Source organism: Electrona antarctica (genome assembly GCF_951216825.1).
Source record: "Electrona antarctica genome assembly, chromosome: 2".
In the NCBI taxonomy this organism is placed as follows: Eukaryota; Metazoa; Chordata; class Actinopteri; order Myctophiformes; family Myctophidae; genus Electrona; species Electrona antarctica.
Window position 1 is genome coordinate 51588457 of NC_136807.1, and position 72089 is coordinate 51660545.

Below are 72089 nucleotides of genomic sequence, written 5' to 3' on the forward strand. Positions count from 1 at the left end.
GGATCTGTCATCTCACCAGTCCTGTTCACCCTGTACACAGATGACTGCAGCAGCCCAGACCCTGACATTCTATTCATAAAATATTCAGATGACACGGTTATTGTCGATACCACCAACACCAATAACCGCATCATTGGGGTAATGGACGGATTTGCTGAGTGGTGCAATAACAATTTCCTGGACCTAAACCCCAGCAAAACTAAGGAGCTGCTGGTGGACTTTAGGCAGGGCCCGCCCACTCCACCTCCGGTCCTAGAGATAAATGGCCAGGCAATAGAACGTGTCGAAGAATACAAATACCTCGGCACCACCATCGACCATAAACTCACATTTAAGACCAACGCGGAGAACATTCACTCCAAGTGTCAACAAAGGCTGTTCTTCCTCAGGAAGATGAGGAAGCTCCAGGTCCGACCATCGATCCTGCAGGCCTTCTACAAGTCCTTTGTAGAATCCATACTGACCTTCAACATCACATCATGGTTTGGTGTGATGCGTGCCATCAACCGGAACCCTCTCGATAGGGTGGTTAGGATCAGCGGCAAGATCATTGGGAGGGACCAGGAGTCACTCAGCAGCATCCATAAAAAACGGACAATAAAGAAGGCCTCTCAAATAGTTGAGGACAACACACACACCCTCCATAACCACTACGAACTAATGCCCTCAGGCCGGCGATACAGAGCATCAAAACTCACAAAAAGGGGCTCAGCTAGCTTTGTGCCCACCTCCATCAGACTCTTGAACGCCTAGGCTGAACCCCCCCCCCCCCCCCCCCCCCCCTCGTTGGAATCTCTAACAAACAACCCCCCCCCCCTTCCCACCTGATGGACTATATAGAGAACGCACAGGTTGCATACAGTAAATTTTTAGATTTTAATTATTAGTACTTATAGAACAGATTTTTAATATATTATGCTTTTAAGTAGTCTCTCTGAAAAATGGTTTTATGATCTTTTATATAGTAACTGTGTTTGTGTGTACTGTGATTTCTGTTGTCTTTACCACTGCACAAAAGAAGTTTCCGAAAGGAAAAATAAAGTTCTTTGAAGTTTGAAGTTGAAGTTGAAGTATGACAATCCCTATATTTGGGCCCGAGCCGCCCTAGTGCTGATATCGAGTATAAGGTCTACCCTAGGAAGCTGAGAATGAGAGAGTAGCAGTACAGACCAGCTAGAGAATAACTCTAGACACGTAGCATCGACAGCTTGTAGCACCAAGCGAAGACGTTCTCAACTCCAGGGCTCAAGGTCTCAGACCTCGGCCTCCAGTAGATAATCCATCTACACAGGTAGACTAGTTCTACCCCCATTGTGCCAGACTCTCTAATACAGAGCCCCGGTTATAAACACAATGAAATGGTGTCGGCTAATCCTGCCAGTCCTGGCGGTTACTCTGGCAGGAATCCTGGCACTGGTGGCTCTCTCTCCTCCGTCGCCACCGCCAGCGAAGGAGGCACCAACACCGGCGGCACCGAAAGGACGACACCAGCACCCCTCGGACAACGTGTGGAATGTAGAATACAGGGGAGTCCGCAGACCTGAGCAGAGTGTGAAGGAGGTGCTGTGTCAGCTGAAGACCCGGGCCAGGCTGAGGACAGTGGACGGGACCGAGGAGCCCTTCTCCTCGCTGGGCTGGTCCCGTCTGGTTCCCCCCGTCCCCCTGGAGAAGCTACACAGAGGGCAGGGGAAGCAGGGCGAGTTCAAGACCTGCGCCGTGGTGTCCTCCTCTGGGGCGATGCTGCACTCGGGACTAGGCGAGGAGATCGACTCCCACGACGAGGTTATGCGGTTCAACCACGCGCCGACGGAGGGTTACGAGACAGACGTGGGAAGCCGGACGACCGTTCGCCTCGTTAACGCGCAGGTGGTGACCCAACCCGCGTTTAAATTCCGCACCAGCTCTCTGTACAAGAACGTCACCCTGGTGGCCTGGGAGTCGGCCCCCTACGACCTCGACCTGAGCAGGTGGTACGCCGTCGGCAGGCTGTTCAGGCCGTACGAAGAACGGCGCCTTCTGGACCCCGCTCAGCCCTTCTACGCGCTTCACCCCGGCTTCTTCTGGCGGCTCTGGGACGTGATTCAGGGAGACACGCGGGCGGACATCTCGCCCAACCCGCCCACCTCGGGCTTCATGGGCATCGCGGTGATGATGGCGCTGTGCGAGCGGGTGCACGTGTACGAGTACGTCCCCTCCCCCGCGAGGCAGACGGCCCTGTGCCACTACTACGAGAGGGGCGACAACGTGGCCTGCACCCTGGGCGGAACCGACGAGTGGCACCCCGTCCGCTTCGAGAAGAGGCTGGTCCGCAGAATCAACGTGGGCGACGGCAGTGACCGGAGACGAGGCGTGCTCACGCTCCCTGGGTTCAGCACGGTCAAGAACTGTGACGTTTGAGACGTGAAACAAGGATTCTTAAACGTTTTAGTTGCAAGGACCACCAGTTTGATATTTAATATAAGCCACAGACTCCCCATTTGATACTAAATTTTTTTGTCATTTTTGGAGCCCCTCCAATACGAAGATATCGTCATTTGTTAGCCAAGTCTATGGGATTTTTAATGTTTGTTTAGAGTAAATCGTTTGCCAGCCAATTGAGTCTATGGACTTTAAAGGTAGGGTAAGTGGTTTTCTTTGGTTAAAATACGTGTTAAAAATGCTCTATATTGTGATAGTACTCATTGCTAGAGTGTTTGTTCAGTAACCGTGTTAAATAGCTCTATATTGTGATATGTTATAGAGTGATATTATTGTTCAGTAACAGGAGTTTTCATTTCTCCAGCTTTTTATTAAACAGAAAATGCATTTTCAGGTCGCGATAGCGATTTTATCCAATCAGGATAGAGAACACAGTCAGGATACAAATTAAACAAGTGGAAATGTAAGTGATGAAACAAAGAAATGAGCAGACACAATTGGAACTGTAACACTATACAAATTAAGCTGATAAATGGCTACTTTCTCCTGATTGAATGACATTTTTGTCATTTACCTGAAAATGTATTTTCTGTTTATTAAAGAGCTGGAGAGACAGGGAGTATTGAACAAACACTCTATAGCAATGATTACTATCACGATATTGTGATTTAAACTTTTAACAAAACAGTTTATGTTTTAAACGAAAAAAATATATACAATTTGTTTTGCCGGCTGATTCGGTCTGGCTTATTAGCCAGGCTATGACTGACTGGCTGACTGGCTGACTGACTGACTGACTGGCTGGCTGACTGACTGACTGGCTGGCTGGCTGGCTGGCTGGCTGGCTGACTGACTGACTGACTGACTGACTGACTGGCTGGCTGGCTGGCTGGCTGGCTGGCTGGCTGGCTGACTGATTGATTGATTGATTGAAAAATGTATTAACAGTTTGCAGAATTACAGTACATTTCAAGCACAAACTCAATACAAAGGCTGTTAACTGTGAGTGGACGACCCAATTAAGCATTACACTTGTTTCCAATAGGGTCCACAATGTTCAATTCATCAAAAACATTTAGAGACGTACAAATAGACACTTCTATATAGACAAAGGACAGAACAGGAATTCATCATAAAGGAGGTAAAAAGGGAAAAGAAACATATACAGTGAGGGAAAAAAGGGGGTGGGCGGTTGGGGGGGATTCACGATCAGCTCCGTTCATTTGTTTGTTTTCTTGGAGGAGCTGCGTTGGGTCCCCAAGTCGGCTGACTGACTGACTGACTGGCTGGCTGGCTGACTGACTGACTGACTGACTGACTGACTGACTGACTGACTGGCTGACTGTCCACACTGTTATTTGCAAGTGAAATCAGGTCAGATGTATCATGTGGCTATTCTGCAACAAAAAACACAAAAGTACTCACATTTCCGTTTCCCTTTCCCTTTCCATTTCCGTGTGTGTGTGTGAATGAAATCTATATTTACCCAGGGTATCTGGGCTAAGCTCAAGAACTTGTTTCCAGCCAGGCCCTGCTCATAGAACACATTTCATCGTAGTGGTTCAATGCCTTGTTCAAGGGCACTTCAGCGGTGGTAATTTTAACGTGTCGGACGGCTGATTCGAACTAGGAACCTTCCGGTATCAAGACCGCTCCGTGTGTGTGTGTGTGTGTGTGTGTGTGTGTGTGTGTGTGTGTGTGTGTAATTTCACAAATTAACGACACAAAGACATACTTGACATATGAAACAGGGACAACACAAAATGTGGGGCCTTAATTCAAGTAGCAGATGCCTTTGTTTTATATTTAATTTATATATATATATTTTAGGGGCATGTTATGTGGTCTACTGGTAGATCACGATCAACCTTTTGGGCACCCCTGGCACAACAATATTGATTATGGTTGTTATGGTTTATTAACCATTATGATTATTCACATTTCCTTGTTTGTTTTTTTTAAACATTTTATAATACCACAATTTAACACATTTTTAACACACTGTCTAAAAGTGAACATCAACATCACATTCTGCACTGTTGTTCATGGTTCATGGTTGAGTCAGCGTCAATCTTCAGCTGCCCTCTTGTGGCCCCAAGGTGAAAATACATCACTTCTGTTTCACTCTCTGGTATCCATGGCAACATGCAGTCCAATAAAACAGTGGGTTTCAACCAGTGGTCCGGGTAACACCAGTGGTCCTTGAGGGGGGTTCCAGGTGGTCCCCAATCCCCATGCTAAATGACGGAGAGGTGGTAACGAAATCCAAATGGACCCTTATAGATCTTTAGATCACTTTGAGAGTTACATAATTGTTAAACAACTATTACTTATTAACTTGTTAATTTACAAGAAGTCTGTTGTCTCCTAATGGTACCAACATCAATACAACATGAAATTGTGGACAAAATCGTATCCAACGACAACAAACTAAATGTCATCATCAAATGGTGGTCCGTCCGTGGCTCAAATCCGAATAAATAATGGACATTGATCTCTGTTGAAAACCACTGCATTGGACCTCCCCCACCACCAGGGGGCAAAAGACAACAACCTGGAACTTTTACTGCGCACTGCATGCTTGACCCGGAAGTACATGCGTGTTGGGTGGAATGGTGTCATGGCGGCGTGTTGTTGATATTTGTGCCAAAAAGAACATTACAGTAGGAACATAGAGCTCTACACATTATATTGTAAATATATTACAGTATGAACAGAACGCTTGGGGAAAATGTGTCCTAAAGGAGGTAAAAGGAGTCAAATGGAGTCTGTACGGCTGAAGATAAATGGACACATGACGTCGGTGGGAGAGGAGATATTGTGTGTTTTGGACAAACAGCGTGGTGTTGATGTTTGTAGTGTGACGCTTAATGTCAGAGTGGTTGTGTTGGAGCGCCTCAGCGCGGTGGGAGAGTTCATGTGCAACCTTTTCCAGAGAGAGATGGAGACACTAGAAACTCTGCTGGAGAAACAGAACAAACTGCTGGACGTTTATTCTGATATGGACCATTCTCCTAACACTGCAGGTTGGTTTCAGCATGATTTTAGCTACAAGTAGAAGATACTAGATTAACTATACTTTGTGTGCTACTTTCCCCCCCCTTTTTTTCCCCTCACTGTATATTTTTCTTTTCCCTTTTTACCTCCTTTTTGATGAATTCTTTTTTGATGAATTCCTGTTCTGTCTATAGAAGTGTCTATTTGTACGTCTCTAAATGTTTTGATGATTTGAACATGGTGGACCCTGTTGGAAACAAGTGTAATGCTTAATTGGGTCGTCCACTCACAGTTAACAGCCTTTGTATTGAGTTTGTGCTTGAAATGTACTGTAATTCTGCAAACTGTTAATAAATTCTTCAATCAATCAATCAAAACTCTCAAAGGGCACCTACGGACGGCTGCAATTCGAAACTGGCCCCCGTAAAAATCTGAATCCCCCACCCACCCCTGTTTCCCCTCACTGTATATATTTCTTTCCCCTTTTTACCTCTTATGATGATTTATTTTTGACTATATAGTTGTGTATATTCGTACGTCTAAATGTTTTGATGAATTGAAAATGGTGGGCCCTATTGTAAACAAGTGTAATGCTTTATGGTGTCGTCCACTCACTGTTAACAGTTTTTGTATTGAGTTGTACTTGAAATGTACTGTAATTCTGTAAATCGATCAATCAATCAATCAAATACGCCACATAGCCTACGTTGCCATATGAATTTTGGGTTGAACCGGTGGGGTGGGAGCGGCTATCTTTGGGAGAGCTCTTGTTCTGTTTGTCTACATGGATTATCCTTCCAATGAAGGTACTATATATGTCTTCTGTCCTCCTTCTGTCTGTGTGTACAGAGGTTTCATCTGAACACAAGGAGGAGAGGAGCTCCAGTGTGGTCCAGGAGGATCCAGAACCTCCACAACATGAGAAGAGGAGCTCCAGTGTGGTCCAGGAGGAACCAGGACCTCCACAACATGAGGAGAGGAGCTCCAGTGTGGTTCAGAAGGAACCAGGACCTCCACAACATGAGGAGAGGAGCTCCAGTGTGGTCCAGGAGGAACCAGGACCTCCACAACATGAGGAGAGGAGCTCCAGTGTGGTCCAGGAGGAACCAGGACCTCCACAACGTATTATTTACCTTTTGGTTCCTGCTGGACCCTCCAGTCTGGTCCAGGAGGAACCACAAGGTAAAAAAATAAATGATAATAATAATGAAGCTGCAGCCAGTCTCGCTCTAGCGCCCCAGGGGAAAAGATGTTGCCATAGGTGCGCGACTGCGCGTCGCTGTTTGATGATGTTGCGTAGAGTGGTCTTAATGGGGAAAAAGAGGTGGCTGAAATGTGCCTGAACAATACATTTTATATTAACTGTACAATATGTGAAGACATTGAGGGTGGGATAATAAGCCTAGAATAGTCTGTGGAAGTGTGGAGGCAAGTGGAGTGCTGGTAAGCTCGGCCCTAGCAACCAGACACCATGTCGACCCTACTCTGATTCTGGTAGTGGGATAGTAATAATAATATTAGAAATAATAAATAACCTGATACGGCCTGGGCCAGCCTAGCGATCCGGTCACCTAGACTGGTAATCCAGACGACCTTTGCTGCGTGTCATTCCCCCCATCTCTCTCCCTGTTTCCTGTCGGACTACATTAAGTCCAATAAAAACTTCCCTACAATGGAGAACGCACAGTCACACACACATCATGGCACATGTAGTTAGAGCTGTCACCATTACAATTTTAAATTGGCAATTAATTGTCACACAAATAATTGGGATTAACGATTTAAGTGTGTTTTTCGTTGGAACTGGAACGTTACAATTTGTATTTCTGTTTCTTCGTAATCACAAATGGCAAAGGGCAGATATGACAAATAACTTAAATGTACAAATTAAATCACTGGCACATTTTTTATAATCTTTTGCTTTCCAAAAATGTACAAAATAGCGCAAATAGTTGATCAACAAGCTTACAACACGTCACAAAGTGATGTGTTGTAAGTTTGTATATAAAAAAAAAAGAAAATGTATGGGCATTTTTCAACATGGAAGCAATTGACGATTATGCAAAAATAATTGCGATTATCTCAAATAATTCAAATTGCGATTATGTAATAATTGTGACAGGCCTACATGTAGTGTAAACCTCCTCCTTCAGTGGTAGTTGCGTGTGTCAAGGCCCCCTGGCCCCTTCTTCAGTTCAAACCCCTTTAAACCCATTTACACTATATTTGAAAACAGCCGATCTACAAGCTACTACTGGTGGCCAACCTAAGTGGGCACTAAGGAAGAGTGGCCACCTCAATGTAAAATTGGCTATAAGAAATCAGAGTTCTTTCCAAAATGACTGCTGTCGGGAGCTTTACAATACCGTAGTCAAATCTGAAAGGGCGAATGACTGCGGCACAAGAGTAACACACTGTCAACATGATAGTAATTGTTAAGGTTATTGTTTCAATCGTGATCCTACTTTACTGAGGCGCTACACTGTCTCTCTGCATTAGAAGTATGTGTTTACCGTGCTTATTGTAAGTAGTGTCTGTCGTCAATGTCCATCTCTCAACACAGATCTGAGCGAGTCGTCTTCGACGTTGGCACCGGGGGTGAGGCCTCGGACCTCTGTCCTCCTCACCAAGACGGACCCTAAAACGGCCGGACCAGCCCCCAAGAAGCAGGACCCCGATCACACAGGGAAGGAACGTTTTACTTGTGCGGTGTGTTGCAAAACGTACGGTCGCGTAGGAAGTCTGAACAAGCACATGAAGTCTCACACAGAGGAAACGCCCTTCGTTTGTGAAGTTTGCAATAAAGGCTTCAGACACTCGTGGACTCTGAAAACGCACCAGAAGACCCATACAGGGGAAAAGCCCTTTACATGTACAGTTTGTGGCCACGGTTATTTTCAGAAATATGATCTAAAAATACACATGAGGACTCACACAGGGGAAAGGCCCTTTACCTGTGAAGTTTGTAACAAAGGCTTTAGGCAATTTGGGCAACTAAAACCACACATGAAGACCCATACAGGGGAAAAGTCCTTTATTTGTACCGTTTGTGGCCTGGGTTGCATTAGCCGGAGCAGTTTTAAAATTCACACGATGAGACATACGGGCGAACGGCCATTTACTTGTACGGTTTGTGATCACGGCTTTTCTAAAAAGGGTGATCTAAAGAAACACATGATGACTCATACAGGAGAAAAGCCCACAACTTGTACAGTTTGTAACAAAGGCTTTCTTCGCAACGACTATCTGAAAATACACATGAGAACTCATACAGGAGAAAAACCCCTTAGCTGTGAGGTTTGTAGCAAAACATTTTGTCAATCGAGTAATCTAAAAAGACACATGAAGACTCATAACCCTTAGCTTCAGTTTGTGGCGGCAAGCTTTAGTCCAAATGCACAGATTCATATGCAGAGAAGCTGTTAGTTAAACAGAAACAAATGCTTTTTTTCAAAAGAGCATCTGAGATGATAAATGATATTTCAAATCAATATCACCATTATTTTTAACTTTTTTTTTTTAAAGCCTCGATTATTTAGAAGTCTACCCATGGCTTCTAAATCATCTGAAATAACAGATCTTTGGGCATTGGCATTGCACATTACATAGGAATAAGAGTATAATAAGAGATTACAGAGGAATTCAAGAGTGAGAGAATACAATAAAAACCCTAATCATTCTTCCTCCACACTGGGAGAAAAACAGTATCTGAAAGTTTGAAGGGGCATTTTTTACACGTGACTGCAGTTAGAACTTTTCCATTGCATCTTATAAGAGGTGGTGTTCTTGTGCTGCTGGCCTGCGAGCGCATGCTGGTGCTTATCAGTGTGATGTCGTCTGATAAGGCGTCTATACGCCACAGTGTATGGTGAAGCATAGAAACAAATTGTATTCAATGAAACCTATCTAGTTTCCTTTCGCTCTCTGTTCGTGGACAGTCTCTTGCTTAGATTTGTTAATTCATCCAATGTTTTCAGTTTCATTAAACCGATGTTTAAAACTGTGTTTAATATGTTTTGGAACTTGCTATTTTTCAAATGGGGTAGGCGAAATAAGGGACAGGGTTAGCAACTTGAATACATGCTGTGATGTTATATTCAACCATAGGCCTAATATTGCCTATAATTGTGTTATTAAACCCCTCTTTGGTGTCACATTTTAAAATGCTATTTATTTTGGTCATGGGTGGTATGGCCGACTTGGACCTAGGCGGGGATATTTCTCATGTTATTTTAACAGGCTTAAAAAGTCATCTTGCAGGAAAATAGACAATGAGAGAGAGCTTTACAACAGAAAGCCAACTAACTACTAGGGCATTTGAACACTGATGCCTGCCAGTCACAATGTGGGACAGGATCTCAATTTGTGGGACGCCTAAAACTGTCCCATGCAAAGGGGGACATCTGGTCATGTATGAGTAGCTATAGTCTAAGCCTATAAGGGTTCATACATGCTCCAGTTTAACTTTTTGGTGATAAGTTATCACGTTTTTTAATGTTAATTGTCACTTTTTCAAGGATTTGATGATTTAGTCTAAAAACATTGCACACACACACACACACACACACACCTCCACCACCAGGTGGCGAAAAACAACAGTGCATGGATCCTTTGCTGCTCACCCTTGTTGTAACACGTTGACCCGGAAGCAAATGCGTGTTGTTTATTTTCTGGAGGAGGTCAAAAAAACTGCCTATTTTCTGTAGTGTACAAGTGGAATTGTTGATCCTCGAGCGATAATAACTATTCCTTCATGACTTCACATTATATATAGTATTAACCCTTGAATAAAATGCCCCCTAAAGTACGTAAAAGGAGTCAAACGGAGTCTGTACGGCTGAAGATAAATGAACACATGACGTCGGTGGGAGAGGAGATATTGTGTGTTTTGGACAAACAGCGTGGTGTTGATGTTTGTGTGACGCTTAATGTCAGAGTGTTTGTTTTGGAGCGCCTCAGCGCGGTGGGAGAGTTCATGTACAACCTCTTCCAGAGAGAGATGGAGACACTAGAAACTCTGCTGGAGAGACAGAACAAACTGCTGGACGTTGATTCTGATATGGACCATTCTCCTCCTAACACTGCAGGTTGGTTTCAGCAAACTACAAGCAGGGACAAATTAGCCATTGGTCCAGTGGGGACGGTGGCCCAGGGCCCTTCGCTCTCAGGGGCCCTATGGGGAAATTGGGTCGCGTAGTACTAGGTTTGACACCCCAGAAAAGGGTTCCTGGGGCCCTTAATTGGCCATTGCTTTTGTTAAATTTAGGTCGAAAAGATGATAAAAACACAAAAATGTCACGTGCACACGCGATATGGGGGCCCTGCAAAAATGACCGGCCCAGGGGCCCTCGTGTGCGTTTATCCGTCCCTGGTTACAAGTAGCTAAAATAGCTTAAATTAATTTCGCTCCTATGCCACTAAAATGTGGAACGCCCTATCAACAGCCATCAAGACATGTGATCCCTAGACTCCTTCAAAACCACTCAAAGAGCACCTATACGGACGGCTGCAATTCAAAACTGGCCCCTGTAAAAAAGTCAAAGACCCCCCCAGCCTTCACCCCTTTCCATACTGTACATGTTTTTTTCCCTTTTTTACTGTATGATGATTTCCTTTTTTCTTTTCTTTTTTTCATTCATAGAAGTGTAGTCTATATTTACGTCTTTAAATGTTCTGATGAATTGAAAATTGAGGACCCTGATGTAAACAAGTCTTAGTACTTTTTCTGGTTTTATCCTCGTAGCAGTTTTTGTATTGACCTGTACTTTCGTTGAAATGTACCCATTCTGTGAATACATATTTAAATCAATAACTATACTTCGTCGTGTGCTGCTGATGCAACATACTTTTTCTGTCCTGTCTGTGTGTAAAGAGGTTTCATCTGAACACGAGGAGGAGAGGAGCTCCAGTCTGGTCCAGGAGGAACCACAAGGTAATATAATAATAATAAAGAAATATAGCCTGATACCATATTTTATATTGCGCTATATATTTAAAAAAAAGGGGAAAAAAAACAATCAAAAAAGAAAAACATAAAATCGTGTGGAAATTGTTTGGACTTGAATATATAATATATATAGTGATTGCAAAGGTATTGATTGATTCCCTGAGTCCTGTGGTGGGGGTTCTAGTCTTGTTTTGGTGATAAGTAGCTCTGGTCATTTGGTGGGGGTCTGGGGGCCACGCAATAAAAACAAATGAATCCACAAAACTAGCATAATTTGTATTGTTGATCTATTTCTACCATATAGCGCAACTTTCGTTCAACTTGGAACCCTCTGTCACATGGAACTATGGTTTTGTGCTGGAATAATTTTGGGGGTTCTGCGGGGGTCCCTGACAGGCACAAGATATTATGATATAGGGGTCCACGGCTAAATGCATATAAATTTGAGGGTCCTTGACATGAAATGGTTTAGTGTAGTACAGTGTAAACGCATTGGAAGGGCCGTGTTGGTTACCCACACAACGTGCCCGGAAAAGTGTCCTCCCTTCTGAGGTCTTACTGGTGGGCACTAAGGAAGAGTGGGCACCCTAAGTAGGCTCTAAGGAAGAGTGGGCACCCTAAGTGGGCACTAAGGAAGAGTGGGCACCCTAAGTGGGCACTAAGGAAGAGTGGCCACCCTAAGTGGGCTCTAAGGAAGAGTGGCCACCCTAAGTGGGCACTAAGGAAGAGTGGGCACCCTAAGTGGGCACTAAGGAAGAGTGGCCACCCTAAGTGGGCACTAAGGAAGAGTGGGCACCCTAAGTGGGCACTAAGGAAGAGTGGCCACCCTAAGTGGGCTCTAAGGAAGAGTGGCCACCCTAAGTGGGCACTAAGGAAGAGTGGGCACCCTAAGTGGGCTCTAAGGAAGAGTGGCCACCCTAAGTAGGCTCTAAGGAAGAGTGGCCACCCTAAGTGGGCACTAAGGAAGAGTAGGCACCCTAAGTAAGCACTAAGGAAGAGTGGCCACTCTTTTAAGTGGGCACTACACGAGAGTAACACAAAATGTCGAAACGATAGTAATTGTTTAGGCTGAGGTTCTTGTTTTCTTCGAGTCATGATCGTAATTTATTGAGGCACTACAGACTACAGTGTCTCTCTGCATTATAATTAATGTGTTTACCTTGCTTGTTATAAGTAGAGTCTCTCAATGTCATCTCTCACCACAGATCTGAGCGCGTCGTCTTCGACGTTGGCAACGGGGGTGGGGCGTCGGACCTCTGTCCTCCTCACCAAGAAGAACGCTAAAACGGCTGGACCACCATCCAGTCGTGGGACTGGGAGCCCCCCTAAGGACCGGGACCTGACCCGCGCTGCGGGGCCGTCGGGCGAGAGTCCCAGTCCTGTAGGCACCCCTCCACAGCTGCCCCTGTTGCCCACGCGCGGGCGCCCCCCCAAGAAGCAGGACCCCGATCACACAGGGAAGGAACGTTTTACTTGTGCGGTGTGTTGCAAAACGTACAGTCGCGTAGGAAACCTGAACAAGCACATGAAGTCTCACACGGAGGAAACGCCCTTTGTTTGTGAAGTTTGCAATAAAGGCTTTAGACACTTGTGGAATCTGAAAATGCACTGGAAAACCCATACGGGTGAAAAGCCGTTTACGTGTACAGTTTGTGGCCAAGGTTGTATTCACAGATATGCTCTAAAAGTACACATGAGGACTCACACAGGTGAAAAGCCTTTTACTTGTGAAGTTTGCAACAAAGGCTTTCGGCAATTTGGGCAACTAAAACCACACATGCAGACCCATACGGGGAAAAAGTCCTTTATTTGTACTGTTTGTGGCCTGGGTTGCATTAGCCGGAGCAGTTTTAAAATTCACACGATGAGACATACGGGCGAACGGCCATTTACTTGTACGGTTTGTGACCACGGCTTTTCTCAAAAGGGTGCTCTAAAGAAACACATGATGACTCATACGGGAGAAAAACCCTTGACTTGTACAGTTTGTAACAAAGGCTTTCTTCGCAACGAGCATCTGAAAATACACATGAGAACTCATACAGGAGAAAAACCCCTTAGCTGTGAAGTTTGTAGCAAAAGATTTTGTCAATCGAGTAATCTAAAAAGACACATGAAGACTCATAACCCTTAGCTTCAGTTGGTGGCAAAATGCTTTAGTCCAAATGCACAAAGATTCATTATGCAGAGAAGCTGTTGGTTAAGCAGAAACAAATGCTTTTTTCAAAGGACCATCTGAGACGATAAATGATATCAGACACATGTAGGCTGGGCCTCATGACTTCAAAATGATCCGAATAGCAGATCTACAAGCTCACAACGAGCCGTTTTGTATGCCACCATTGTACAACAAAGTATAATACAGAGTTAAGCGGTTAAAGGGACACTTCACCATTTTTCAAACTAGGTTCATATAATTGGTCCTCTCTAATGCTCGTCATAGGATGGTAGTGGTACCAGTTCTGTCTACTCACTCTGGTTCCTGTTCCACCATTAGAACTCTGGTTCTACATTTGGTTCTGTCTAGATTCTTTGGAACCTTGGGTGCTTTCACGGAACCGTGGCCATTTTTTGGGTTCCAGTTCTGAACCAACGTGTAGGGTTCTGAGCCAATTCATGTTCAGTGGGAACATTCTGAACTGGTTCAAAAAGAACAGAACCGGTTCAACTCCGGTCAAATCTGATTCAATTCTGATTTATTTGTCAAATCTGATCTTTTGGCCCGACCATTCACACTGCCGTTTGCAAGTGACCAGATCGGATCTGTCACATTTACACTGGCAGCCAAATCTAGCCTGAATCAGATCTGTGCCACATCCAGATTGGTATCTGATTTGTAGGCCTGACGTCAAAATTAAAGAAATGTCGTCTAAATCATGCCAATTTTCTGAAAAACCTCATGTTCCTATATCAGTGGTGCTCAATAATTCATGTCAAGGACCCCAAAAATTATCTGTAATTGGCCGCCGACCACCATCTGAAAATATGTTGTTTCAGGGACCCCCCAGAACAAAGATTTGAGTTAAAAACGAAAGAATATATATTCAAAGATTTGTGCCAAATTTTCACCATTTAAAAAAATAGCAGATCTACAAGCTTGTAGATCTGCTATTTTTCAATAGCTAAATTATAACATAATGCTAGAAACACCAAAAGGGGTTCCCGTCCAGAATGGGTTAAATAAGTCACATGGAATCTGATTTAGATCCGGTTGTTGCATTCAGACTGAGACGGATCAGAATTGAATCAGATTTAAAACCACCTCTGAATGTGGCTCAAGTCGCATTGGAAAAAAATCTGATTCCATGTGGCTTGTATGTGACATGTCTGCATTTAGACTTATTTAAACAAGTCGGATTCCAATCTGGATGTGGCACAGATCTGTCTGGATTCAGGCTAGATTTGGGCTGCCAGTGTAAATGGGGCCTTTAGTGTCTCAGAGGAGGGCTGTGGGCAGTTCAGAAACCTGTCTAGTAAATGTGTGTTGTTTGTTTTCAGCGTAGCGGTGGAATTGGGATCCACATCGTGTGTATGTGTATCAGGGTTCCCATGGTCATGAAATTCCTGGAAATATTTTGAAATGAGAAAATACATTTTCCAGTCCTGGAAAGGGGTTGGGTTATCAAAGGTTTTTTTGATATGCATTGTTTTTTGGCTGTTGATTTAGTCAATACAAATATTTTCCAAAACATACATAGCATTACAAGAAATATGTAACATGTCGTTTTGCGTGATTGCAGCCTAATGTGTACCAGTGTATTGTAATAATAATTAAAAAAAAGATCTACAAGCTCACAATGTGCTGCAGGCTGCAGCGTGATCCTATGTATGTATGTAGGAATATAGGTTAAATATTATGGAAATGCATTGGTAAAAATGTGTGAGAACCCTGGTGTATGTATGTCTGTGTGCAGAACTAGTGTGTGTGTATGTATGTCTGTGTAGAACTAGAACCATATTGTGCACTCAATAAGCATAGAAACAAATTGTATTCAGTTAAACTTATCTAATTTCCTTTTGCTCTCTGTTCTTGGACACAGCTGAAACGTCAGTCCTGATGTCCTGATGAGAAATAAACCTGTTGAAATTGGCCGATTCATACTCCTATTTTAGAGCCGAATAAAAGTCCGTTCGGCGCTGTAGAGCCTACAACGTGACGTCATTTGAGGTTCGGGGGGGGCGGGTACTGTCCTAAAGTCGGCTCTTCGGTGCTGCTACTGAAAATTTCTGACGAGCCGAAATCATTCGGTATGAATCGGCCCTTGGTGTGTGCGACCTCTCTCTACCTATTCTATGATGATTTAAGCTGGTAACCATAAGTCAGAGCGTGGTGGTCACAATAAAGTTTGATGTCATTTTCGACCATAGGCCTAATATTGCCTATAATCGAGGTTCTATTGAAGAGCCTAAAGTCTGGTCGCTTGGAATTGGGGCCGAGGATCGTATCATGATTAGCACGAGGTAGAAATACGAATCCTTGAAGACAGCTGATCTAGTAGTTATCTGTAAAGTAGGTTACACAACTAATGTCAAAGCTTAATTCCACCTTAAACCTGTCGAGGCCTTATATTTATAGTCTGACGTCATTGTTGTGATGTCAGGGCGACATCTCGTATCCTTCGTAACATTGCCTATAATGTTAAGTTTGGTCATGGGTGGTATTGTAAATGGTAAATGGTGCATTTATATAGCGCCTTTATCCAAGGCGCTTTACATAGATTGTGCATTACATTCACCCATTCATACACCGATTGCGGCGGAAGCCATGCAAGGTACCAACCAGCACATCCGGTGCAATTTGGGGTTCAGTGTCTTGCCCAAGGACACTTCGACATGTAGACAGGAGGAGCCGGGATTCGAACCGCCGACCCATGGATCATTGGACGACCTGCTCTACCTCCTGAGCCACAGTCACCCCCGGTTGTCGACTATTGTCGACTTGGTACTGTAGCCTAGGCCTACATGGGCAACTGGCGGCCCGAGGGCCACATGGCCACATGCGGCCCCCACCTTCACTTAATGCGACCCGCAGGTTAATATCGGAACACTGATATATTATTATTTTTCCAAACATGCAAACATGACCCCGCTTGAATTACTTCTATATTCGTAGCTTAATGACTAGTGTTGCAAATAATGTTATTTACTTTTTTCATGTCCATTGTAATGTATTTGTATATAGTTCATAACGTTAACATAAGTATAACTAAATGCATTTGAAATTAAGTACAAATACTTTTCAGGATTCCAATTCAAAAATAGCAACAAAATTATTTAGGATTTCAATTCAAATATAGCTGATCTCAAAATGTGTCGCAGTGCGACGCGTTTTGAGCTTGTAGATCGGCAAGTTTTGCTACGACAGTAATGTAATATGCAATGTGGCCCTCTGGAGTGAGTGTGGAAATATAGTGGCCCTCTCCATCGTCAAAGTTGCCCACCAGAGCTTTACAACAGAAGGCCAACTATTAGGGGCCGCATTTGAACACTGATGCCTGTCGTCAGTCACAATGAGGGGACAGGGTCGGGTCTCAATTTGTGTGGGACGCCTGAAAAGTCTTGGAAATGAGGGACTGAATACAGGCCTTTAGAGCCTTCGTCCTACCTCGCGCCCAACACTCTGGGGTGCTGACCAACCCAACATACACAAGTCACACAACCTCTGCAGTGGCGGGCAGCCAATGTTTGGTCAACGAAAATCAACCTTTTTGTTTAAATTTGTTTCTGTAGTACTGCTGTAATAAGGTTGTTGTCCCCAAAGATAACTAATAAGAGGTGAGTAAAGAGTGTAATTGATGTTGAATTAGGGATTAAAAAAAACATCCAGTATCCACATTAATTTCCTCCATCTTACTTCAATTTAATGTTTGTCACTTTTACAAGGATTTGTTGATTAGTGAAAAACGCGCGCGCACACACACAGTCACACACACACACACACACACACACACACACACACACACACACACACACACACACACACGCACACACACACACACACACACACACACACACACGTTACACACCACCACCACCAGGCGGCGAAAGGCATAAGGCAAATATCCTCCTTTGCTTTGCTGCTCACGCTTTGTAACACGTTGACCCGGACCGGGAGTGTTGTTTATTTTCTGTGACCGTTATTAAGCGTAACGGTGGAATTGTTGATCCTCGAGCGATAATAACTCTATTTACACATTTGTATGAGTAATTAATTAACCAATTCAAATCAATAAAATGTCTCCTAAAGGAGGTAAAAGCAGTCAAATGGAGTCTGTACGGCTGAAGATAAATGGACACATGACGTGAAATGAAATGAAATGAAATCTATATTTACCCAGGGTATCTGGGCTAAGCTCAAGAACTTGTTTCCAGCCAGGCCCTGCTCATAGAACACATTTCATCGTAGTGGTTGATGCCTTGTTCAAGGGCATTTCAGCGGTGGTAATTTTTAACGTGTCGGACGGCTGGTTTGAACTGGGAACCTTCCGGTATCTAGACCGCGCCGCTATCCGTTCGGCCACCGCTGCCACACGTCGGTGGGAGAGGAGATATTTAATTTGTTTTGTGTTGTTGGCGTTTGTAGTGTGTGACATGCAACATCTTCCAGAGAGAGATGGAGACACTACACAGATCAGGTTGGACCATGTCTCATCATGTTAAACACATGTTTACACAGCGTTTAAGAGTTATAGCTATAAGCTGCTAGCTGAACTATCTCTGGACCATATAGCTCTAATGCAGTGGTTTTCAACCAGTGGTCCGGGGACCACCAGTGGTCCTTGAGGGGGGTTCCAGGTGGTCCCCATGCAGCTAAATGATGGAGAGTTGGTAACCAAATGGACCCATATAGATCTTTAACTCTTGAGAGCGTAAAATGAAACCAAATGGACACGGGTCCATTTGGTTTCATTTTACGCTCTCAAGAGTTACATTATTTGCATTACTTAATTTACAAGAAATCTACACAATTAGAATGTAGAGAAGAATTGTTATTTTGATCAACGTTTGCCAACAGCATTGAATTGTGGACAAAATCTTAGGCCAACAATAACAAAATATTCTTCAGTTTTGGGACTGAGAGAGGCTACATCTCATCAAATGGTGGTCCGTCGGCGTGGCTCAAATGCCAAATAAATATTTGGGCCTTGATATGAAAAGGGTTGAAAACCACTGCTCTAATGCATTATGGCGGCTGTGGCTCAGGAGGTAGAGCAGGTCGTCCAATGGGTTGGCGGTTCGATTCCCGGCTCCTCCTGTCCACATGTCGAAGTGTCCTTGGGCAAGACACTGAACCCTACATTGCCTCCAATGAGTCGGTCGGTGTGAGCTTTCCACCATTGGTGTGTGAATGTGCGAAGTGAGGACGCTGGCGTCGACTGTTCGCCGCTTCACCTCCCATGAATGAATGAACCATTGTAAAGCGCTTTGAGCACTCGGAAAAGCGCTATAAAAATGCAATTAATTATTATTCATTATTATAGAGATATGGACTAATGAGCTATAGCTGAACTACACTTTGAGTTGTGTGTGGTGCTGATGGTACTCTTTCTGTCCTCCTGTCTGTGTGTAAAAGAGGTTTCACCTGAACACGAGGAGGAGAGGAGCTCCAGACTGGTCCAGGGGGAGGAACCACGACCTCCACAGATTGAACTAGAAAAGGTGCTCCTCGGAGCACAGGTCTCCGCCAGGTCAGGTAGGTTATGTGTGCTCAAAGTTCAATGTGAAAAGGTTATTAAGAATACAAAATCTGCACAGCAATTTGATGCTCCCAGTTGAGGTTTGTAATATGTGACTGTTTTGATCCGGCACTAATAGGTTATTGGATGTGCGTTTCTTTTGGCCGGTTTTCAGCAGTGTTTTCGTCGACTAAAACTAAACAAAAAATGTTCGTCGATAAATAGAAACTAAATAAAAACTAAGCTATGATGACGGGAAGGGACTAGTGGACAAGAGATCCAGTATAAGTCATTTTACACTTGGTTGCATGCTGAAAATAGCCGATCTACAAGCCCACAACGCGTCGCACTGCGACACGTTGTGAGCTTGTAGATCGGCTATTTTCAGCAAGTGTAAAAACAGTCATTACGACGGCATCAAGCCCCGCCAAAATACATTTTAGTCGACTAAATCAACCGTAGATTTAGTCTACTAAAATCTCATGACATTTAGTCAACTAAAACTAGACTAACACTAAAACATTCCAGGTAACTAAAATGTGACTAAAACTAAGTGAAAACTATTCAAAAGACTATGACTAAAACTAAAATCTAATTTTGCTGCCAAAAACAACACTGGTTTTCAGCCTCCTCTGCTATGTAAAAAGCTTGCCATTTCTTCCTAGGCCCTTCACGGACGCCGCGTTCACGATTTGAGGCATTTTGTTTGCATTTGAGTGCAATTCTTTGGCCATTGGTTATGAGTTTCATTTCTACCGGCCGTGCTGTAGATAGTGAGATAGCTGCGGAATAATAATTTAAATTAAAGCTGCAAGCAGCGATGATGACCCTGCAAATATAGACCAATCAGAACAGGGAACAGAGCTATGTAACTCTAAATAACACTGAGACCAGTGAGGCAACTTGTGACTGTACGACAAACCGTTCAAAGGTTATAGCAAAAATTAGGAACTATTTTGTTTGGGCCCCCTAAAATAGTCATATTTGAACTGGGGGCCCTCCAAAAATAACTGGGGATCCCTCACCCTGACAAAGCACTTGAAATTGTAGGAGTTAAGGCATTTAGTTAACGGTTCCCACCATAGTGTGAGCTTGTAGATCTCCTATTTTCACAATCTTTGCCTCTTGTCTTTCTCAATGTGCTATATAAATAAAGGTTGATTTGATTTGATTAAATTGTCACTTGTTTTGTTTTGTTTTGCACAGTATAAAAACAACGCAAAAGAAAATATATAAATATAAAAGAAAAGGTGCTAGGAGGAGGCAAGAAGCCCAAAGGGCTCCTACCTATGTATGACACAATAAACACATTTAGAACATGATTGGTAAACAAGAACATAGAACATTTCCGAAAATGTCTCGCCACAGATCGGAGCACGTCGGCGCCGGGGGTGGGGCGTCGGACCGCCGTCCTCCTCACCAAGAAGAACACTACATCGGCCGGACCACCCTGCTGCAGGCGGCCCGGGCGCCCCGCCAGGAACCGGGACCTGGCCATGCACGCGGCAGGGGCGGGCCAGGCGTCCCCTCCCAGTCCCAGGCAGAGGAAGAGGCCCCGCAGCCCCTCCCACAGCACGTCCAGCTCCGAGAGCGCCGGAAACGACGCCGACGACCACCTCCTACTGGGTACAGAACACCACATCACCTTAACCCATTTTGACCTGAGATCAGATTCTAAAAATGTCTTCTACATCCTGACAGTTTTCTGAAAAAGCTATGTTTCTATGTCAGTCGTTCTTCGATTTTTCAAAAATAGCAGACCTACAAGCTCGTAGCGCGCCACTCGGTGGCGCGCTATGAGCTTGTAGATCTTCTATTTTTCAATAGCTAAAGCATAACGTAATGCTAACACCAAAAGGGGTTCCCGCCCAAAATGGGTTAACACAATCAGCGCCGGGATTCCTTCAAAATAGAAGCTCGGGGTGCCGGGAAGATATGGCCACTTTTACTCTGTAAAGCTCCCCCACTTCCGTTCCGGTAAAAAAAACGTAGAAATATTTTTGCTTGCTTACCTTTCTCTCGTTTTGATAAAACATCCATCTGATCAAAACCACGGAGAGCGCCCTAGATTAGGAGATACGAGGCATTCTTTCTGAAGCGGTAAACCAAGGACAGTCTAAGAAAGACGAGACGCGAAGACCGTACGGGCGACGCCATGTTGCTCACATGGTGCTCCATGGAAGGAAAGAAACATGCGCAGTTGAGACCAGGAAGTTGGACATGACAAATCATAGATATGACACAAATGGCCCAGCAGATGGCGTGATGCCACTGACAGGAGATATGCTTGTGCATATCATGTCACGTCATTGCATTTTACCTTTTATATTAACGTTTTAACAGCAAATGGATAAGTAAGTCCCAGCATGGATCATCACACAGACAGTAATGTTGGTCGGACGTGACATATGTACAAGCATATCTCCTGTCAGTGGCATCACGCCATCTGCTGGGCCATTTGCGCCATATCTATGATTTGTCATGTCCAACTTCCTGGTCTCAACTGCGCATGTTTCTTTCCTTCCATGGAGCACCATGTGAGCAACATGGCGTCGCCCTTACGGTCTTCGCGTCTCGTCCTTCTTAGACTGTCCTTGCGGTAAACTAGGAAGTGACCGGGACCGCGGATGAACGAAGAGCGAAGCGTATGGTGGCCTTGGAGGCCAAAAAAAAAAAAGAATATATGATATCATTGCCCACACGTCGTGCGGTCTGAACCACTTAATAATGCATTTGAGACACGGACCACCAGTTGTTGACATTTAGCTTCTCAGACCCAAGAATATTTTCTATTACCACAATTCCATGCTGTATGTGGTACCATAGTAGAGAAAACGTAATTTAATTAACTCCTGCCGATGTTGAATGATAATTTTACTCGTAAAATTACTCTGTAATGGTCCATTGAGTTTCATTTTACACTCTCAATAATTTTAAGGTCCATTTGGTTACCAACTCTCCATTTGGCTGGGGACCACGTACCTGACACCCCCTCAAGGACCCCTGGTAATCCCCAAGACCTATTTAATCATGCAGGTGAAATTCTGTTTTTCAGCCTCACCCTCGCCCAGTTGATTGTTGCCCAAGTGGTACCACTGCATACACATCAAATAGAGACTATAGTAGTAATAATATAGTATAGTATAATATAGTAGTAATAGTAGTACCATCTGAAGGTAACAGGTCATCTCGCCCCTTTGCCAACTCGCCCCCGCGAAAAGTAAAGACGGCTCGCCCCGGAATTTCGAAAAGTGAAGACGGCTCGCCCCAAGCCGTCGATAGCTCGCCCCCAAAGTGTGGATATCTCGCCCTACAGCGTGGATATCTCGCCCCAAAGCACGGATATCTCGCCCCATGTTTATTTCATGTTTATTTTACCTTATTTCTCATATTAGAACATTTAGAATCAATGTTGTTTGTCAAAGGAGAACATTTAGAACCAGTTTGTTGTTGTTGGTCAAATTAAAATTATGCATGGATAATGAATGGCTCACCCCCCTCCATTGTTCTGGAAATTCCATTCTGGAAAGGTGTTCCATTCCTCCATTGTTACTGAAATTAGTTGTTGTTGTTGTACTATTCTGCTATGTCTGCCTAAAAGTACAGTAGGCCTACTTGAAATTCCATTCTGGAAAGGTGTTCCATTCCTCCATTACTGAAATGAGTTGTTGTTGTTGTACTATTGTTGTACTATTCTATGTCTGCCTAAAAGTACAGTACTTGTTAGAGTTAAAGATTTAGCTGGGGACCTGGAGTCTGTGAAATCTTTCACAGACTTACAGCGCCACCAACAGGTGGATTTTTGAAAATGACTCAAATCATGAAGGCAGCGTGCAATTTACGTGGAATCTTTCACAGACTTTCATACTAGGCTGATGAATATATCCCACCCTTTTCACATTGGCCAGTTACAGCGCCACCAACAGGTGAGTCATTTTTGAAAATGACTCAAATCATGAAGATTTTAGGCTGAGACATAGATTTTTGAAAATGACTCAAATCATGAAGGCAGTGTGCAATTTACGTGGAATCTTTCACAGACTTTCATACTAGGCTACTAGGCTATATATATATATGTATAAATAAATGGTTACATTCCTACAGTTGATCTGTTGTTGTTGTTGTAGTAAGCACACTCAAACAAAAGAGGCTGATGACCCCCCTTGGGCCCCCTCCACTCTCACTATAACTAGACACTTTACCTCCTCCCTCTCTCTGTTTAAAAGTACAGGTAAAAATATAGTACAGGTACAAATCTCTTTCTCTCTCTGTTTAAAAGTAGGCTACTATAGTGAATCAGAGGACCATGACAGCAGCTTAAACACAACTCTTTACTTTCAAAACTCAGAGTCATAATAACAACAAAGGAACATCATCACACATCATGTTGTATGTCAAGACTGAAGTAGTCGATCCCAGATACTCCCCCCAATCATCACAAATGCAACACAGGAATACAGCACAATCAAAAATCTCTCTCTCTCTCTCTCAGCTGTTACCTTGAAAATACAACGGTTTTACGGGGCGACTTGTCCAGACTTTTGGGGGCGACTTCTCCGGACTTTTGGGGGTGACTTCTCCGGGCTTTGGGGCGACCGATCTTCCCGTTGGAGCAACCGATCTTCGCCGCTTGGGGCGAGTTGGCAAAGGGGCGAGCCGACTCGTATTCCATCTGAATACCAGCACCCACACACATCAGATAGTAGTACCGTCTGAATATAGCCTCGAGTAGCCTTGATATATCACTGCGTGGTATATTAGTCTCGTCCCTCTCAGCATTAGATATTTCTTCCAGCAATGTCCGTGTCCCGCCCCATATTTGCATACCGGGCCCTGGTTGGTTATAGCCTGGGTCCAGACGAATCTGGGTTGGCTCGTCGTCACCACTTCGGCCGTGAAGTCCTCCCACAATTGAGTGGGGCCGAAGAGTTGGCTTCGAGGCTTACAGGTCATTAAATAAATCCTTTTTGAAAAGTCTATGGGAAAAATGAATGGGTAATAATTCTCTTCCGGGCCGCTCATCGGCTCTATTATGGTTGGGGAACATTCACAGAAAATAACCAAAGCACAAGCTCAGACCATGCGTTTATTAAACCCTGTGTGTTCATACCTTGTACAGGACCTTGAGTGAACCAAAACGTCAGTTTTAGGGAGCATTTTAGCTGAACTGTGGTGGGAATCGCTTAAATATATAATAAATGGTAAATGGTGCATTTATATAGCACTTTTATCCAAATCGCTTTATATAGATATAGACATTCACCCATTCACAGAATTAGAATCATCTTTATTGTCACATCACAGTTTTACACGTACAAAAGTTGGTGAAATTTGTTTTTGTGCATAGTTCCCATTGTGTTATTTTCACACACATTCACACACCGATGGCGGAGGAAACCATGCAAGGCACCAACCTGCACATCCGAAGCAATTAGGGGTTCAGTGTCCCATCCAGTCCCATCCGGTCACTCTACCCCTGAGCCACTGCCGCCCCAACACCCAGACCAAACTAAAACATTAAAAATCACACCCGTGTGAAATGAGGGGCGCTCTTGTCATCGTACATCAATTTATGTTGGCGGACATTTGACATTGCTACATGATGTACATAAGGTGGTCCCTTATTGGCCAAGCCCACCAACATGTGATTGGTTAGCTGATTTGCTCGTTTACATATGACCTAAGTTTCCCCATCAATGTCAATGGCGTTCAATGTTTTGATGTTTAATTTACGTCATCACTGCGCAAAAAGCATGGAATACGGATGTGTATATTACAGGAAACTCCTGTTAAACTTTCCAACAAACTCCGGTAAACTCCCGAATTGTACCATCACACCCGTATATTACCGTATATTAACTGTATATGCCCGCTAAACTTGAGGTTTACGGGCAAAATACAGTGCCCATAATTGCCCGTTAACTCCTCTTTTCACGTAGTGATATTTAGCGGAATTATCAGCTCTTATCATCATACATCATCATGCATCATCTCATACTGGCCAATCAGAATGCCTGTTGGTTAGCTGACTTGCTCGTTTACATATGATGTACATTTTCCCTTCAATGTCAATGGCGTTTCATGTTTTGATGTTTAATTGACGCCATATTTAGCGGAATTCTGATGTAATTTCTCCGTTCATTGTCAGTGGCAAATATTGAGACGTGTGGGGACAAGATTTAGCGCACATTTGACCTGAATTCCCCTTTTATTGTCAATGGCAAATCTTGAGACAAAAGCTGTCTATAGAAGGGGCTAGCGCCCCTTAACCCATTTTGACCTGAGATCAGATTCAAAAAATGTCTTCTAAATCCTGACAGTTTTCTGAAAAAGCTATGTTTCTGTCAGTCGTTCTTTGATTTTTCAAAAATAGCAGACCTACAACCTCGTAGCGCGCCACTCGGTGGCACGCTATGAGCATGTAGATCTGCTATTTTTCAATAGCTAAAGCATAACATAATGCTAACACCAAAAGGGGTTCCCGCCCAAAATGGGTTAAAAATGGTTCTGATTATGGCAGACGTTTTGCAATGAGACATGTGTCGATTGGTTGCCATCAGTCGCACGACTATGAAATAAATCTTTAAATTAAAATATGTCATGTTTGCTTTCATTGTGTCTTTTCCCTAGACTCCTTGCAACTCCCTGTGTGTAAAGAGGAGGTTTCCTCTGAAGAGGAGAGGAGCTCCAGTCTGGTCCAGGAGGAACCACAACCTCCACACATTAAACAGGAAAGACCAGAAGAGGTTGATGGGCCAATGCTGACAATACTAGCAGTGAAAAGTGATGGTGATGGTGATGGTGATGGTGATGGTGATGGTGATGGTGATGATGATGATGATGGTGATGGCGAAGACAGAGACACAGGGCCTGTAGCCAGCAACTCAACTGATGAACACATGAAAACACAAGAAACTCACTCCATGCCAAGGCGGGGGCGTCCCCCCAAGAACCGGGACCAGGATCACACGGCAGGGAAGGAACGTTTTAGCTGTGCGGTGTGTGGCAAACGGTACGGTCGTAAGGCAGATCTGAACAAGCACATGAAGTCTCACACAGAGGAAAGGCCCTTTGCTTGTGAAGTTTGCAATAAAGGCTTTAGACACTCGTGGAATCTGAAAACGCACTGGAAGACCCATACAGGGGAAAAGCCCTTTACATGTACAGTTTGTGGCCACGGCTGTATTCAGAAATGTGATCTAAACATACACATGAGGACTCACACAGGGGAAAAGCCCTATACTTGTGAAGTTTGTAAAAAAGGCTTTAGGCAGTCGTGTCAACTAAAACCACACATGAAGACCCATACAGGGGAAAAGTCCTTTATTTGTACAGTGTGTGGCCACGGCTGTATTCACAGGAGCCATCTGAAAATACACATGATGACTCATACGGGGGAACGGCCATATACTTGTACGGTTTGTGACCAAGGCTTTACTCAAAAGTGTGCTCTGAAGAAACACACAATGACTCATACGGGAGAAAAACCCATGACCTGTACAGTTTGTAACAAAGGCTTTCGTGGCAACGATCATCTGAAAATACACATGAGAACTCATACAGGAGAAAAGCCCCTTAGCTGTGAAGTTTGTAACAAAGCCTTTTGTCAATCGAGTAATCTAAAAACACACATGAGGACTCATAACCCTTAGCGTCAGTTTGTGGAAAAACGCTTTGGTCCATATAGTTCAACAGAAACAACTGCATTTTTCAAAGGAGAATCTGGAAAGCTGGAACTTACACAGTATGACTTCAAATCAATATCACCATTATGTATAGCATGTGCCTCGATTATTTACGATTTATGATTGATTACTTTGTTTAGTTTTTATTTGTATTATATTTTTCCTCTCCAGAATAAATGAAAAAAATAAAGGGAAGCGCTGCACACTCGGATCTGTACACAATCAATGTATTTATTTTGAATAAATAAAACGTTCAAACAGGAATGACAAACCCAGACAGATCAGATTGTCTGTCTGTCTGTCTGTCTGTCTGTCTGTCTGTCTGTCTGTCTTCACAGCTGGATCAGTCTTCCTCCAATAGCATCATGAATATTGCTGAGTTGTTAAGTTACATTGAACATTATTAGTTTTTGACACAGATTGACTACTGTATACCGAAAATAGCAGATCTGCAAGCTTTCTACGTTGTAGGTTCTATGTTTGTCGATTACGTTTTGCAGTATAAATCAGGCATATCAACGCCGGCCAAAATACATTTTAGTCGACTAACTAACGGATGGTAATGTGTTTTGGTATCGGGTATGGTTGCCCCTAAACCATCTCGCCCCTCGATTTTTCTGCCGACCTCACGCCGACCGCTCGGTCCGATTCTTTATTTATATTTCTTTATTTTATTTATTTTATGTTACTGAGAATAAGGTTAGAAATAAGTTTAGGGTTAGGCATAGGGTTAAGTTTACATATAGGGTTAGGTTTAGGCATAGTTTTACTGAGGTTAAGGTTAGGAATAAGGTTAGGTTTAACCGTTTAAGCATAATTTACTGAGGTTACTTTAGGATTACCGGCCGCCCAGTTCCACCAGCTGTACGCCTGGGGGGAGTTGGTAAAGGGGCGAGTCGTTTGGTATTCTGTGTTTTTACACACAGGACTCAAACTATGGTTGAAATCAAATCAACTGCTCACATGCATAGTTTCTGACTGGTTACCTGAATGATTGTCTACTTGTTTTGTTTGGGTTTTAGACTAGTGGTATTCTATTTTAGAAAGGTCCCCGCACACCGAGCGCGTTTTTCTGATTTTTAGCGACGTTTCTCCGTCGGTTTTCCGAAAAACGCGTCCAGTGTGCAACCACCTTTACTGTAGGCCTATAGCCTATGTTTTTCCCTTTTCCCTCCTTATATGATGATTTCTTGTTTTTTATATTGAAGTGTATATTTGTACGTCTAAATGTTCTGATGATGAATTGAAAATGGTGGACCCTATTGTTAGTTAGTTAGTTAGTTTTTTTAGTTAGTTTATTTATCTCAGTCATTTTTAAACAATACAGTTGAACATTCAGAACATTCAGAATGAGGGTTAAACAAGTGTAATGCTTTATGGTGTCGCACTGGCCACAGTGGGAACAAGCCATGGCCCAATCATTGTATAACTGTACCTTTGTACTTTGTGCAAACTGACACTTCCATCCATCCATCCATCCATCCTTTATTCAGTTACACACCTCCTCCACCAGGTGGCGAAAGGCAACAGTGCCTGAACCGGATCCTTTGCTGCTCATGCCGCGTCGTTAACCCGGAAGTAAATGCGTGTTGTTTATGTTTATATTTTCAAGCGCCTTTTCACTGAAAGGTTTTCAGCATAGTGGAGTTGCAATCCTCAACGTAGGGAGTACAAAGAGCGAGCTTTATACATGATTTAAGTATATAACACATATTAGTATATTACAATTCTGTTGGTGAAAATGTCTCCTACAGGAGGTAAAAGGAGTCAAATGGAGTCTGTACGGCTGAAGATAAATGAACACATGACGTCGGTGGGAGAGGAAATATTGTGCGTTTTGGACAAACCGCTTGGCGATGATGTTTGTAGTGTCACGCATAACGTCAGAATGATTGTGTTCGTGCGCCTCGGCAAGCTGAGAGATTTCATGTTCAACCTCTTCCAGAGAGAGATGGAGGCACTAGAAACTCTGCTGGAGAAACAGAAGTTACAGAACAAACTGCTGGACGTGATGCTACAGCCACACATCAGACTACACAGAGCAGGTTGGTGGTTCATATGCTTCATGTCATATAATACTAGACCTAGATTTAGCTCTGGTCCTTAGCGTTATATTAGGAGTTCTCCTTAAATTATAGGACGACTTCATAGGATAGGTCCTATCACGCAAAAATGTGGAACCCTCCATGTAGTTACTCTGAGGACCCCCTGTCTTGCTCTACAGGGAATTACTTGGTAAATGGTGCATTTATATATAGTCCGGCAGTCGACCTGGACGGGTGGGAAATTTGGTATAGTCTTTTTTTTATTGGCCTAAAATATTGTCTATACATTCATGAATCCACTTGCTGACCTGCTGTCACTATTGGGCAATTTTTTATAGGGGTTTCTTGTGACCCTACCATTAACATCCTATGGCAGGCAAAAATGTCAAACTTCCGTTATGATTTTAGTAGCATGTGACAAATATTGTGACATGTCAAACTAGGGGCTTTTCATGATTCTGAATCCATTCCATTACAAATGTGATGATATCAGCACAAATATGATGCGGTCAGCACATTTTGGGCAAGTGGCTATGGCTGTTTTTAGCCCAAGGAGTGTATTTTGTGCAAAACGAATGCTTGGAATGGATTCAGAATCATGAAAACCCCCTTGTTTGACACGTCACATGCTACTTAAAGGAGCATTCAGTGATTTGGGTGATTTGGAAAAAAACCCGGTCTGTCCTTTCATATACTCTAAGGCTTAGAGTATATCAATAGAGACGGCACCGGAGTTCTCCTCCCATCCACTTGCGTTGACTATCATTGCATGCGTTCACGTATGAAACAGCATTCACGTGTCATCATGAACGTGCGCAATGATAGTCAACGGACCAGCGCGTTCATGAGTTTGGCCCAGCGCTGCAATACCAAATTCGGCCACTATGTCCATTTCGCCTCTGGGTTTCCTCCGGGTGCCGTCTCTATTCATATACTCTAAGGGTCTGCCCCGGTAACAAGATGTGCACATGCACGCACTACAGTGGCGGGACACGCAACAGGCCAACAGCACGCACACCAAGGCCCGCCCCCGCTCGATCATGATTGGCGGAAGGCCCCTCTCTATCCTGATTGGATGAAGGCTGGGCCACCACAACAAAACCTAAGGTTTTTTGACCCCAGGGGTTAACTGGGGACTCATTATATGGTCAGCACACTCTATAGTAGGGAGGATTATAACAACAAAACAAAAAAAGAAGTGATATTTGAATTAAGTGAAATCACTATACATTTAAAGCATAAGGGAAGTTTGACATTTTTGACAATTTTGCCTTAACCTGACTCCGCCAGATGGGGCAGCCCCAGTACCCAGCTAGAGGCGGGATCAAGGCATACACAGTGCTGCCTTGTTCCCGCCTCTAGCTGCTGCTGATTGGCCAGGCCGTTTTGTGGCCGGGCATCAAGTCTGCCTGAGAGTTCCCAGATGGGAGCAGGAGGGGGGAACCCAGTGTACTCTCTGCTGCCCCATCTGGCGGAGTCAGGTTAATTTTGCCTGCCATAGGATGTTAACGGTAGGGTCACAAGAAACCCCTATAAAAGAAATTGCCCAATACCGACAGCCAGTCAGCAAGTGGATTCATGAATGTATGTAGACAATATTTTAGGCCAATAAAAAAGACCATACAAAATGTCCCACTTTATTTAAACAAAAGAAGCCTGTCGGCTGCCGGACTAATATCGCGTTTATCCAAGGCGCTTTACATAGATTGTGCATTACATTCACTCACACCGATGGCGGAGGAAACCATGCAAGGCACCAACCTGCACATCGGGAGCAATTAGGGTTTCAGAGTCTTCGAGTCTCCGACACTAACACCGGGGGAGCCCGGGTTCGAACTGGCAACCTTGCGGTTCCCATCCGGTAACTACCCCTGAGCCACCGCCCACCGCCGTCCCACTTGATGTCTAGGAGGCTACAGAAAACAACATACACAAGCCAAGCGTTTACAGCTGCAGTTAATTAGTGCTCAACGAGCCATCCAATCCCTGGAGGTTGGAGCAAAGTGTCTAAAATCGTGGATTTTAGTTTGACTGGTCAATTTGAGAGGACAACAGAAATGGTAGTAGACTTTGAGATGTAGGATGATCATTTACTATTGCAGTGGTGGTCTATCCAGTTTAGTTTTCATCCGCTCTCTGTCTTTCTCTCTCTCTCTCTGCTGTGGATTCTTATCAGCTTGCAGAGCTGATCAATGATCGGACTTTGTAGTCTAGTCGTCACGTGGTCTAATGGAGATATTTGCATGATTGGCTGGCTTCTAAGCCAATGGGAGACTAGCCTGGTCCAGCCAGCGTGACTTCTGGTCTAGAGGGGTGGTCAAAACACTTACTAATGAATATGTCTCCGCCGGGGTGGTCAAAACACTTACTAATGAATATGTCTCCGCCGGGGTGGTCAAAACACTTACTAATGAATATGTCTCCGCCGGGGTGGTCAAAACACTTACTAATGAATATGTCTCCGCCTGGGTGGTCAAAACACTTACTAATGAATATGTCTCCGCCTGGGTGGTCAAAACACTTACTAATGAATATGTCTCCGCCGGGGTGGTCAAAACACTTACTAATGAATATGTCTCCGCCGGGGTGGTCAAAACACTTACTAATGAATATGTCTCCGCCGGGGTGGTCAAAACACTTACTAATGAATATGTCTCCGCCGGGGTGGTCAAAACACTTACTAATGAATATGTCTCCGCCGGGGTGGTCAAAACACTTACTAATGAATATGTCTCCGCCGGGGTGGTCAAAACACTTACTAATGAATATGTCTCCGCCTGGGTGGTCAAAACACTTACTAATGAATATGTCTCCGCCGGGGTGGTCAAAACACTTACTAATGAATATGTCTCCGCCGGGGTGGTCAAAACACTTACTAATGAATATGTCTCCGCCGGGGTGGTCAAAACACTTACTAATGAATATGTCTCCGCCGGGGTGGTCAAAACACTTACTAATGAATATGTCTCCGCCTGGGTGGTCAAAACACTTACTAATGAATATGTCTCCGCCTGGGTGGTCAAAACACTTACTAATGAATATGTCTCCGCCGGGGTGGTCAAAACACTTACTAATGAATATGTCTCCGCCGGGGTGGTCAAAACACTTACTAATGAATATGTCTCCGCCGGGGTGGTCAAAACACTTACTAATGAATATGTCTCCGCCTGGGTGACAGTCTGGCGTGTATCCTCCTAACATATTTTGACTGATTGATTTTTTTTTTCTCCCAGAAATGAGACAAACAGTGAAACGTGTTTTGGATGATGTCTCATCGAACGGAGATGGAGAGACCACGGTCAAACGGCAAAGTTCCACGTCAACATCCACCCAGACCTCTGTACCTACTACTAGCACCATTAAACAGGAGGTTTACACCACCCAAACCGCTGTACCTAACAACATTAAACAGGAGGTTTACACCACCCAAACCTCTGTACCTAACAACATTAAACAGGAAGTTTACACCACCCAGACCTCTGTACCTAACAACATTAAACAGGAGGTTTACACCACCCAAACCTCTGTACCTAACAACATTAAACAGAAAGTTTACACCACCCAGATCTCTGTACCTAACAACATTAAACAGAAAGTTTACACCACCCAAACCTCTGTACCTAACAACATTAAACAGGAAGTTTACACCACCCAAACCTCTGTACCTAACACCATTAAACTGGAGGTGAACCAGGAAGACCATACCAACAGCGGCATCTCTGGACATACTGGTAAATACTGACACTGGAACACAACTTGTTTCAGTTTTTAACAGCCTTACTGTTATAGTTAGTTAATTTAATTTTCACAGTCTGTTTATACACTATTCATTTTCGTCATAGTAGTCGTTCAAATGTGGTTGTATGAGGTTGTATCCTAAAAAAAAGAACCATTCAGATAAAGCATTGCCAGATTTCCATGTGTCATGTGCACACGTGGGAGAGAGGGGATGTATAATACTACGGCATCGGCGCTCATTCTCAACCACTGAATTGGCTATGATGTAGATCTATGTCAATAGCAGTGAATGTGTTAATGAAAAAATAAATAAAAAGGTACATTTAAAATGTGTTATGGTTGCTTTCATTGTGTGTTCTTCCCTAGACGTCCTGCACCTCCCTGTGTGTAAAAAGGAGGTTTCCGCTGAAAAGGAGAAGAGCTCCAGGCTGGTCCAGGAGGAACCAGAGCCTCCACACATTAAATATGAGCAGGAGGAGCTACTTCAGAGACCAGAAGAGGTTGAAGACAGTGATGAGTGGCAGCCCGGTGTATATCAGTCATTTTCAAACACACTGAAGTCACACAAGGGACTGAAACCATTGAAAGAAACTCATTCCATGCACACTGGGAAGAAAAGTTTTAGTTGTACAGTGTGCTGTAAAACGTTTAATCAGAAGGGAAACATGAAGAAGCACATGATTATTCACACAGGGAAGAAAGATTTTAGTTGTGCAGTCTGTGGAAAAATGTTTTATCTAAAGGGAAATTTAAAAAGTCACATGCGGCTTCATGAGTATGAAACGATATGGCCATTTACTTGTAAAGTTTGTAGCAACGCGGAATGGCCACTTACTTGTGAAGTTTGTAGCACAAGTTTGATAGCACAACAGTGAGCTGGATGGGGGGGGGGGGTACTTTTATGTACAGTTTGGTAATAAACACAGCGGTACGATTTCAGAACACATGATTCACTCGTGACTTGTTTCAGCAACTTCTTTAAACATTTCAGCATGCAATGATCAACAGTAAAGAATTAAATTGTTTCAACATTTTCAATGATCAATAGTAAAGAATTAAATTGTTTCAGCATGTTGTTTCCATCTTCTTCCATCTGCTTCTCTTTACCAACAGACAATGCCACCACGACATTTACCCCTGCCTTTACGTTAGCAACGGCTTGAGCGGTGGCTCGGTGCAAATCACATTTTCCGTGGAATCCTAAGTGCTCAATAGCCTTTTTCCAGTTGGAATATCCTTCACGTGTAAACGCTCTCGATGTCTGTTGGTCGCGTCCTGAGGTGGATGGGAGTGGAGCGCCCATTTGTTCAGCTTGAGAGCAAAGGGTACAAAACACTTTGTCTTTAGTAGAGTCGTACATCGCCCATCATGGGAAAGTCTCTTTCCAGGAAGCTTGATGGTTTCGTCTGTGTGCTCTCACACCGCCGACACAACCACTGCTGCTTGGTTTTGGCTGGTGGTGGTTTCATTGTGAACAAGTAAGCAGAGCACAGTACTGTATGCATCTTTTACCTACCTGGCAAGGTGAAAACAAAAGCATTTGAATGCCTGAGAATGGTGTCGTCCACAGCTAACAGTTTTGTATTGAGTTGTGCTTGAAATGTACTGTAATTCTCCAATCTGTTAATCAATCAATGGAGTAAACATTACTCGAATAGACCCCCCAGGTGTTTTGTATGTGTCTATGTAGTTTATATTACTCTAATAGACCCCCATGTGTTTTGTATGTGTCTTGAGTTAATATCACTTTAATAGACCCCCAGGTGTTTTGTATGTGTCTATGGAGTTGACATTAATAGGCAATTCACACTGAGAGGGACTGAATCCGTTTCATTGGAACCGTTTCCGAATACGGTTGCCTGGTCCCCGATGGCCATGATTCACATTGCCCGATATTCAACAGCGCACCCGGGTACACTTGCATAACACACTTTGATCCTCCAGATGGCGGTGTGCTTGATGGCTGGCGCGCACGGACACTGACCATCAACTCTGCGACATTATCTCCAATAAATCCAGACTCACTGCATTGCATTGCCTCTTTTGGCTCTTTGCCGTTATACTACTTCACTGTCAGCCTGCCTGCTATTCACTGTGTCAGTCAGTTCTGTGCTCCAGTGTCGTGTTGATATTAGTTTGCTATGGATTCTACTTTAGCATTATTATTATTTTGTTTTACTTTGGAAACTATGCCAAGCAAAGCCCAAGAGCCACGTGTAGTCCAAGATCAAGATCAAGATCAGCGCGTACTGCGGTGCTGCGCGTATAGCAGATTCAACAGGAGACGGGCGGTGTTGAGAAATGCGCTGGTGTTACGCGTCGTGCAGCGTCTGTGTTTTTTTGTTGTTGACGCTTGGCTCGTCGACTAGAGATCATGTCACGTTCTTTAAAAAAAACAGTCCACTTCTTTCTTTAGGTACGCATGCATTCACATTGGAACGATCCGTATCTGAATACACTTCAACGGTCCAGAGACCCGCCCCCCATGTGGTCTCGGGGACGGTTGGGCGATCCGCTCCCGGGAACGGTACGCATCAGTCACACTACCACAAGATCTGCCAAGTGGTCCCGAGTGCGCACCCGGGACCATAGTGTGAATTGCCCCTAATAGACCCCCAGGTGTTGTGTATGTGTCTATGGAGTTAATATAACTCTAATAGACCCTCAGGTGTGGTTATAATATGTCTTCCCTGTTCATTTTTGGTTTCTTCCACCCTCTACACAAATCTCTTTGCAGACAATTGCAACTCTTATTATGTATTCCAAGGAGCAGAACGAGGATACATCTTATTATACCTGCCCCTATCTACAATTAAAATGCAACAATCTGTCCAATGTCTACCAACCAGTACTTCACCTTGATTCATCAAATACAAAGGGAGAAAAGGGAGGGAGGGAGGAAAAAATAAAATATGGTAAAACCATTGTACAATACAACATTCTCTCTATACTCCTGTCTAAATGATACTATCATACCCTACCTTCAAAATAAAGAGTCTTAGACACCTTATATTTACCTATGATTTTTGAAGGGCCCCTCCTATACACGGGCTTAATATTTGTCATTAGTTCAATGTTTGGTTTGTAAACGCCATTGACAATGAAGGGAACATTTACGTCATAATGTACCTCATTACGTCATATTGTCTCTTTATTGTTAATGGCATTTAATGTTTGTGTTGGCACCGTTTGTTTTACATCACCATTACGTCACCTAATCAACATGAGTTATAATTTAATATATTAGCGCCCCTCACTTCACACGGGTGTGATTTTTACATGTCACTGTAATATTATTGCCAATTATTGTTGATTGCAGTATTAGGTCAAATTGTAACGATTATATAATGTTATCCAAGTACTAGGTTACTACTTGGGTTACACATTAAATCAGGACACAGCACACAGTTCAATCTTGTCAGTGTAATGTCATATTAGTCCACATGGTGACACTCTGTGCCACAACAACCTCTTCCGTGTGGCATGCGGCATGCCTGACAGGACAAGACAGGCATGTTTGTTTTAACTTTTGTGCAGGAGAAAACTTATAGCTGATCTACAAACTCACAGCTTGTTGCAATGTGACACGCTGTGGGCTTGTACAGTATGTCAGCTATTGTTTGCTATTCATCTAAATATTTGAAAGTACAAGTGTTCCCTAGGGGGTGCATTACTACCGTGCATACTAGCACCTCCTGAGTGGGACCCCAATAGAGGGTATGCGCGTCATAGATATATCTATGATGCGCATGGCATCATCATCAAAACCGGAAGTTATGCAGGAATTCCTACTGAGTGGTAAAAAACGACTTTCTGGCCTTGACAAACAATCTTGTAGCAATTGGCACAATGGATAACTAATGAAGGTTTGTAGAAGGTAAATGAATTGACTGCGCATAAACCAGAGTACCAGATTCGGAAGGAGCTCAATGTGTAAGTGAAAACCAAAGAAATAAGGAGGCAGAAACTGGAGTTAACTGAAATATTATTATTGACTTCAAAAAACAGAACTTAAACAACTTTGAACATTTATAGAAAATAAAAAACACAAAATGGGGGCCCCTTTAAAGGTGGTGACTTTGAGAGTCCCTGTTCAGTTCCTATGTTTCTAAGGGGGATTCAGTCTCTCTCCTGTTCAGTTCCTATGTTTCTAAGGGGGATTCAGTCTCTCCTGTTCAGTTCCTATGTTTCTAAGGGGGATTCAGTCTCTCCTGTTCAGTTCCTATGTTTCTAAGGGGGATTCAGTCTCTCCTGTTCAGTTCCTATGTTTCTAAGGGGGATTCAGTCTCTCTCCACTGTGGAGAAACAGGTTTACCACATTTGTGGAGGGAAGGGGGGCGTCGAGATCCGGGTCGGCTCGCCAGGTCCAGGTACCAGCCGGTACCAGAACCATCTAAAGGGGATTCCTTTCAAGGACACAAAAACCTGACCTGAAAGGCCAGGTGTCTAAATCAGTCTTGTGTTCAAAAATCATTGTTGTACAACATTAAATCAAATAAAACTATTAATGAGTAAAGAGTTCGATGTGATCAGTATCGACCTCTTTAATCATTTGCCCATAATAGCTGAGACAGAACAGTATATAGCCAACTTTTTTGCATTTGTCCTTTGCAATCCACCCTGAGCACAAGTTTATGGACATGGCCCCTGCAGACTTCCAAATACAAGGACAATAAGTTGATAGTAAGTTTAAAACAAGTGTCCATATACAAATCAAATGGGCAGCCTATTTCAAAGATAGTGACAGTTTTTCTAATTTCATTGATGAACACAATATCTGGAGTATTTGGAATATCTTGTAGTGAATTGACATGTGTGTCATTGTGATCAAACCAGTCTATTTTTACAGTGCTGTGTTTATACATTCTTGTTGTCCTGTCCTGTACTGTACTCCTCTGATCTTGTCTGAGACCAGGTCCACCAGACGGTGATGTCTGGCAATGTACAGTCCTTTATAGTGGCTGCAACCATTTAAGATGTCTGCGACTGTTTCTTTGTCATGTGGTACTGGATGTAGGATGCAGTGTGGGTCGTGTGCTGATGGGTACCAGGTTGCCAAGTTGAACTTGGTCGGCAACACCTGTAAACAGGCTTTAATGGTGAAAATAAGAATGTCCTCAGTCCTCACTATGGTGTTATTTGACAGTACAGATTGTGATAATGAGTGGTTTGCAAAGGGAAGAAGAGCACCCGAAGAGCCAGTTTTCCCTGCAGCCTCAGACTGGTCCAGTGTTGTGCACTTTCTGATCACTTCATTCCTAGAATGGTGGCTCTTGCGGTCGTGGATTTGATTGACAGTTCATGGTGTGTACCGTCCTGCTCGTAGATCGCACATGCACGGACACGCGGATCTGTGATGATGCACAGACACATACACACACACACACACATTAACTGTACTATAGGCCTTGATGATTTCGGGTTTGACAGTACAGTACAGTGACAGTACAGTACAGTAGAGGGACCCCTCCATGTAATTTCTAACTGCCCGTCCGCCTGGGCGGGTGCATGCTTTTGGTTAGACATACCATTGGTCCGATATCACAAACCCTCACCCTAACCCTAACCTCCCACCCTTAACGCACCCCTCACCACCAACTAATCTGGTCGTGTTAACACAGCCCTCACCAACCCTAATCTGGTCGTTTTAACACACCCCTCACCAACCTTAATCTGGTCGTTTTAACGCACCCCTCACCAACCTTAATCTGGTCGTCTTAACGCACCCCTCACCAACCTTAATCTGGTCGTTTTAACGCACCCCTCACCAACCTTAATCTGGTCGTCTTAACGCACCCCTCACCAACCTTAATCTGGTCGTTTTAACGCACCCCTCATCAACCTTAATCCGGTCGCCTTAGCGCACCCCTCACCAACCATAATCCAGTCGGACCAATGCTAACCAAAGTATGCCTCCCGCCTGGGGGCGTTCCTGGGGGTCTGGATGTTCCGGGGACCCCCCCACACGGTGACTGTCATTTCTTGACCGTTTCGGATGCGTTTTTTTATGATGTTGGGCCTGCGGTCTCTGAGGGGAAAAACGTCAGCTATTTGTATTCCCTTTAGGCAAACAAACAGTGTACAGTACAGCCATATCATATGATTCATATTGCACATATAAGCTAGTATTGCTCTACACACCTTTCAGCTGTTCTTGCCACTTTGGTCTGGATCTTGATTTCCTTGCCGTTTTGGAGTCGAGTACCACAGACGAATAACAGTCTAAGTCCACACTATTGATCCATAATATATAAATGATAGATAAGGGTTCAGGACACCGAGGCCTTTTCGTGGAGGGGTCAGTCTGAAATTTGGACTTAGACTGTTTTTCGTCTGTGGTACTCAATTTTGATATTGAACTGGCAGGATGTCCTATAAGGGCAGATGATGAGAGTACAATATGAATAATGCAATTTATTCAGTAATTGCATTGTTTTGAGTTTGTGTGTGTGTGTGTGTGTGTGTGTGTGTGTGTGTGTGTGTGTGTGTGTGTGTGTGTGTGTGTGTGTGTGTGTGTGTGTGTGTGTGTGTGTGTGTGTGTGTGTGTGTGTGTGTGTGTGTGTGTGTATGTGTGTGTGTGCATGTAGGCTATATACGGAGGGATGGACGGACGTACAGACAGACAGACTGACAGACCTTGGGGGTAGTTAACACAAATTCTCTACTCTAAAATTATTTTCAAACAAGTATATTGTTAAATACTGAAGTATATGTATTTATGTGGGTGTATTTCTGTGGTTGTGAACCATGCCATGTTGGCACCGTGCCCTAGACTTCCTGAGAAGAGATGGTGGTTAATGCTGTGCCAACCTGGCCTGGAGGCAGCGTTGGTGCAAACGTCATCCTGGAATGGTTTCATGTCTGTCACGTGTCCATAAATACCAAATAAGACCAAATAAATAACAAGTAATGTTCTACTGTTCTTTCCGTACCAATGTGGGTGAGATGCATAGACAATTATCATGGTTATCCGTAGAGGTGAAATTAAAATATTGTATGCATAATGTTATTTGGAACAGCACACCGCAAAACAGTTGGTTTCTGTCATGGACATTACACTCGTCAAGTGAGCTCAGGTTATCTGGTCACCCAAACCACAAACAAAATAGTATGATGATGAGAACTGTTTTCATAGAGCTTTTTAAGCTTGAAATATGCTCCCTATCTTAAACACACAGAAGCAGATTTTCTGCTGAAGAGTCGTCCTTTATTAGGGACCAAGAAGTCACGTAGTATCTTTGGTCACTTATTGTTTTTGTGTTTATTTTTCTTCTCCTTCTTCTTCCGCCAAAAATAGCTGTTCTGACTGAATGGTGCAGTCGGTTTTCGCGAAACGCGGTAATCTGGTAGAGGGCCATGCCAAACGGTGAATATGCGAAGCCCAAGACGATTGGCCAAATGGTGGCGCTATAGCGCTCAATTGAAAATGCTAACTTTCAACGTGCATAGCTCATGAACCGTTTGACCGTTGGCAATGACACTTTGATACCCATATGCGTCTCCTCATGCTGAACAACTTTCGTGTTCTGACTTTTGTCCTCTGACCTTTAGATCACCCGCCATTTTGAATTATATGAAAAACAGTTCAAATGTAACTCCTCCCAGAATCTTTGCTCAAAATGCACGAAAACTTCTACACGTGAACTTTGGACCTATACGGACAAATAATCGTAGCACATTTTTTCTAAGTGAAAAAATGAAGTTTTTATGAACCAATGAAAATTGCTGTTTTGTGAAACTTCTTCTGCACCTAATACCTATATGAATACTGACTGACACACACACACACTAAAGTTTGAGTACTTATGCTGAACTAACACTGAATGATTTTCCTGTTAACAATGGAGTAACAGATTGTCTCTGTCTAGCTCAGTCAGTCGAGCTCTTGCCCTTGGACCGCAAGGTTGTTGTTTCAAACCCGGGTACAGACAACTCAGCACGTCAGTCTTATTTGTACATATTGTTGAACGCCCTGTGGGCTATATCAGTGAGATCAATAACTTTAAAGACTGGTGTGATAATAGCCACCTTATGTTAAACACCACAAAAACTAAAGAGATGATCTTCAATCCAAATCCATGGTTATGAATGATTGTCTGCCTAACACACACACGCATGCAGCCACGCACGCACGCACGCACACACGCACGCAGGCAGGCAGGCAGGCAGGCAGGCACGCACGCACACACACACTTTAACTGTGCGTGAAAACACACTGTAGTAATGGATAAAGACATGCCTAAAATGAGGACACACCTTCTTGTTACCAAATCACTGAATGGTTTTACTGTTTACAATATAGTCACTGATTGTCTCTGTGTAGGTCAGTCAGTAGAGCTCCTGCCTTCGGTCCACAAGGTTGTGAGTTCAAATCCCGGTACCGACAACTCAGCTCAGTCTCATTTGTGCATGTTGTTCTTATTGTCTCCACCAGGCCGAAGGCATGGGGAGAGAGTATGTTTTGCACTCCGTCCGTGTGTCCGTGTGTCCGTCCGTCCGTGTGTCCGTCCGTCTGTGAACAGCTAATCTCTGGCACCGTTGGCTTGATCGCAGCCATACTCTGCACACACACTCCCTGAATGCCAGAGCTGAACCTCTGCCCCAAAGTTTTCACATTGGCCTGTTCTAGCGCCACCAGGAGGCCGCTTTGTGCAAAACAAATGTTTTGACAGTACACCTACAGATTTTGTCCAAACATTACGCAAATTGGTACACAGTCTCTCTAGAGCCATTGAACGAAACAGGTCTTTCAGATTCTTCAGACTCCATCCTGATTGGCTAAGATTGGCTTCCAAAGTTCGCAGGAGTGCTCAGTTTCAAACAAAATGCTGCAAATCATGAACACATGGTGTGATTTCCGTGACATTTTGCACGCACATTCCCACTAGGTCGAGGAAGAAATGCCACTTGAATATTTTCAACTCAGCCTCATGGTGGCGCTATAACTGGCCAATTTGTGTTTTTACCTATAACTGCACCGATCTGTGTAAAACCATGTAGGCACACTCCCTAGAGGCCAAGGAAAAACCTTTGCCTGGAATTTTTCACATCTGCTCTTTATAGCGCCACCAGGAGGCCGACATATGTAAAACACATTTTCTAATATTACTCCTTCAGATTTTATCCAAATTTCACGCAAATCGGTACACATGCTCTCCATAGTCATGTGATCATGTGATTTTTTTGATTTCTCATAATTATCCATCCTGATTGGCTACGATTGGCTTCTAAAGTTTTCAGGAGTAGCCCATTTTGTACCCGTTTTGTACAAATCGCCACAACTCCGCAACGCAGCGTCCGATTGCGGTGAAACTGTGCATGCCTATTCCCACTACTAGGCTGAGGAAGAAATGCCACTTGACAGTTTTCAAATCAGCCTCATGGTGGCGCTACAACAGACCAAGTCGCGTCTCGCGCACACACACACACACACACACACACACACACACACACACACACACACACACACACGTTTATATTACTCCTAAACATTTTGCCAAACATCACACACAATCCTATCCTCCTGGTGGAGACCTGTGCCCAGAAGGGCACTTTTTCTAGTTGCGCATTGTTCTTCTTCTATCTTGGTCCCGCTTTATCGCTGCTTGCAGCTATATTAGATGTAATTGTTGTTTTTTGTTTTTGTCTCCACCAGGCCGAAGGCATGGGGAGAGGGTATGTTTTGCAGTCCGTCCGTCCGTCCGTCCGTGTGTCCGTCCGTGTGTCCGTCCGTGTGTCCGTCCGTCTGTGAACAGCTAATCTCCGGCACCGTTAACCCGGTCGATGTCAAATTTTGCACACACACTCCCTGGATGCCAACGATGAACCTCTGCCCCATAATTTCCAGAACGGTCTGTTATAGCGCCACCAGGAGGCCGCTTTGTGCAAAACCAGTTTTTGGACAGTACACCTACAGATTTTGTCCAAACATCACGCAAATTGGTACACAGTCTCTCTAGAGCCATTCAACGAAACGGGTCTTTCAGATTTCTCAGACTCCATCCTGATTGGCTAAGATTGGCTTCCAAAGTTTGCAGGAGTGCTCAGTTTCAAACAAAATGCTGCAAATCATGGACACATCGTGTGATATCTGTGAAATTGTGCACGCACATTCCCACTAGGCCGAGGAAGAAATGCCACATGAACATTTTCAACTCAGCCTCATGGTGGCGCTATAACTCGCCGAAAAGTGTTTTACCTCTAACTGCACGGATCTGTGGATAACTTTGTATGCCAACTCCGTAGAGGCCAAGGAAAAACCTTTGCCTGGAATCTTTCACATCTGCTCTTTATAGCGCCACCAGGAGGCCGACATATGTAAAACACATTTTCTAATATTACTCCTTCAGATTTTATCCAAATTTCACGCAAATCGGTACACATGCTCTCCATAGTCATGTGATCAAGACGCGTTTGTTTGATTTCTCATGATCCACCTTCATTGCCTACGATTGGCTTCTAAACCTTTCAGGAGTAGCCCGCTTTGTACCCGTTTTGTACAAATGGCCACAATTACTCAACGCAGCGTCCGATTGCGGTGAACCTGTGCATGCATATTCCCACTAAGCTGAGGAAGAAATGCCACTTGACAGTTTTCAAATCAGCCTCATGGTGGCGCTACAACAGGCCAAGCCGCGTCACACACACACACACACACACACACACACACACACACACACACACACACACACACACACACACAACTCAAAACAATGCAATTACTGCATAAATTGCATTATTCATATTGTACTCTCATCGTCTGTCTGTCTGTCTGTCTGTCTGTCTGTCTGTCTGTCTGTCTGTCTGTCTGTCTGTCTGTCTCTGCCTGACTTTCTCTCTCTCTCTCCCTCCCCCACCCATCTCTGTCTCTCTCTCCCTCCCCCACCCCTCCTCTCTCTCCCTCTCAGTCTCTCTCTCTCTCCCTCACTAGAACATGCCATGCACACACATTTGCCTGCTGCAGTTGGCAGAGCAGTGGAAAATAATACAATGAATAAAAACGAATTACCAGACAGAGCAAATTATACATCCTCAACATTTTATTTAATAATAATACCTCGGATGTGAGGGGTTCCAATTATCTGTCACAAACCTTTCCACCGGACAAGTAAACTTTTAATAACCTTGTCCAGAAAGATGTATTACTTGTGCCGGACAAGTATACCTACTATAAAATGGTGGACAATCTTGAGGATTTCTGTGTAAAGTGGGGGGAGCTCGGATTGTGTACAGTGGGGAATGATGACGAACTGCTCTTCTCTTTCTGATCTGGTTTTGGAGCCTCGCTGTGTTTCTGTGTTTTTATCCATCTAATTTGCTGTCTGTCTGTCTGTCTGTCTGTCTGTCTGTCTGTCTGTCTGTCTGTCTGTCTGTCTGTCTGTCTGTCTGTCTGTCTGTCTGTCTGTCTGTCTGTCTGTCTCCATCCCTCCCTCCCTCCCTCCCTCCCTCCCTCCCTCTCTCTCTCTCTCTCTCTCTGTCACTCCCTCTCTCTCTCTCTCTCTCTCTCTTTCTCTCTCTCTCTCTCTCTCTCTCTCTCTCTCGCTCTCTCTCTCTCCTTTTTACGTTCAGTTCTCTGTTTAAGAGTTCACTGAAGTGCTCTGCCCAGCATGCTAGGATGTCATTCTTGTCAGTGAGCAAAAGCTTGGCTTGTTGGTGCTGCTTCTTCTGGCTGCAAGCCTTATCATCAAGATGTTGTTTGTGGAGTCTGGAGTCTGTTGAGGATGTTGATATTGTGCAGTGCTTCCGTAATGTTTTCTTCTAGCGCAGTAGCAATTTGTGAATAGCAATGTTTTACATGCAGCCTGTTTGCATCCATCATTACTCCTCTACTTCTCATAGATTCTTTCCACCTGGCCTTAGAACCAGGCAGGGCAGCACAACAAAGGTGAATATGAAGACCGTATAGGCAACCTCTTCACTCCCATCCACAGACTGAACTTTATGTCCTGTTATTCGCATTGATTCTTTGTGAATTTTGATTTCCCTAAAGCTGAAGTTGTTGGCAAGTTGATTTTATGTGAAATCATTCCTACAACTCTACATAGGATCTGACAGGAAATAATGTCTCTTTTCTTTTTCACGTTTGCAGCCATTTATATCATTGATCAACCCCTGAAGTTTCGTGGAAATATCCCTCAGTTTAATATGTTGTCCTATTCATCCCCATTATATCTAATGGGGTCTAATATTGTGGCGGCCATATTGGATTTCCAGCAAAAACATTACCGGGTTGTCCATATAGGTAATAATATAGATATTATTTCTGGTGGACAACCTTTGATGTTATGGCAAATGCAGGTTTCCTAAAAAAGGGTGGTTTGCCTCCTGGGTATAATAGGATCTGACAGGAAAAGTAATGTCTCTTTTCTTTTTCACGTTTGCAGCCATTTAGACAATATGCAAGCTCAAGAATATATGTCCCTTCTGTGCAATGAATCTTAGCCAATGGATTAATATTGCTTGTGTTTGCCAAAACAGTCAACAATCATGGTAGAAATCATGGTAAAGCACTATTCCGGGTAGCCACCATCTTGTAAATATGCACAATAAGGGTCCAGACACACCCAATAATAATAATAGGTATTCCATTGAGTCTCTCATGGTCAGAAAACATGAAATAGAAACTGAGTTTACGTTTCTAGTTCATCTGGTTCAGAAGTTAGAGCCAAACGTATTTTCTGGGTGCTAATATTGTGGCGGCCATATTGGATTTCGTGGAAACTTGCAATACAAAAAATGTTCGTATATATATCATTGATCAACCTGTGAAGTTTCGTGAAAATATCCCTGTTTAAAATGTTGCCCTATTCACCCCCCATTATAACTAATAGGGGCTAATATTGGGGCGGCCATATTGGATTTCCAGCAAAAGATTGACTGGGTTATCCATATAGGTTGTGATTGTGACTGACTAGGCCTAAACTGTGACTGCACTAAATGGAGTTGGAACAACAGATGTTCAGGAGGCAGAGAAACACACATTGACCCTACCCTTCAGGCCACTCTCCGCCCTCCACGCCAATCTACCTGTCCCTATTTATACCTGCCCAGTACCACCCAGAATCCTCCATGTTTCGCCTGCCTCGCTGGGTCGCACACTAGCCACCTTCCTACAGGCTTCTCGCATCCCAACCCCACCCCCTTCACCTACATAGTAGCTCCTTCCCCCGCTCCCCTCAAAGGAGCTTATCGGCAGATTCGGCACTAGGAATACTGCATTCACTTCGCCAAAGTGGAACAAACGATTAAAACAAAACTCTCTCTCCTCCTCAGGTTCCTGCTGGGGGGTGACTGTCCATGCGCACCGTAAGACGAACGCCATACGACGAACGCCATACGACCTCCTCCCCAAAGACTCCAGGGTCGGCGACCCCCCCCCTGGAACCTATACACACCTGAATTCATTCATTAATTCCTTCATCCCTCCATTTCCTTACTGTCAATAAATCCTTAAACCTCCCCAATGGTGTGTTTTCTCCAACTAGTGAATGGTATACTGTGTGGGCGCTAATGTAGAAAACTGATCTCATTTCCAAGTCCATGCTACTTTGTCTTTTTAATAGTTCTGAGTAGTTAGGACTGAAGGTGGTTCAGTAAAGCAAGCTCACCTAGAATTTCCCTCAACCAGTAGCCATTGGTGTTGTTTTTCCCTCCTTCCTCTGTGTGTTGCGCTGCGTGATGACGCTGAAAAAGGGACTCGGTGCTGATTGGTTGTTCGTTAGACCCACCCCCACCACCGATTCTCATTGGATAATACATTTTTACCGAATAAATTATAGGTTCACAGTCAGTGTTTCCACACCTAAGCACGTCTTAAGCTGTGCGCAGCTTATTTTCCGAGTTTTTAGACAGCTGGTGGATGGAAATTAAGCTCCACCTCCGCGGACGACTTGCGCGGAGGAGAGCGTTTCCGGGAATCTGGCCGTCGCGCAAGTCGTCCGCGGAGGTGGAGCTTAATTTCCATCCACCAGCTGTCTAAAAACGCGGAAAAAGAAGCTGAGCACAGCCGAGAACCAAGGGGCCAATAAGGCTATTCAACGTTGTAGCACTGGGCCCTAGTGGTAGGAGGAGGGACTACAGGCGGACCCGTGGATTCATGACCGGGAAACCCCGTGCAGCTGGGCTTTAACATTGAGCGCTCAGTTGCACTTCCGCATTTGACCACCAAACTTTGGTGGTCAAATGCGGAAGTAGACGTTCTGAGACGGTACTTCCGGCAGTCTTCCGGGTGCTTCAAAACGCCACTGAGCAACTTCCACTGACATGAATAGCTGGGGGGGCGGAGCTTCGCGCCAGTTCAGTCTCTGCGCGGCTCTTTAGATAGTGTGGCAGCACCTAGTGCAACACCAGACCAAGAGACGCAGTCCACTCAGAGAGTGGGCGGGGTCTTTGGGCTGGATCCAGGCTAAAGCTCACCACAAAACGACAGCTTTGTTCATTTGCCACGCCATATTTCTTCTTCCTTTGTATAGGTTTAAGGCGAATGTGCAATTCTTTAATGCATTCAATAACGAATCAAGCCATTCTCAACAGTGACTGAGCCGGCCGCCGGGTGCCCGCTGGCCTAGTGGTCCAGGCACATGCTGCCACATTCATAGGCTCTCCTGTGTCGCAGCGCGACGCGTTGTGAGCTTGTAGATCTGCTATTTTCAGCATGCAACCAAGTGTAAAATGACTTATACTGGATCTCTCGTCCACTAGTCCCTTCCTAACATTTTAGTCTAGTTTTTATTTGTTGACGAAATTGTCAGTATAGTCTTATAGTTTTAGTCACCATAGCTTAGTTTTCATTTAGTTTCCATTTAGTTTCCCAGTGAAAAAAGGTAGTCGATGAACATTTTCCGCCTTAGTTTTAGTCGACGAGGTCCTCCTCCGAGCTAAACTCAAATAACTTCTGCAGCTGTTCTGGTATTAAACAATCTGTTTTTTGCTTTCTACACAACTAATAATGTTCGTAGTTCAACTAAATCCATAATTTTCATCAAGGCTGATAACATAAAAAGACTGTTGTATGTGCTCTGAAATCTTTTCATAAATGTTTTTGTAACATGAACAAACAAGTGATATTACTCTTCTACATGTTGCCCCACACTTCCAAACAGTAAATAAAATATGGTAAAACCATCACACAATACAACATCCTCACTATACTCATGTCTAAATCATATTTTACCTTGTTCAAAATAAACTCTTAGCCACCTTAGCTTTAAACTATGATATGTGATTTTTATGTAGGCCTACATGTCATTGTAATATTATTATCAATTGTGATTGCAGTATTAGGTCAAATTGTAAGGATTATAATATTATCCAAGTACTAATCTAGGTTACTACTTGCTGTTACACATTAAGTCAAGACACAGCACACACAGTTCAATCTGAAACCCATCGGCTAATACCGGGAAAACAGCGACCCCTGTTGTTAGTCAACAGTCTGTCTTGAGAGACTACACAGTTCAATCCTGTCAGTGAAATCTGAAATCATCTAGTCCACGTGGTGGCACTCGGTGCCACAACAACCTCTTCTATGTGGCATGCCTGACAGGACAGGACAGGCATGTTTGTTAGTTTATATATCCATTATAACCATAATCATGGATGGAGAAAACTTAAAATAGCTGATCTACAAACTCACAGCTTGTTACAATTTGACCCGCTGTGGTCTTGTATAGGTCAGAGTAGACAGGAGGCACGGTGGCACAGTCGGTAGCGCTTATAGCGCTGTCGCCTAATTGAGGGGGGGGACAGAATAAAACAATGTGCTTTACTGCTGTTCAGATTCAGAGTTGATCTGATTCCAATCTAGATCTTATTTGGTCTGCCAGTGTGAATACAATTACAATTTAGACAGTTGGCAGACGCTCTTAATCCAAAGTGATACACACCCACGAAACCCCCTCAACGTTGCAGCTTGCAATGGAAGCACCGTCTGTAGCAAGTTCCAAAACCCCAGTGTTGCATTGATGATTTGATTTCTGGTAATGACGTCGACGTCACGTCGCTTAACTAACACCTACATATCAAGGGTCCATTGTGCTAAATCCTATAGGACTATAGGATTTAGCACAATGGACCCTTGATATGTAGTGGTGTCAAAAATAATCAGCAATGCATCAACATTCGGCCGTGCACGATTCTGCATCAATGCAGCAACATGACATAATCGCTAACCGAAGTGAAGCGGAAATATAATGATATATAATTCATAATATAAGTAGGTTATTATAATACTGTGTATAATATTATATATAATCTAGAGGACAGGACTGCCAGCTGCCAGTATACAGTGAATATTGGACCATGATGCCACATTTAATGCCACCTGCCAGTAGGCCTATACAGTGGATTTCTTCCAAGACTCAATATGCAGGTTTTCTTCAGAATAGACAATGCATATTTATTCATTTAGTGTATAATATCATATTATGGATCTTTTTATTTTAGCTGCATGTACTTACTGTCTGGAACTTGTATTGTGTTTGTTTGTCTTGTTTAGCGTTATTAAAAAGGCCTTCACAATACCATTGTTGGATAGGTTGCTATAGTTGCCCATTATAGTCGTTATGGATACCATGAGTCAGACCCCGTCACAGAATGTCTGGAACTCCATATACTTTATGGCAGTGGTCCTCAAATCCTCTGGACTCAGGGCACCCCTTTAAAGAACGTTTTCATCCACGGCACATTGTTCATTATCAGAATCTTATGTCATATACGGTACGTACATTTGGAAATCTTTCCCCCTAAGATACAGTATGTCACGAGGAGAACATGAGAGAGAATATCAGTTTCCATTATACTAGATTCCATTATACAGACTGAAAATAACTTTTATACTTTATACGTTTAACCACTTGAACCCCAGGATATAACGCATCACCACGTTGTGAGCTTGTAGATCGGCTATTTTTGGGTGAAGACATGGGTGTGGCCTTGTCAGTTACTGGGAAGTCAGAGGTGAAGAGATTCCACAGAAAAGATTAGATTCTCAAGAAGGCGAAGGGAAGGAGGATTGTTTGGGCTGATAACGTGCCATGGCTAACTGCCCAGCCACTGTGCTTTCTGCTCGACAGGGGCGGATACACATTTTCCAGCGAAAACAGCTTACAAAATGGTTAGCAAAAACACTCCTAGACTTCATTCATATGCCCAGCCTTTATTGTTTTTTCTTTTCTTTTTTTTAACAAAACGCCCGTGGCTAGGATTAAGTCATCATTATCAGGAAATTTGCTCATAAAACAGACCTGGCCTACTTGAGTTGTTTTTTCATCTACACTGTAGGATGCAAGTACAGTGTAACTCACGTCTGTTTGACTAAATCTAGAGGGTCTACGTGATTATACTGAAGTGCTGTTGATAAATTACAAATATTATCTGTATATAATGTATTCTGAGGCACTGCTGGACTTGTGCCACGGCACCCTATAGGGTGTCACCCATTCTGTATGGAGACTTACATAATGTAAGTCTGACATCATAGACTCCAAGTTGGCTATAGCATCAAGCACTATAGCCAACGGTATAAAAGGCAACAGAATGTCAGCGATAGATTTGCAACAAAGACCCCCAGAATCCACCCTCAGACCTGGAGGACCCTGATGAGGACCCGAGTCTTAGTGCTTTTTCTGGTTTTATCCTCTTAGCAGTTATTGTATTGACCTGTACCTTCCTTGGACTGTACCCACTCTGCAAACTGTTAATACAATTATTATTATTGTTTTAACTCTTTATTTTTGAATTTTTGAATATGCAAGACATAAAAGTCACACAAGGCAAAACAATAAAATAAAAACATCAACAGAAAAAACAAAAACAAAAAACAGAATAAAACAGAAGAGGTCATGGGATGTACAGCAACAACAATACATATTACAGAATTTTGGAATCCTTACATTCATTAACAACAGGAAAGACAGCCCATATTCATTCCACATCCGCCCCCAGCTAAATACTCCACTACTACTACTATCCATTTTAATCAATGAATGAATGAATGAATGAATCAATCAATCAATCAATCAATCAATCAATCAATCAATAATTCAATCAATCAATCAATCAATCAATCAATCAATCAATCATGTGCTGCTGGCGCAGCACAAAATAATCACACTCATGTGAAGTGATTATATCACCCCGATAACGTCTTACGTTGTCATTTAGTAGTATAGATTTATTTAGCACAGTATAAATAACAATGCAATAAACATACAACAAATAAAACACCCAGAACATGATTGTAAACAAGAAATATGGAAATACATGATTGCAGTATGTTAGAAATAATAATAATAATAATAATAAGGGTAATAGAAGAAGAAGAAGAAGAAGAAGAAGAAGAAGAAGAAGAAGAAGAAGAAGAAGAAGAAGAAGAAGAAGAAGAAGAAGAAGAAGAAGAAGAAGAAGAACTGACACAGACCAGTACGGAACTTTGGGAGATGTTGAAATTTGAAGATTTAGTCAACCTCAACACGGCAAAAATAATGTAAGTCGCTTCCAGTCAGCATGCAGGAGTTGTTTAAGACCAGGGAAAGCATGTACGAACTCAGGGGAATCGGAATTTAAAAAAATATATATATATCACAAACCAATATCAAAGAGAGAAGTTTATCTGCCATTGGGGTGAACCTATGGAACAAACTAGGCACCGAACTCAAATTGAGCAACTCCATCATAACATTTAAGAGAAGATATATAGCAATGGTAATTGATAAATATATAGAATCAATCTAATTATATGGCGGTAGTATGGTGGTGATGATTGCATAGTATATAGTATCCCGTATGCGTGCATGCGAGCACGTGTGTGTGGGTTAAGGTATTTGTATGTATATGGGTGTGTGTATGGGGGAATACACATGCATACAACAAATCATAGACAATATATTCATGTGTACGAGGCAACCACTTTGTGTACGTGTGTGTGTGTGTGTGTGTGTGTGTGTGTGTGTGTGTGTGTGTGTGTGTGGGTGTGTGTTTGTTCATGTACACACACACACACAAAAAAGATTAGATTCTCAAGAAGGCGAAGGGGAAGGAGGATTGTTTGGGCTGATAACGTGCCATGGCTAACTAAACACACAGCCACACAGAGCAAGAGGTGTGTGTGGTGATTTCACAACCTGCGTTGACAAAACAAAACAAAACAAAAACAAGATCACACTTGAGTGATTTAAAACTGATGTGTTCATAGGCCACGCACGTACACAACAGAATCTAACTCCCGTTTTCGGTGGAAAATTCCTGAGGTCTGACTTCCCAGTAACTGATCATCAACACTATAGTTGTCAGTTACATCAGGTGAGGACAGATAGATAGTTTGTTTGCTTTAATGCCAACACACATATACACGCACGCACGCACGCACGCACGCACGCACGCACGCACGCTCGCGCACACACACACACACACACACACACACACACACACAGACTTTTAGATTAGATTTTAGATTATGTTCCGGGGTTTTGATACATAAAGCATGATGAAATGTTGAATGTTTTGCCTTCTATAGGTTGTTAATAGTATGGTCACATATTATGCCAATCCTGAAAATTGCTCAACATATGCAAGTTAGCATCCGGCATTTTCTACATGCTGGGGACCCATACTCAACAACAACATTTATAACACTAGACCTGTATGTGCCCGTCGCCCACCGGTCTATTTGGGAACGATGCAACTTGGTCCTCAATTTTAGACGTGTCTTGCTGTGTCGGCTATGTGCAACGATGGCTTGTTGTCAACGATGGTTTGTTGTCAGCCTGGATGCATTTCAGACAGCACATAGCTGGAGATCTCTGTGGCTGTGTGCCTGTGTGTGAAGAGTGCAACCTGGCTGTGAGAAGTGTGCAAACAGACTGTGAGAAGTGTAGTTGGCAATAAATTCGGCCCACTGGCAGAGCCTGATTGGTTGAGCCTCAATGGGCTGAGGCAGAGGCTGGAAATTGCACAGGTGCAAGGAGTTGGCCTCATTAGGCCCACTGGCAGAGCCTGTCCCAGGTGAAAGGAGTTGGCCTCATTAGGCCCACTGGCAGAGCCTGGCCCAGGTGAAAGGAGTTGGCCTCATTAGGCCCACTGGCAGAGCCTGGCCCAGGTGAAAGGAGTTGGCCTCATTAGGCCCACTGGCAGAGCCTGGCCCAGGTGAAAGGAGTTGGCCTCATTAGGGCCACTGGCAGAGCCTGGCCCAGGTGAAAGGAGTTGGCCTCATTAGGCCCACTGGCAGAGCCTGGCCCAGGTGAAAGGAGTTGGCCTCATTAGGCCCACTGGCAGAGCCTGGCCCAGGTGAAAGGAGTTGGCCTCATTAGGGCCACTGGCAGAGCCTGGCCCAGGTGAAAGGAGTTGGCCTCATTAGGGCCACTGGCAGAGCCTGGCCCAGGTGAAAGGAGTTGGCCTCATTAGGGCCACTGGCAGAGCCTGACCAGAGCCTTTTGTGGCTCTGGTCAGGGGTGTCCACACTTTTTGAGAGGCAGAAGTCACTCAATGACATCTGGCATTCAGACATGACATCATGACTCATGTGGCAGCCAAGTCTATGGACTTTTAATATTTGCTTTAAGCAGGGGCATTTAGGGGCATGTCATGTGGTCTACCTGCACAGCTTTTGTGATCTACTGGTAGGTCAGGTAGAAAAGGTAGATTCTATGGTAGATTCTACCTTTTCGTGAGAAGTAGGCCTATTTGTGTTTGTGAGAAGCACTTGTTTTCGTGAGAAGCATTCGTGTTCGTGAGAAGCATTCGTGTTCGTGAGAAGCATTCGTGTTCGTGAGAAGAATTTGTTTTCGTGAGAAGCGTTCTTTTTCGTGATACTTTTTCTTCCCATTGTTCGAACGGCATGCCTTGGCTTGGCATGGCAAACCACACCTATTCAAGCTACCTTTTGCCAAAACTAAAACTAGTTTCGCTGACGTAGAACGTCAGCGAAACGTCATAATTATGATACACAGCCACAAACCTCCTCAAATCCTTTGAACTCAGGGCACCCCTTTAAAGAACTTTTCCATCCAGCGTGCCATGGCTAACTGCCAGGCCACTGTGCTTTCTGCTCTACAGGGGCGGATACACATTTTCCAGCGAAAACAGCTGACAAAAGGGTTAGCAAAAAACAAGGTTCACTCCTAGACTTCATTCCTATGCCCAGCCTTTATTGTTTGTTTTTGTTTTTTTAACAAAACGCCCGTGGCTAGGGTTAAGTCATCATTATCAGGAAATGCGCTCAGAAAACAGACCTGTATTGCACGATAGGTCTACTTGAGTTGTTTTTTCATCTACACTGTAGGATGCAAGTACAGTGCAACTCACGTCTGTTTGACTAAATCTAGAGGCTGTTGATAAATTACAAATATTATCTGTATATAATGTATTCTGAGGCACTGCTGGACTTGTGCCACGGCACCCTATAGGGTGTCACCCATTCTGTATTGATAACAATCCGGTACACTTTCACTTGAAATTACGCGTTATCATACATCACCAGGTCAACGTTTCTCAACTGTGGTCGATAAAAACATTACTAATTGCAAGGTCAGGGATCACATGAAATACCTTCACGGACCACCAGTTGTCCACGGACCACCAGTTGAAAACCCCAAATAATTATGACCTGAGGCTTCTAAAAAATGTCTTCTAAATCCTAACAATTTTCTGAAAAAATCAGTGACCCCCAAAATTATAAGTATTTGGCCACAGATCTTCATCTAAAATGTTTTGTTCTAGGGAGCCCTAGAAGCAAAGATTTGAGTTATTTGTCACAAATTTTCATGATTTTTCAAAAATAGCAGATCTACAAACCCATCGCTCTGCATGAAGTGACACACTATGAGCTTGTATATCAGCTTTTTTGAATAACCAAAGTATGAAATATTCAGAAATAAATAGTATTATTTCTGTAAAATAATAGAAGTAGTAAAAGTGGTTAAAATCTAAAGCGACACATATGCTTTCACTTTTTTAATGGGTTAAAAATGTGTGCCCCTCAAATAATGGCCAGTATGACTTATTTATCGGTGCTCACTTCGTTATTTAACAGTTATATATTTGTATAGGAAAACAGCTATACAGTAGTAAACAGTATGCACTATATTTACAAAATAAATATATGTATTTCCCACATAAATGCACCATAATATATATAATTTTAATAGACTAGACATTTTTAATTGCACTACAATCCAGAAGAAAGTTTGAGGTTATTTGACTCAGTTTCCATTTAAATGTTAAAATACTTTTAACTACGTTTAACTAATTCAGTCAACATTAAGTGTTACTGATAATCAGCACAAATAAAGTGATGTGTTTCAGAAATGTATAGTTATTTTTTGGCTGTGATGGAATTCGGTTAAATTTGATTAGATAATAATCTGAATAATAGCATGCAAAAAGAAAAGAACAAAATCTCAGTCTAGGTGACTATCGACTGAGGTCACAGATTATTCTATTAGTCACAATATCCATTCAGACAGTAGACTCTACGATTAGACTTCACATCTATTAGACAGTATTAGACACAGCATACATGCATACAGTATTCTTTATTCTTTCTTTATAGCTTCCACAAAGTGGTCGCTAGTCTTCCTGGGCTCCACACAAAAATGTACACAATAAAAACAGATGATAATTAAAATTTAAAACAGACTAAATCTAGTTATCAGCTAAAACAGTTAAGTCGCTCTGCATTTAACAGAGACAATAAGTGTTTAAGTGTTAAATACATAAAATAGAAAATAGAAAACAAAATAGAAAACAGAAAACAACTAGAAAAAGTGTGTGTGACGCGGCTTGGCCTGTTGTAGCACCACCATGAGGCTGATTTGAAAAAAGAAAGTGGCATTTCTTCCTCAGCCTAGTGGGAATATGCATGCACAGGTTCACCGCAATCGGACGCTGCGTTGAGTAATTGTGGCCATTTGTACAAAACGTGTACAAAGCGGGCTACTCCTGAAAGGTTTAGAAGCCAATCGTAGGCAATGAAGGTGGATCATGAGAAATCAAACAAACGCGTCTTGATCACATGACTATGGAGAGCATGTGTACCGATTTGCGTGAAATTTGGATAAAATCTGAAGGAGTAATATTAGAAAATGTGTTTTACATATGTCGGCCTCCTGGTGGCGCTATAAAGAGCAGATGTGAAAAATTCCAGACAAAGGTTTTTCCTTGGCCTCTAGGGAGTTGGCATACAAAGTTATCCACAGATCCATGCAGTTAGAGGTAAAAACACTTTTCGGCGAGTTATAGCGCCACCATGAGGCTGAGTTGAAAATGTCTAGTGGGAAAAAAAAGGCCTAGTGGGAATGTGCGTGCACAATTTCACAGAAATCACACGATGTGTCTATGATTTGCAGCATTTTGTTTGAAACTGAGCACTCCTGCAAACTTTGGAAGCCAATCTTAGCCAATCAGGATGGAGTCTGAGAAATCTGAAAGACCGGTTTCGTTGAATGGCTGTGTACCAATTTGCGTGATGTTTGGACAAAATCTGTAGGTGTACTGTCCAAAAACTTGTTTTGCACAAAGCGGCCTCCTGGTGGCGCTATAACAGGCCGTTCTGGAAATTATGGGGCAGAGGTTCATCGTTGGCATCCAGGGAGTGTGTGTGCAAAATTTGACATCGACCGGGTTAACGGTGCCAGAGATTAGCTGTTCACAGACGGACGGACACACGGACACACACACACACGGACACACACACGGACACACGGACGGACGGACGGAGTGCAAAACATACTCTCTCCCCATGCCTTCGGCCTGGTGGAGACAAAAACAAAAAACAACTAGAAAAAGTGCCCTTCTGGGCACAGGTCTCCACCAGGAGTGTGTGTGTGTGTGTGTGTGTGTGTGTGTGTGTGTGTGTGTGTGTGTGTGTGTGTGTGTGTGTGTGTGTGTGTGTGTGTGTGTGTGTGTGTGTGTGTGACACAACTTGGCCTGTTGTAGCACCACCATGAGGCTGATTTGAAAACTGTCAAGTGGCATTTCTTCCTCAGCCTAGTGGGAATATGCATGCACAGGTTCACCGCAATCGGACGCTGCGTTGAGTAATTGTGGCCATTTGTACAAAACGTGTACAAAGCGGGCTACTCCTGAAAGGTTTAGAAGCCAATTGCACCTCACCTGTGCAATTTCCAGCCTCTGCCTCAGCCAATTGATTGCCATGGCAACCCCACACCTGCAAATTGATTACTTTAACCACTCAGACTCAGTTTGCTGGCGGCGTGCTTCCTCCTCCGCGCCATCAGTGCCCATACCCGAGGCGGGGTTGGTGAAAGGGCCTTTCTGTGTGGAGTTTGCATGTTCTCCCCGTGTCCCCTAGGGTAGGTACCCTCACAAAAAACATGCAGTAATCCTGGTCTCTAAACAAACTACCTCCCCCTGGCCAGCCGGGGGGCGCCTGATGGAGGAGAAAGGAACTGGTTGGAATAACGTGTTCCTTCCACACACTACGTCCAACCAGGGAAACTCCCCCTGTCAGGTGTAAAGGAGCAACTTGGACACTCAGGCATGAAGGAAGCATTAGTTCAAGTCCGTTGCTCTCCCCATGTCCCCCATATATGGGGACTAGGTTGGCGGAGGGTGTGTAGAGCCCAGGATCACATTAGATAATTGACACAGAGGTGAAAAATGGGTTACAAAAATCGTGGGATAAAAAATATAGATTTAAAAAAAGAAGGGAAAAGGTAATATCCATGGACAATCAAAATATGTTGGAATTCAGGCATACTGCCTATCTAGAAAATCAAAATAAAAAAGGTTGCAGAACACATGAACCAGGATGACGTATGTATGCAACAATGATGACACAGCATTTACCATTGGCTCTTCTCAAGAAGGTTTGAGGGCAGGGTGCCAACATGGCATGGTTTACAGTTACACCCACAACCCTACTGTTGATGACAATATAAATAGAAGAGTCAACCTGTAGTCTGTACCCATCTCTCAAGATTACTGCATCAGTCCACTGAGAATCTAACTCTACTCTGCGAGAATGGCAAATTACACTCCATATGTAAGTATTCTTGTAATGTTACTGTACTTATACTGTTAATTGTTACATAGGTAGCAAATATTTTCTGGTCTGTCATTGATTGAGCGTAGGTAGGCATCTGCTTAATGTATACATATCATATTACTATACTTCAGTATTTAACAATATACTTTTTTTTAAAAGTAACGGTAGTGGGTCGCACCACACCAAGACTTCAGTTCAAAAATATTTAGTTCATTTTTGAACAGGGACAAACGTTTCGGCTATCCAGCCTTCATCAGTGTGACAGTGTCACACAGATAGCCGAAACGTTTGTCCCTGTTATTGCCAAGGGAATCACTTTGACTTCACGATTAAATACACTGTCTGTCTGTCTGTCTGTCTGTCTGTCTGTCTGTCTGTCTCGGTTTGAATCCCAGGCGTTACACATACATACATACATACATACATACATACATACATACATACATACATACATACATACATACATACATACATACATACATACATACATACATACATACATACAATAAATTGCATTCATATTGTATTCCTCATCTGCCCTTAGCCGCTTCCATGTAAGATTCCACTGAAGATCGGGACCAACAACGTTGTCACGATGAAAGCCACACTGATCCGTGAAGCTATAAAGTGAGCAGAGCATGACATTAGCAATACTAGCTTAGATGTGCAATATGATATGGTTGTATGTTTGTTTGTCTAAGCAAGGGAATTGAAATAGCTGAATGAGACTAGCAGTATTTTGACTTTCGTAGATTAGAACCTTCAACATTAACCACTTAAACCATCATTAGAAAGCATGTTATGTAGAGACATAGCACTATATACAGACAGTAGTATATATGCATCGTTTCATTATATAGATATTCCACTGTTACGTTCTTAACATGGTAACTATTTTTTGTGTATATGATGTATTGCCATGTTTCTTTGTTCTTGCTTAATGTACTGTAAGTCGCTCAGAATTAAGAGTGTCTGGTAAATGCCTAAATTGTAAATTGTAAACCCTTTACTTGGTTTACCGGAGTCCAGGGCTCTATACCAGTGTCTTTTCTCTTTTTGTTCTACGTATATCTTTGTTGAAATTAACTGATCGCTTATTTGTGATGCGTTGTGAGCTTGTAGATTTATCTGCTAAGGTTTTCCCCAGAATATGGATGCTGGGGTTTAAGTGGTTAATGTTTCAACATCAAGTTTTGTCTCCCGAGCAGCAACAACTCATGTACTATACTGTATGATGTATGAGTCCTTGTGCTAGCACTTCTCATCTGCAAGCAGAGACGTGTAGGATTATAAACTCATCATGGTGGAAAATAGTCTGTTAACCTCATTTTCATTTTAGCTTCACAGTTCAGTTTCGTTGCCCCAATGATTCGATTGCACTTCAAATGGTTGCTGATTTCGACAAGACCGACCCAGAGGTGAAGTGCAACAGTTACTTCGACGGGAAGTGGGGTCAGGTAGAGACTTATCCAATGTGCTTCAGAAAAGGAGAGGAATTTAAGGTACTTATTCCACTTAGTTCACGTGTAAATATTTGCAAGTCCTTAGATTTAACCCTATTTGGCCATGTCATTGCTGTAGTGAGAATACTATAGTTTTCAGTCCCTAAAATGCATACCATTTGTTTTAGCTGGAGATCACTTTCCGTGCTAACCTGTTCACCATCGTGGTCAACGGTTGCTCTCCTGGGTTCAACTACCACTACCGCGATCCGGCCCAGTTCAACCTGCTGGAGGTCAACGGTGATCTGGATTCCCCGGTGCATATTAAAGTGGACCAATGAATACAGATGGAGCCAAAGGCCAAACATGTCAACTAATAGATTATAGACTATAGTCTATATCTTTGTATGATGCAAATGTTTGGATAATAAAGAATTCGTTAATCGTTATCCTTTGAAAAAAGAACAATAATTATGAATGATTGATGTAATTGTTGTACAATAGGTGCACTGTGCATAAATCAATTATCAAAAGTGTCTGGGGAAATTGAATAAAGCAAAGTCTATAATGTGAATAATGTTTCTTCCTTACCTTATCAAAACACAATTGTTCATTTTAAAGGAGTGGGTGAAGGAACCTCAGAAAGTTGTACATGGAAGTCTAGAGGGCTGCAACGGGAACCAATGGCAATAAACATTAAAGCTGCAATGAATGCAATTCAATACATACGTTATTTGAACCAATATCATAAAGTATGGTAGAGTATGTTGATACAATAGCCTACAACTTGCACATCTACCGTCTCCCTACTCTTCTTATCAAGTAGGACATGGTATATTCGGTGGCGACGGTGGGAGAGCCTGGTTCTAATCTCGGTAAGAGTAAAATTGCAGTTTAAGGGTTGTCCTTTTCGGGGACAAGTAGAATAATGTGATAGGCCACTCGACCTGTGCCTCATACGAAACGCAGAGTGTGAAACAGAGTGTGTTCCAGAGTGTGAAACAATTTCAGGTATTATGGCACTATTACTTATTGAGGTATCGGCTATACCCTGTGTATAGTGTTTCATTTGTAATTATATTATATTATTGGCCAAAGATGGACATGTGAAGAAAGAAAAAATAAAACCCACCCACATGGTGATGAGCAGAGCTGGAAACGTGCACAAAAACGCACAATGCAAATTATAAGAAAAAAAAAAAAAAGAAAATGATTAGGTTATTTTTGTTTATATTTATTGTGCAAGCCATGTCATTGTGTGGCTAAACAGGGCTTCAATAGTTAAAGATGGAGTGTCGTGATTCTAAAACATGATCATCAGGTAACTAAAAGGAGGAAGATGTCTTTCAAAAAGTGCACAGAAAATGTTAAAATGATGTTTCATGTGGCCACACCCACCTGTTCATTAAGTATACCCCATGGTTTTCACCTTAGCACCACCCACCTGAACTGAAGCCTCGTCCACAGCTGTTGTTGTATGATGGGGGAGGGTTTAGGGGAGGGGTTAGGGGAGGGGTTAGGGGAGGGGATGATTTTAGTGTGTCACTGAAGTGGTGTACCATATTTTCGATTGGGGATTTTGACTCAAAGGCTTTCAGGAAGAAACCAAAAATACACAGGGCAGACATATTTGAATCTTATATCCACACCCGGTGGTCTATTAGACCAGGAGTTCTCAACCTGGGGGTCGCGACCCCTCAGGATGTTGCCACATTATTTTGGGGGGGGTCCCCAGATTATTAATAATTAGACTAGGGTAATGTCAACTCGATAGACACCTACAAAACAGAACAAGTACAAAAGTATGGCACTCTAAATCAAATTTGACTGTGCGGGGCTCGCTTGATTTCACAATCCCCAAATTTTCCGCATAAAGTTTATAAAGTCATCGCCTCACCCATTCGTTCACATTCACACAGAGAAGCATGGTGGTGCGGTGCGGGACAGAAGCGCCCGTATCTCTCTCTCTCTCTCTCTCTCTCTCGCGGTGAATAAACAGAGAGCCGCGCTCTGTGTGTGTGTGTGTGTGTGTGTGTGTGTGTGTGTGTGTGTGTGTGTGTGTGTGTGTGTGTGTGTGTGCGTTGTACGATAATGATGATCAGTTTGAAATGTCACAAGTGTTCCTATTTTTGTGTGTAATTTTATACCGGCTATAACACTTTTAATAACGCAAAGTCAAATCCTATACTTACTACTCTGAGTGATCAACTTAATGGTGTGCTGATTAGATAGCTTATTTGTTTGTGTTCATATATTTTAAATAGCTATCTTTGCTTTTATCTTTTTGCCATAGCATGTCCATTGTACTTTTGGGCTGTAACTAATTTCCCTCTACTGTGGGGTCTCAACTGCCTTATCTCATTTTTTTTATGAGCTCCAAATATTGTTCTATATCTCTTTTGTTTGTTTTTGACACACAAACATACAAACTGGTCAACTTGGTTTGCTCCAGTGGGCATATTATTAAGATAAAGGAGGAAATCAAAGGGAGGAAACTAAACTCTGCCTAGATGCTGAGAGACATAATGATGACTTGTTTATTAGACTTTTCACTAGTGTCTGATAAAGGCCTAAATCGTGAATCCTAAATGATAGTGATCCCCAGTGTTTCCCCAGTGGATCATTGAGATTACTGAATTGGTTGATTGAAGTATTTATTAACAGTATGCAGAATAGTTATAGGCCTACGTTTCAAACACACGTCAATACACAAACTGTTAACTGTGGACGACACTATATAAAGCATTGCACTTGTTTACAATAGGGTCCACCATTTTGATGAGTAATTAGATTCATAGCAGTCATAATAAGCGCTTAATGGCTGAAACTGTCTTGAAGAAACAAATATGTGTTACACAGAAATGTATCACAGTAATGATAATAATAATAATTGCGCACACACACACACACACACACACACACACACACACACACACACACACACACACACACACACACACACACAGCGCCTGACAGAGAGACATATAGAGATGATTGTCTGTATTTTAAATGAAAGAGTAGCATATAAATAGTTACATGTACTGTATGCGATATATTCGTCCATCCGGCCTGGCTGAGACAAAAACAAAATCACACTTGTGTGAAGTGAGGGGCGCACACTGCATTCACATCGGCCACATGACGTCTTGCGTCGTCATTCAGTGCCCTAAACAACCGTTAAAGTCCATAGACTTGGCTGGCCATATGACGTAATCATCAAAAGCCATAAATTGGAGGGGCTAGCTTAGCTTAACCTGACTCCGCCAGATGGGGGCAGCAGAGAGTACACTGGGTTCCCCCCTCCTGCTCCGCCAGATGGGGGCAGCAGAGAGTACACTGGGTTCCCCCCTCCTGCTCCCATCTGGGAACTCTCAGGCAGACTTGATGCCCGGGGGGGAACCCAGTGTACTCTCTGCTGCCCCATCTGGCGGAGTCAGGTTAAGCTTAGCTATAGCGCCACTCCAAAAAAAAGGAAGAAGAAAAGTGTGACAATAACAACACAGTCTTCACATTACTGACCAGAGAGGGCCTGAGGACAGGCTCATAATATCTGATATCGTTGTCCCATTTATCGGACATGGCTGCCTGCGTTTACTTAATGGGAAGTTTTCGCACAACTGATGGAAAAGCAATACTTCACTATTCTTCCGAAAGCAATCGTCTTCCTCTTTTGGGACTTCAGTTACACACCTGCTTGCATAGCTGATGGTAGTAAGGAGTGGAGGGTGTGTCTCGTCATTGTGAGCTTGTAGATCGGCTATTTTCAAATGGCCAGAATGTATACGGCGCTGAAGTGGTTAATGTGTGTTTTGTAATAATAAATAATCAAAGTAACTAGTAACTATAAGGTTTTCAGATAAATGTAGTGGAGTAAAAGTATTGGAAATTGGAAGTAAAGTACAAATACCTCCAAATTGTACTTAAGTAGGCCTACAGTACTTAAGTAAAAGTACTTAGTTACTGTACACCACTGCGACACCTGTTCATCTCAAAGACACCTGACTTCATATTTAGGGGAAATTGAAGGGCAAAAATAACGTGACAAAAGACGAAGAGGAAGATGATTGCTTTGAAAGGACAGTGAAGTATTATGTTTCTACCAGTCGTGGACAAACTTCCCATTAAGTAAATGCAGGCAGCGTTTCCACTCCTGGCCAGGCCCAGCCGCACGCACGCACGCACACACACACGCACGCACGCACGCACGCACGCACGCACGCACGCACGCACGCACGCACGCACGCACGCACGCAGGCAGGCAGGCAGGAAGGCACTAAGGCAGGCAGGCTGACAGAGAAAACATATTCTGTAATGACATCGTATTGCCAAACCACCAGATATTCATTGGATGGAGGGAGAGAGAGAGAGAGGGGGAGAGAGAGAGAGAGAGAGAGAGAGAGGGGGGGGGGGGGGGGGGTAATCCTAGCCATGATTACTTTTTGGTTTGCTTCCTCGTGCCTACGTGACAAAAGCTTCATTACTTTTTGGTTATTATTTTATTTCCTCATGCCTTCACACTGCTTAACACAAGACCTTAGCAAGATTCTAAAAAAATGTCTTGTAAATTTAATAAATCTAATAAACAATTTTCAGAAATAAATGTACTGCATGTTGCTGTATCAGTGGTGCTCAAACCTTTTCATGTCAAGGACCCAGAAATGTATTTGGCCGCCGACCCCCATCTCAAAATATTTTGTTATTTTTTGTTGGACCCCCAGAAGCAAATATTTGAGTTAAAAGTGTTCTCTAGTATTTTTGAATAGCCAACGTATGAAATGGTAGTGAAAGTGGTTAAAATCTAAAATCTAAAATCTTTCCAACAGTTGTACTGTTGGAAAGATGACAGTGCACAGTGACAGTGCACATTAGTCTCAATATCCATTCAGAGAGTAGTAGAATACATTAGACTTGATTGATTGATTGATTGATTGAAATATTTATTAACAGTTTGCAGAATTACAGTACATTTCAAGCACAAACTCAATACAAAGGCTGTTAACTGTGAGTGGACGACCCAATTAAGCATTACACTTGTTTACAAGAGGGTCCACCTTGTTCAATTCATCAAACCACTTAACATCTATTAGACGGTATTAGACACAGAATACAGTAGAATGTTATTTATTTTTGCCCTATCTATGGACAGTATGCATCAGGGGTAGGCGACCTTTGGCACTAAGGATTGTGATCACTGGCACACTGGCATAAGTGTGAGAGAGAGGATTTTTGGTTTAAAATAAACAATTTAAAGTCATTAATAAATGAAGTCCCTCACATTTGTATGCAATTTACATCCTGCACCTAATTCTACATTCATTGAATCTGTGAACTCTGACTGGAGACGGAGTCTGGGAGATAGGTGAGGTTATTGCTCTGAGCCTAATCATGATCATCCTACTATAAATGTGTCACGTCCCTGTCTGCGTGTGTGTGTGTGTGTGTGTGTGTGTGTGTGTGTGTGTGTGTGTGTGTGTGTGTGTGTGTGTGTGTGTGTGTGTGTACGGTTGTAATGCATCAAGAACCGTTTGCTCCACCGACTTCACATTCGACACACACGTTCCACATCCCCGCAGGGAGTGCAGTGCCCGGTATCGGGTTCTCCAGAACCACCACAAAAGGCTCTAGTCAGGCTCTGCCAGTGGGCCTAATGAGCCCCTCACCTGTGCCATTTCCAGCCTCTGCCTCAGCCAATTGATTGCCATGGCAACCCCACACCTGCAAATTGATTACTTTAACCACTCCACTTTTCACAGTCAGTTTGCTGGCGGCGTGCTTCCTCCTCCGCGTCATCAGTGCCCATACCCGAGGCGGGGTTGGTGAAAGGGCCTTTCTGTGTGGAGTTTGCATGTTCTCCCCGTGTCCCCTAGGGTAGGTACCCTCACAACAAACATGCAGTAATCCTGGTCTCTAAACTGCCTCCCCCTGGCCAGCCGGGGGGCGCCTGATGGAGGAGAAAGGAACTGGTTGGAATAACGTGTTCCTTCCACACGCTACGTCCAACCAGGGAAACTCCCCCTGTCACGTGTAAAGGAGCAACTTGGACACTCAGGCATGAAGGAAGCATTAGTTCAAGTCTGTTGCTCTCCCCATGTCCCCCATATATGGGGACTAGGTTGGCGGAGGGTGTGTAGAGCCCAGGATCACATTAGATAATTGACACAGGGGTGAAAAATGGGTTACAAAAATCGTGGGATAAAAAATATAGATTTAAAAAAAGAAGGGAAAAGGTAATATCCATGGACAATCAAAATATGTTGGAATTCAGGCACACTGACTATCTAGAAAATCAAAATAAAAAAGGTTGCAGAACACATGAACCAGGATGACGTATGTATGCAACAATGATGACACAGCATTTACCATTGGCTCTTCTCAAGAAGGTTTGAGGGCAGGGTGCCAACATGGCATGGTTTACAGTTACACCCACAACCCTACTGTTGATGACAATATAAATAGAAGAGTCAACCTGTAGTCTGTACCCATCTCTCAAGATTACTGCATCAGTCCACTGAGAATCTAACTCTACTCTGCGAGAATGGGCACTCCATATGTAAGTATTCTTGTAATGTTACTGTACTTATACTGTTAATTGTTACATAGGTAGCAAATATTTTCTGGTCTGTCATTGATTGAGCGTAGGTAGGCATCTGCTTAATGTATACATATCATATTACTATACTTCAGTATTTAACAATATACATTTTTAAATAAGTAACGGTAGTGGGTCGCACCACACCAAGTTCGCACCACACCAAGTTCAAAAATATTTAGTTCATTTTTGAACTGGGTCACAGTGTCACACAGATAGCCGAAACGTTTGTCCCTGTTATTGCCAAGGGAATCACTTTGACTTCACGATTAAATACACTGTCTGTCTGTCTGTCTGTCTGTCTGTCTGTCTGTCTGTCTGTCTGTCTGTCTGTCTGTCTGTCTCGGTTTGAATCCCAGGCGTTACACATACATACATACATACATACATACATACATACATACATACATACATACATACATACATACATACATACATACATACATACATACATACATACATACATACATACATACATACATACATACATACATACATACATACATACATACATACATACATACATACAATAAATTGCATTCATATTGTATTCCTCATCTGCCCTTAGCCGCTTCCATGTAATATTCCACTGACGGGAGGAGGGACCAACGACGTTGTCACGATGAAAGCCACAGTGATCCGTGAAGCTGTAAAGTGAGCAGAGCATGACATTAGCAATACTAGCTTAGATGTGCAATATGATATGGTTGTATGTTTGTTTGTCTAAGGGAATTGAAATAGCTGAATGAGACTAGCAGTATTTTGACTTTCGTAGATTAGAACCTTCAACATTAACCACTTAAACCATCATTAGAAAGCATGTTATGTAGAGACATAGCACTATATACAGACAGTAGTATATATGCATCGTTTCATTATATAGATATTCCACTGTTACGTTCTTAACATGGTAACTATTTTTTGTGTATATGATGTACTGCCATGTTTCTTTGTTCTTGCTTAATGTACTGTAAGTCGCTCAGAATTAAGAGTGTCTGGTAAATGCCTAAATTGTAAATTGTAAACCCTTTACTTGGTTTACCGGAGTCCAGGGCTCTATACCAGTGTCTTTTCTCTTTTTGTTCTACGTATGTCTTTGTTGAAATTAACTGATCGCTTATTTGTGATGCGTTGTGAGCTTGTAGATTTGTCTGCTAAGGTTTTCCCCAGAATATGGATGCTGGGGTTTAAGTGGTTAATGTTTCAACATCAAGTTTTGTCTCCCGAGCAGCAACAATTAACTCATGTACTATACTGTATGATGTATGAGTCCTTGTGCTAGCACTTCTCATCTGCAAGCAGAGACGTGTAGGATTATAAACTCATCATGGTGGAAAATAGTCTGTTAACCTCATTTTCATTTTAGCTTCACAGTTGAGATTCGTTGCGCCAATGATACGATTGCACTTCAAATGGTTGCTGATTTCGGCAGGAGCGAGGTGAAGTGCAACAGTTACTTGGACGGGAAGTGGGGTACGGCACAGATTTATCCAATGTGCTTCAAAAAAGGAGAGGAATTTAAGGTACTTATTCCACTTAGTTCACGTGTAAATATTTGCAAGTCCTTAGATTTAACCCTATTTGGCCATGTCATTGCTGTAGTGAGAATACTATAGTTTTCAGTCCCTAAAATGCATACCATTTGTTTTAGCTGGACATCACTTTCCATGCTAACCTGTTCACCTTCGTGGTCAACGATTGCTCTCCTGGGTTCTACTACCGCTACAACGATCCGGCCCTGATCACCCTGCTGGAGGTCAACGGTGATCTGAAATCCCCGGTGCATATTGCAGTGGACCAATGAATACAGATGGAGCCAAAGGCCAAACATGTCAACTAATAGATTATAGACTATAGTCTATATCTTTGTATGATGCAAATGTTTGGATAATAAAGAATTCGTTAATCGTTATCCTTTGAAAAAAGAACAATAATTATGAATGATTGATGTAATTGTTGTACAATAGGTGCACTGTGCATAAATCAATTATCAAAAGTGTCTGGGGAAATTGAATAAAGCAAAGTCTATAATGTGAATAATGTTTCTTCCTTACCTTATCAAAACACAATTGTTCATTTTAAAGGAGTGGGTGAAGGAACCTCAGAAAGTTGTACATGGAAGTCTAGAGGGCTGCAACGGGAACCAATGACAATAAACATTAAAGCTGCAATGAATGCAATTCAATACATATGTTATTTGAACCAATATCATAAAGTATGGTAGAGTATATTGATACAATAGCCTACAACTTGCACATCTACCGTCTCCCTACTCTTATCAAGTAGGACATGGTATCTTCGGTGGCGACGGTGGGAGAGCCTGGTTCTAATCTCGGTAAGAGTAAAATTGCAGTTTAAGGGTTGTCCTTTTCGGGGACAAATAATGTGATAGGCCACTCGACCTGTGCCTCATACGAAACGCAGACAAAAATAAAGGCAAGAGTGTGAAACAGAGTGTGTTCCAGAGTGTGAAACAATTTCAGGTATTATGGCACTATTACTTATTGAGGTATCGGCTATACCCTGTGTATAGTGTTTCATTTGTAATTATATTATATTATTGGCCAAAGATGGACATGTGAAGAAATAAAAAATAAAACCCACCCACATGGTGATGAGCAGAACTGGAAAGGTGCACAAAAACGCACAATGCAAATTATAAGAAAAAAAAATAAGAAAATGATTAGGTTATTTTTGTTTATTTTTATTGTGCAAGCCATGTCATTGTGTGGCTAAACAGGGCTTCAATAGTTAAAGATGGAGTGTCGTGATTCTAAAACATGATCATCAGGTAACTATAAGGAGGAAGATGTCTTTCAAAAAGTGCACAGAAAATGTTAAAATGATGTTTTATGTGGCCACACCCACCTGTTCATTAAGTATACCCCATGGTTTTCACCTTAGCACCACCCACCTGAACTGAAGCCTCGTCCACAGCTGTTGTTGTATGATGGGGGAGGGTTTAGGGGAGGGGGGAGGGGTTAGGGGAGGGGATGATTTTAGTGTGTCACTGAAGTGGTGTACCATATTTTCGGTTGGGGATTTTGACTCAAAGGCTTTCAGGAAGAAACCAAAAATACACAGGGCAGACATATTTGAATCTTATATCCACACCCGGTGGTCTATTAGACCAGGAGTTCTCAACCTGGGGGTCGCGACCCCTCAGGATGTTGCCACATTATTTTGGGGGGGGTCCCCAGATTATTAATAATTAGACTAGGGTAATGTCAACTCGATAGACACCTACAAAACAGAACAAGTACAAAAGTATGGCACTCTAAATCAAATTTGACTGTGCGGGGCTCGCTTGATTTCACAATCCCCAAATTTTCCGCATAAAGTTTATAAAGTCATCGCCTCACCCATTCGTTCACATTCACACAGAGAAGCATGGTGGTGCGGTGCGGGACAGAAGCGCCCGTATCTCTCTCTCTCTCTCTCTCTCTCTCTCTCTCGCGGTGAATAAACAGAGAGTCGCGCTCTGTGTGTGTGTGTGTGTGTGTGTGTGTGTGTGTGTGTGTGTGTGTGTGTGTGTGTGTGTGCGTTGTACGATAATGATGATCAGTTTGAAATGTCACAAGTGTTCCTATTTTTGCGTGTAATTTTATACCGGCTATAACACTTTTAATAACGCAAAGTCAAATCCTATACTTACTACTCTGAGTGATCAAGCTTATTTGTTTGTGTTCATATATTTTAAATAGTTATCTTTGCTTTTATCTTTTTGCCATAGCATGTCCATTGTACTTTTGGGCTGTAACTAATTTCCCTCTACTGTGGGGTCTCAACTGCCTTATCTCATTTTTTTTATGAGCTCCAAATATTGTTCTATATCTCTTTTGTTTGTTTTTGACACACAAACATACAAACTGGTCAACTTGGTTTGCTCCAGTGGGCGTATTATTAAGATAAAGGAGGAAATCAAAGGGAGGAAACTAAACTCTGCCTAGATGCTGAGAGACATAATGATGACTTATTTATTAGACTTTTCACTAGTGTCTGATAAAGGCCTAAATCGTGAATCCTAAATGATAGTGATCCCCAGTGTTTCCCCAGTGGATCATTGAGATTACTGAATTGATTGATTGAAGTATTTATTAACAGTATGCAGAATAGGTATAGGCCTACGTTTCAAACACACGTCAATACACAAACTGTTAACTGTGGACGACACTATATAAAGCATTACACTTGTTTACAATAGGGTCCACCATTTTGATGAGTAATTAGATTCATAGCAGTCATAATAAGCGCTTAATGGCTGAAACTGTCTTGAAGAAACAAATATGTGTTACACAGAAATGTATCACAGTAATGATAATAATAATAATTGCGCACGCACACACACACACACACACACCCACACACACACACACACACACACACACACACCCACACACACAACTCAGCGCCTGACAGAGAGACATATAGAGATGATTGTCTGTATTTTAAATGAAAGAGTAGCATATAAATAGTTACATGTATGTGATATATTCGTCCATCCGGCCTGGCTGAGACAAAAACAAAATCACACTTGTGTGAAGTGAGGGGCGCACACTGCATTCACATCGGCCACATGACGTCTTGCGTCGTCATTCAGTGCCCTAAACAACCGTTAAAGTCCATAGACCTGGCTGGCCATATGACGTAATCATCAAAAGCCATGCATTGGAGGGGCTAGCTTAGCTTAAACTGACTCCGCCAGATGGGGGCAGCAGAGAGTACACTGGGTTCCCCCAGCCTGCTTAGCCTGGTTAATAAACCAGACCGAATCAGCCGTTGGCAAAAAAAAGTTGCCTACCAGCGGATTACGGTCTAGTGTTGTGTGATATTAGTCTGGCTTATTAGCCAGGCTACCTCCTGCTCCCATCTGGGAACTCTCAGGCAGACTTGATGCCCGGGGGGGAACCCAGTGTACTCTCTGCTGCCCCATCTGGCGGAGTCAGGTTAAGCTTAGCTATAGCGCCACTCCAAAAAAAAGGAAGAAGAAAAGTGTGACAATAACAACACAGTCTTCACATTACTGACCAGAGAGAGCCTGAGGACAGGCTCATAATATCTGATATCATTGTCCCATTTATCGGACATGGCTGCCTGCATTTACTTAATGGGAAGTTTTCGCACAACTGATGGAAAAGCAATACTTCACTATTCTTCCGAAAGCAATCGTCTTCCTCTTTTGGGACTTCAGTTACACACCTGCTTGCATAGCTGATGGTAGTAAGGAGTGGAGGGTGTGTCTCGTCATTGTGAGCTTGTAGATCGGCTATTTTCAAATGGCCAGAATGTATACGGCGCTGAAGTGGTTAATGTGTGTTTTGTAATAATAAATAATCAAAGTAACTAGTAACTATAAGGTTTTCAGATAAATGTAGTGGAGTAAAAGTATTGGAAATTGGAAGTAAAGTACAAATACCTCCAAATTGTACTTAAGTAGGCCTACAGTACTTAAGTAAAAGTACTTAGTTACTGTACACCACTGCGACACCTGTTCATCTCAAAGACACCTGACTTCATATTTAGGGGAAATTGAAGGGCAAAAATAACGTGACAAAAGACGAAGAGGAAGATGATTGCTTTGAAAGGACAGTGAAGTATTATGTTTCTACCAGTCGTGGACAAACTTCCCATTAAGTAAATGCAGGCAGCGTTTCCACTCCTGGCCAGGTCCAGCCGCACGCACGCGCGCACACACACACACACACGCACGCACGCACGCAGGCAGGCAGGCAGGAAGGCACTAAGGCAGGCAGGCTGACAGAGAAAACATATTCTGTAATGACATCGTATTGCCAAACCACCAGATATTCATTGGATGGAGGGAGAGAGAGAGAGAGGGGGAGAGAGAGAGAGAGAGAGAGGGGGGGGGGGGGGGGGTAATCCTAGCCATGATTACTTTTTGGTTTGCTTCCTCGTGCCTACGTGACAAAAGCTTCATTACTTTTTGGTTATTATTTTATTTCCTCATGCCTTCACACTGCTTAACACAAGACCTGAGCAAGATTCTAAAAAAATGTCTTGTAAATTTAATAAATCTAATAAACAATTTTCAGAAATAAATGTACTGCATGTTGCTGTATCAGTGGTGCTCAAACTTTTTCATGTCAAGGACCCAGAAATGTATTTGGCCGCCGACCCCCATCTCAAAATATTTTGTTATTTTTTGTTGGACCCCCAGAAGCAAATATTTGAGTTAAAAGTGTTCTCTAGTATTTTTGAATAGCCAACGTATGAAATGGTAGTGAAAGTGGTTAAAATCTAAAATCTAAAATCTTTCCAACAGTTGTACTGTTGGAAAGATGACAGTGCACAGTGACAGTGCACATTAGTCTCAATATCCATTCAGAGAGTAGTAGAATACATTAGACTTGATTGATTGATTGATTGATTGAAATATTTATTAACAGTTTGCAGAATTACAGTACATTTCAAGCACAAACTCAATACAAAGGCTGTTAACTGTGAGTGGACGACCCAATTAAGCATTACACTTGTTTACAAGAGGGTCCACCTTGTTCAATTCATCAAACCACTTAATCGTTTACCCGC

At 42.9% G+C, this 72089-nt stretch overlaps 5 protein-coding genes across 5 annotated transcripts; all 5 read left to right on the forward strand.

Moving 5' to 3' along the window:
* Positions 1 to 1353: 1353 nt before the first annotated feature.
* LOC306934032 (beta-galactoside alpha-2,6-sialyltransferase 2-like) lies at positions 1354 to 2397 on the forward strand (the record flags this gene model as incomplete). The annotated part of the gene is made up of 1 exon (XM_079516454.1): positions 1354 to 2397. One exon carries the CDS (start codon positions 1354 to 1356, stop codon positions 2395 to 2397), a length of 1044 nt encoding a protein of 347 aa, XP_079372580.1.
* Positions 2398 to 5028: 2631 nt separating this feature from the next.
* On the forward strand, positions 5029 to 9510 carry LOC306940527 (uncharacterized protein). The gene is made up of 3 exons (XM_079525625.1): positions 5029 to 5444; positions 6265 to 6597; positions 7979 to 9510. Exons 2-3 carry the CDS (start codon positions 6334 to 6336, stop codon positions 7982 to 7984), a joined length of 270 nt encoding a protein of 89 aa, XP_079381751.1. The 5' UTR covers positions 5029 to 5444; positions 6265 to 6333; the 3' UTR covers positions 7985 to 9510.
* A 501-nt stretch (positions 9511 to 10011) lies between these two features.
* LOC306940578 (uncharacterized protein) lies at positions 10012 to 15160 on the forward strand. The gene is made up of 3 exons (XM_079525675.1): positions 10012 to 10502; positions 11288 to 11347; positions 12568 to 15160. Exons 1-3 carry the CDS (start codon positions 10208 to 10210, stop codon positions 13494 to 13496), a joined length of 1284 nt encoding a protein of 427 aa, XP_079381801.1. The 5' UTR covers positions 10012 to 10207; the 3' UTR covers positions 13497 to 15160.
* LOC306940539 (uncharacterized protein) lies at positions 10271 to 26918 on the forward strand. Its single transcript, XM_079525636.1, has 5 exons — positions 10271 to 10300; positions 17911 to 17997; positions 18936 to 19055; positions 20407 to 20664; positions 25669 to 26918. Exons 2-5 carry the CDS (start codon positions 17976 to 17978, stop codon positions 26688 to 26690), a joined length of 1422 nt encoding a protein of 473 aa, XP_079381762.1. The 5' UTR covers positions 10271 to 10300; positions 17911 to 17975; the 3' UTR covers positions 26691 to 26918.
* Positions 26919 to 28324: 1406 nt separating this feature from the next.
* On the forward strand, positions 28325 to 33924 carry LOC306940550 (uncharacterized protein). Its single transcript, XM_079525647.1, has 3 exons — positions 28325 to 28768; positions 32002 to 32499; positions 32873 to 33924. The coding sequence occupies exons 1-3, from the start codon at positions 28465 to 28467 to the stop codon at positions 33379 to 33381; spliced, it is 1311 nt and encodes a 436-aa protein (XP_079381773.1). The 5' UTR covers positions 28325 to 28464; the 3' UTR covers positions 33382 to 33924.
* Positions 33925 to 72089: the final 38165 nt, after the last annotated feature.

Coding starts and splice junctions, on each gene's coding strand:
- LOC306940527 (XM_079525625.1), top strand. CDS start 6,334: ATGAGAAGAGGAGCTCCAGTGTGGTCCAGGAGGAACCAGGACCTCCAC.
- LOC306940578 (XM_079525675.1), top strand. CDS start 10,208: ATGCCCCCTAAAGTACGTAAAAGGAGTCAAACGGAGTCTGTACGGCTG. Junction 10,503..11,287: donor TTCTCCTCCTAACACTGCAG/GTTGGTTTCAGC, acceptor CTGTGTGTAAAG/AGGTTTCATCTGAACACGAG. Junction 11,348..12,567: donor GGTCCAGGAGGAACCACAAG/GTAATATAATAA, acceptor CTCTCACCACAG/ATCTGAGCGCGTCGTCTTCG.
- LOC306940539 (XM_079525636.1), top strand. CDS start 17,976: ATGGAGACACTACACAGATCAG. Junction 17,998..18,935: donor GGAGACACTACACAGATCAG/GTTGGACCATGT, acceptor TGTGTGTAAAAG/AGGTTTCACCTGAACACGAG. Junction 19,056..20,406: donor ACAGGTCTCCGCCAGGTCAG/GTAGGTTATGTG, acceptor GTCTCGCCACAG/ATCGGAGCACGTCGGCGCCG.
- LOC306940550 (XM_079525647.1), top strand. CDS start 28,465: ATGTCTCCTACAGGAGGTAAAAGGAGTCAAATGGAGTCTGTACGGCTG. Junction 28,769..32,001: donor CATCAGACTACACAGAGCAG/GTTGGTGGTTCA, acceptor TTTTTCTCCCAG/AAATGAGACAAACAGTGAAA. Junction 32,500..32,872: donor CGGCATCTCTGGACATACTG/GTAAATACTGAC, acceptor GTTCTTCCCTAG/ACGTCCTGCACCTCCCTGTG.